The sequence below is a fragment of the Zosterops lateralis genome, assembly GCF_965231275.1.
Source record: "Zosterops lateralis genome assembly, chromosome: 6".
Lineage (NCBI taxonomy): Eukaryota > Metazoa > Chordata > Aves > Passeriformes > Zosteropidae > Zosterops > Zosterops lateralis.
The window spans coordinates 17,791,959-17,864,047 of NC_139761.1; the positions used below are offsets into that span (position 1 = coordinate 17,791,959).

The window sequence follows — 72,089 nt, forward strand, 5'->3', positions numbered from 1 at the left end:
ACGTCCTATGGAAAGCACGGAGCATGGTGGCAGATGGGAAGAGATGGATCCGAGCAGATGGATCTGGGTGTGGTTCATGTCTCACGCACTGGTTTACACTGGGACAGAGTGCTGGGGCTAATTTCTTGCCAGCAGGAGCAGCCTGCAATGTGCACGTGTAATGATCACCAGCAGATCCCAAAATAATTCCGCTGAGGAGGCAGGCGTGCTCACAGTGCTGCTTATCCCAGCACCAGCACTGGCACAGCAGCTGCACAGGAATAGCCAAGGGCAATATTTTGCTTTCAGAATAGAATTCCAGAGTGAGAAAACCACAGAACGTGTCCAGGTATGACTGCTGATAATGTCTGAGTGTATTCAGGACTGACTGACAGGGCTTCCCAGATGCCCACAGTTACCAGTCAGTGACAGTGAGGTGACAAGCACATTGACAGCAGAATGTACTGTACCATATCATCTCCTGATATGGTGATAAGTACGGGAATGCCAGAATGTGATTGAAGAAGGCAGTTCTTGGTAATGTTAGAGATCAAAGTTTCATTTGCAATATAGTGTTTCCAAACAATTTATTAATACTTGTGATGCTCCATAAAAGCAGCCTAACCAAATGAAATGTTTTGCAATGACACTGTTATGGAAAAACAAATCATACTGATTAAATACTCCTTTCTGTTTAAAATTTGAACTTGCCATTACTAATATCACATGTGCTACCCATTTGGTGAAATAGAGTGTAACTCAGTGCTCACCAAACTCCCCAGGAATCTTTCCTCACAATCTGACAGGAGCTAGCTTATGCCTTTTGTACACCCATATTGATTTTGGAAAGATAGTTGCTGCATGAAAAAAACATTAACAAGGTGAGACAAGATGATGAGAAAGAGAAATAAGTAATATACCTTGCCACAGGTGCTTCTCTTCACTGTTGCTATACCCAAGGGAAACTGTTTTATTTTTACACTTAGCTGAATTAATTTATTGATTTGCTGCATGCTATAGTAAAAAGTCAGCATGTACATTTAATTTCTAATAGCTGCATATTTTATATATATTCTCAAGTAGCATAGATAGAAAAATGAGAGCCACATTGGGGACAAGGGGGGCGGTTCTTCCATTCTGGGAAGAGATGATGACTTCTTTAATATCCTCTTTATAGGAATCTTTGTGGTTTAGCACCTCATATGAAATTTAATACTTTTCCACAAATAGCTGACAGCAAGGAAGAAATACAATTATCTCAGGAGAAAGAAGTTATTTTTAGAGCTCTGTATTGTCTGCTTGGCATCAGTTTTTTATAACACTTGATATGTGCATGACATATGTAACACATATATAATTGGACTACTCACTGCACTTGTATTCAGACTCTGAGCTGCACAATATTCAGACTGATCTTATTTATATCTTTGCTGTGGGAGATTTATATCCAGGTGTGGTGACTGACCAGCTCAGTCATAGCCTTTTTTTCACTGTCTGGCACAGTCACTGCTAAGGCAAATGTTACTGGTAGTAGCAAGTTTGCTAGTAGTTAATATAGAAAAAAAGTATATTTGGAAAATAACAGCCATTAAATCTCTGCTTTTAAATTCATTAAAAAATAGGGACTGTGCTGGCAATGTAGGTTTAAGATGACATACTACTGGTTAGGTAGGAGTGGCCATGCAATACAGGATCATGGCTTCCCATAATTCAGGGAAGGGTATTTCCTTGGCTACAGTGATTCTCTGCAAAGACATTTTCCAGTAGTCTTAGATGTCTGTGTGTGCATGTGTGTACCTGCAGCCATGCTGCTCCCCTGCTGACTGCATGCACTGTGCCCTCAAGGAGAAGTGATGCCCAACACAAGAAAAGAGCAAAACAACATCCCAGAATGGCAGCATGGCAGGAGAGGGGAGAACATGGGCATAGTGACTCTAGCCCAGCAGACACACTCAGCACACTTCCCTCTGCTCCTTTAGTATCTGTTTCATGTGATCATTTCCCACAGAACCAAATGTTTCAGATGCCTTCCTTACTGATAAAGCTTTTGGGCACATATTTTCTTGTTCTGTCTTGGATGGCATAGAGTGAAAATTATTGGGATGTGTTTTTCTTTTGTTAAATTACACAACCATTTATTCTTGAAAAAAGATTCTGTAAGTGGGAAATAATAATAATAATAATAATAGTAATAGTAATAATAATCCTTACTATTATTATTAACAATAATAGTAGTAATAGTAGTAGTAGTAATAGTAATAATGTTGGTGGGAGCTACTGAGAACATTACTAAAATATATTCTGAAATTAGAAACTAGACACTTAAAAAACACTTAAAAAATTATTGAAGTTACAGAGCCTGAAGCTGAAATTGTGTTTTCTTGACAAGGATTTATATTCCCAGCATCTGAACATACCACTAGTCCTCCTGACACATTATTGATTAGTTCTACTTTTGTTGTTGATAAGCATTGTTGGCACTGTTGGCAAATACAGAGCACAACACAGTCAATGCTGATTGAGATGAGAACAGGAATCCTCCCAGCATTCAGCTCTGCACATCATAACTATTCCAAGGTTGCAAAAGGGAAGAATTGAAAGGCTTTTTGTGTGTCTTGTATGAAGCACCATGGTCAATTGCTAGGAGACCATTTAAATGGGTATAGCCCATATAGTTATTTGAGCACCTCATTGAAATGCTTATATATCTACAAAATATTTCAAAGCAAATAAAGACATTTAATACTTTTCTCATTGCTAGTTATATCTGATAATATGGAGAAAATTTCTTTTTTCCCTGCTTTTCATTGTAAGAGGGAAAATCATCTTGTTTAAAAAAGTAGTTGTTATTCCTGTGCAATATAGCACTCCACAGTTATTCCGTGTTCATTAACATATAATTATTAATATGATGTAAGAGCTTAGCAAGATTTTTCTTCTTCTTTTCTGATCAAGCTTATTTATCTGTCTGTAGTAATTTCTTAAAATTCAGTACGAATTTGTATTGTGCTCATAGTATTTTAAGGTAAGGTAAAGACATAATGCTTATTCTAGTAAACAACTTTTAATTTTAAAACTGCACTTTCAGTTGCATATTAGAGAGCTCTCTGGAGAAGTAACTGAGGGACAAAAATAGCCCAAATAAAAGGAAAAAAAAAAAAAAAGGGAGAGGAAAGCACAGAAGATTGCAGTAACAAGGAACCTGGGTTGCATGACATCCGTTTTTTTTGCCTTCACATAGATATGAAACTTCATGGTGGTTGCCTCTGGAGTTCATTCAAGCTCTGAGAAAATTCTCCAGAATCCTGCTTGTGGCTGCCATTATGGCATTGTGGTAAATATGTCCTTTCTGACCTAGCCAAAATACTGATACTTAGTGAGCGTTTTTTCCCTTCCCCAAAGACATGACAGCTCCATGTACTGTGCCATGGCTCAGGGTTGCTTATGTTAGTAATAAAGATGTGAGGAGTTGAGCAGAGATTTTGTTATAAATATTCTTTAGGACATATAATGGACCAGGGTGGAGCAATAAAAAGGAATGAACTCTGGAGAAAGAAAAAAGAAACAAATGAACATAAGGACTAGTGAAATGGGGGCAGAAGAAAAACGAAGAAGAGAAACCTAAGGCTTCATATCGGATGAACCTTCACAGCATAACATTGACATTTTTCTTTGTTAAATATGTTTAGCTACACATGACTGAACCAGAAAAATGAGAGCTGATGGTGTACTACTGTAGACGGCTCTCAAGGCTCACTGTTGAGCCTTTTGTTTTTTGCTCCTGGGTCTGATGATTGACAGCCTGACAGCTTGCTGGAGCTCCAGGCAGAGGCTGAAAGGACCACGGTGGCTCACCGCAGCCTCAGGAACTCGGGGTGCAGTGCCCAGCTCCATTCCCAAGCTTTCTTTTTTTGTTTAAGAAGCACAGCTTTAAACTAGGGACCTTTCAATGCTTTTCCATAAAGCCTGCCTAAACAGACCAAAATCGCCACCTAGTGAGGATAGTCTCTCAGCTCACTCATTTCACACAAGGCTTTTGTAAATACAACTGAGATAATTGTAATATTCCACTGCATTTAAGTTTGAGTGATAATGATAAACAACATTTTTCAAGAAACAAACCTCAAAAATTTAAGGAAAAATGTATTTGTTGAAGTGACAGGAACATAGGCATTTTCCAAAAAATAATATGTATCCAAGCCCAGGTGTTCCTGCCACCTTTACTGAAATCATTAAGTTGCTCACTTTATTGTCTTCAGAATGTATTTACAGGAACCTTGAGTGAAGAGGCAGATTTAATGTCTGCATTGGGTGTCTTATGCCTCCTGCACAGGTAGTGCTTCAAAAGGTCTCTGAGTTCTTGATCTTGGTTTCTCTGAATCAATATCTAAAAATAAGCAAATTGCATAATTGCCTAAAACCAAAAGAAGTATCCAGAAGTGGTTTTACTTTCAGTATGTGTGTAATGAATTGAACTGAATGTGCAACAAAGGAGAGATAAACCAGTATCAACCAACTTAGCCAATTTTTGAAAGGCTTCCAGCTAAACCCATTTTGTAGGGTCTTTTTGCTTGATCTGAGTGATGAAGACATTTTCTATTATTTTCACCATGACACGCCATATGTAAGTTGTTTCCTGTTACAATGAGGAAATAAACTGACAATTAAGTTTTAAAAAAATGCATAGCAAATCACTCTTAAGATTTTATTTGAAAATCAATTGCAGTTAAAAATACTATATTTTAGATTCTTTTTTCCTGTCCTATATTTAATCTTTTAAAATTAACATTTTAAAGACTGTACAGTTATGAACATAAAACACGAGAAAAAGAGAAAATACATATGAACTCTAAATACAAGAGCTGTGACCTTCAGATAGCCACATGAAAGTATTCTGAAGAAATCATGAGTATAAACAACAGTGAGACAAGAAGAATCAGTGTTTTTTTCCTTCAGATGAAGTTATTTTCCTTGATTTGGCTTGGTAGAGATATAGTTATGGTGCTTACTGCTGATGGATATTTCTAGATTTTTTTGAAAGAGCATATGTCAGGCTTATATAAAATCAAAATTGGAATCTACTAGCAGTGTACTAGGGATCAAAAAACACTTCAGGATTTATTTTTTCCTCTCCAAACAGGTCTAATTTTAAACTGCTAAATGCTACTGCCTAAATGTATTTCCTGATTTCCACAGAAGTAAACCATCCTCTAAATTTGAACACTAGACTTCATGATGAAATGGTTTTCTCAAACAGAGCATGGGGAATTTTCACAGCTGCAAATTTCAGTGCAAAATTTCATGTGGAGTCACAGGCAATACACAGTACACTTCACAATACACTGTAGTATCTTACTCTTTCTGTTATGAGGTCTGAGTTATACATGTACAGGCTTGAGACCCTGCATTGTGAGCCAACAGCCATCAGATGGGGAAAGAAGACTGGCACTGATCACATCAGAACAGGTGTCCAAGAAATTATATCCTGTATTTCACACATTTCTGGCACAAACTCTGTAACAAATGTAACTTCACCACTGTTTTCCTATATAACGTCTCAGGATGAAGCTTTTTCCTAGGTTGGTTGTGCTGCACAGAACCCATATTAGGTTCACACACACTGAGCTGCCAGTCAGTGATGTGTGCTTGTTCTCTGCATGTCAGGAAGGAGAGCTCACATCTTTGCATGGGGTTACCATGAATACAGCAGTCCTCAATAGTTTGACCTTTTCTGGTGGTTTTTTTTTTTTTTTTTTTTTTTCTTTTTTTTTTTTTTTTTTTTTTTTTCTTTTTTTCTTCCACAATAGATTCTGAGAAGGAGCAGGAGCTTTGGTTTAATGTGGATTATTTATTGGGTTGCACTGCTTGAGGGTAAGCAAAGACAGTGAAGCCATGTGTTTATGCTCTCATTCTGACAGTACAATGAATTTCGGGAATTGCTTGGTAGGTATTTGGCAGACTTGAGTTCCTTTTGCCCACTAAGAACTTCCCTTTTGTTTAAGAGTCTTTGGGTCTCCTGTGGCGAAATGATAACTAAGAAGAAGAATTGCCACAAGCCAGACCACCTTTTCAGACATAGGACACCTGGTACCTCAAATTAGGATACTCACCTCAGTCTCACCAGTTCATATCATTTAAGGATGTGAGCCTAAGGATATGAATCTAAGGAATGCCTGATTTACAGGATCAACAGCATTTTTCTCACAGTGTTTCCTCACACATATAATTATGTATGTGAAAAAGAACACAGTGTATGGATCCCTCCTTCAGACTGCAGCTTTTTGGATTTAGTATTTGTTGGGACATCTGGTAAGGTACTGTCAGATGCTATCAGATGAAGGAAACTGGGGAGGAAATTTCTCCAATCATTCAATATATGCCTGAGATATGACTAGGATTGAGATACAAATACCTCCGTGCTAAAATGCTAGAAATTTGAAATAAGATTGTTCCTGGGTATAGTTCTTCATGTGGGGTCAGAAAAACAGCCATTGCTTTGTTCCTCTGTTATTAAAAAGAAGGAATATTTTTTAAACAGGGAGAAATGGCAGGTAAGGCCAAGATTCTACAAGAAATCAAAATAAAGCTGCAGCTGGTAGAAAATATAGCACAAATTTAGGGATATTAGGACCATCTCTCACAAAAGGCTTGTGCAAGTCATTGTTTATTTTAAGTGAACTTCAGTAAATCATTTGAAAGGCAACATACCATATCTAAATGATCAGAAGAATTAATATAGAATCACAGAATGGCTTGGGCTGGAAGGAACCTCAAAGATTACCTGGTTCCAAACCCCCTGCCATGGGCAGGGAAAGTTTCCACCAGACCAGGTTGCTCCAAGCCCCATCCAACCTGGCCTTCAATGCCTCCAGGGATGGGGCATTCACTATTTCTTTGGGCAACCTGTTCCAGTGCTTCACCACCATCACAAAAAAGAGTTTCTTCTCAGTATCTTATCTAAACCTACTTTGTCTCTGTTTGAAGCCTTTCCACCTTGTCCCATCTCTACATGCCTTTGCAGAAAGTCCCTCCCCATCTTTCTCATAGCCCCCCTTCAGGTACTGGAAGGCCACAATTAGGTTGTCCTGAAGCCTTCTCTTTGTCTGGTTGAACAAATCCAAGTCTCTCAGCCTTTCTCCATAGGAGAGTTCTTCCTTCTTCTCATCTTGAAGACCCTCCTCTGGACTCACTCCAACAGGTCCACGTCCTTCCTGTGCTGAGAACTCCAGAGATGGATGTAACACTGCAGGTGGGGTCTCACCAGAGCAGAGTGGAGGGGCAGAATCCCCTCCCCCGCCCTGCTGCCCACACTGTTTTGGATCCAGCCCAGGACATAACTGGCTTTCTGGGCTGAGTGCACATTGCAGGATCATGTCCATCCACCAGCACCCCTCAAAGGTTACATGTGATTGGGCACTAGTACAGTGCTTTTACCCAATCTGTCATTAACTCTGTTTTTCACCCAGAAACAGATCTTGACTTTACCAGAAAAATTAAACAAAAGAAAATAAAAGAATCTTTTATTGCTGTATTGAACTTTTAGCAGTTGCTATAGTAGTAATTCTCAAAATGCTAAATTCAAAGTAACAGCCACCTTTGCTCTTGAGACATCATCTTTTATTTTTTCAATTTCTCTCACACTATTTAAAGAAGCTGTGAGTCTGTGCTCCCATCACCAAAACATTCAATTAATTTTGAAAAAAAAAGTAAAAAAGGGGTTGACCTATTTTCCCACTTTTTTTTTTTTTGCACCTCCCACTTCCATACCACATTAGTGATAGGATGTGTGTGCTCTGATACTCAGTGAGAGATTCTATAGGACACACACTGTGCTGTACAGCAGCTGGATACAGGCTGTAAGTGATACACTGCCAACAATACCTCTAAGTTGGCAGAGATGAGAATCGGACTCTCTTGTGCAGTATCTTTGTAATTCACCTGGATCAGGCTTTTTACATATCATCTGATGCAATCCTCTTAATGTTTTCTGTTTGGTTTTTGGTGATGGTATTTTTTTTCTTTTCTTTTCTTTGATTGTTTTGGTTTGTGTTTCTCTTTTCTGAAGTTCCAGTCCAGTTTATGTCTTTCTAGGGTAATAAAGGATTTAGGTGAAACAGCTTGGTTACTTCTAACTCATAGCTGAACAGTCAAAACTTCCCTGTGTCAGCTTAGGCTAGCAATTTGTTAGTAACACAGCCATTGCGGTGCAGTAATAAAAGAAAAAAAACTTTTATGAAAAACATATGCACAGTATGTTTTGCTCTTTCCCCTTTTCAGTCCTAGAACATCACTTATCAGATGCTGCCTTGGATCACTCCCACTGGGGATCCTGGAGGTGCAGAGAGTTGGTGGCCTTGGGCAGGGGCAAGCTGCCACCTGGCAGGGCTTGGGGACCACCAGGAGCTGCTGTCTGAGGCAGAAGGAGAGCCCTGGGAACAGGCAGCAGTGGCCTGTGGGTTCAGCAGCTGCCCCTGGCTCCTGCTGAGCTCAGTGCCGTGCTTCACTTTCCTTCCCTGCAGCCTTGTCCTGGGCAAGCTGATTTTCTGCCACTGTGGTCTTGCTGGAACCAAGCACTCTCATACTCCCACCCATGTTCTCTTTCTCTGCTGTATGGAGGTGGGACCAAATGAATAGTTTGGTTCCTTACCACCTTAGAAAACAGAGAACTAGACTCAGTGATGACACTAATGAAACTGGTAGTTAATTTGGAAATTGGTACAAGACTAAGCTATGGCCCACTGCTCCCTTCTCCACTGGCATTTAATCAAGAGCGACATTGCTGAAGACTTGTCACTGGACTTATCAGAAAGATTTCACTAGCGTCATTCTCTTTGAACAGAAACAGGAAGTGGAATATATTATCTTCATAACTCAAGTTCATACTTCATCTTTTTCAGTAATTCTGCAGTTAGATGTGTTAGACACTCAAAAGGAAAAAAAAAAAAAAAAAACAAAACCACAGGCTAGGCATAAATAAAGTGAAGTTTATGTGCAGCTACATTAAAACAGAGCTATGATCTGCAGGGATGAAGGTTGTGGCTGATAGCTTGACTAGATGATCTTTTCCAAACTTAATGATTCTAAGATTCTAAAAAAACCCCAATTACATGATGTCTGGAATTCTACCAGCTAAGTCACCACAATTCACTGAAAATCCCCCAACTTATCAAGCTGAGCTACATATTTGCTGCACATTTGGCAGACAGATTATGTTTTAAGAGAATTATTGATAGACAAATTCACCCCTCCTGCTGTTAAGCTGACAGTAATATTCATTGTCACGGACATTCATACCCTGTGGATATTAATTAAATTACCATCACAGCCCTTTTAATTGTCCACATTCTTATTATATTGATTTGAAGTGAGATAGGAACTATGGTGACTCACTGAGACCATACACTATTGTTTGTAGGGATTCTCTGTAAGGAAAATGGAATTTGAATGCACGCCTTTCTTCTTGCTATTAAATAGATGTGAATTTCATAAACTCATTTGTTCAAGGAATGTAATTTCTTTGGGAGGTGTTCCTGTGGATTAGTATTTGTTTTTGCCTGCAGAGCCATCAGGAACTCTAAGTAGAATATTCAATAACAATAATACATACCATGCATTGGAACTTGGATGATATTTTCCATATTCTATGCCTTTGTGCCTAGTGAAAAGTAGCTCTCCCGTAACACTGCAATTTTAAAAAGAACATAGATGTCTACTTTCATACAGTAGATTTGGTTCAGCTGGGACAAAGTAATTTGGAGAGAGAATGAAAAGAACTTTAAATTTTTATCTATGTAAGAGTAATGAGGGAAATACCCAAATGATTGAAGTACAGGTCACTGTAGTCTTTCCATCTAGATGTCTCCTCATTTCTCCAGAGGGTCGTGATTTGAACATAGAAAGTATTTTTGAGCAATCTAAGGAATTAGGTACCTACATTTTATTATCATAAAGGGATAGGACTCTGGACTTACATGAGCTTTTTCATGAAGCTCAGCCTGTAGGCGAGCAACTGTCATGGTTTTCCTTTATCCATGAATGAATCTTCAGCAATGCAGGCAGGTGCCATAGGAAATGATGCTATGAAAAACATCCACAGATACCCATACCCAAGCTGGTCCATGCTATGGCTTTCATGAGCATTGGTGAAATATTAAAGAATATAAAATCTCTGTGAAATTTTGTAGAAATGAAGCTTTTTGCAGAGGCTCAGGGTCATTTTACCAACAGAGTCTGTGGTCTCTTCTCCTCCTCCATTAGGAGTCAATTGCTTGTGCACAGGCCAATGATGACATGGTGTTGCCATGTCCAGCCTTGTTCCTTGCTGATCCCAACCTTGCCCTCCTGACTTGGCTTCCCAGCTTGACCTCTGACCCACCTTGTCACCAGAGATTTGTCTGGTCATCAGAGAACAGTTGGCCAGACCTGCTCTTCTGCCTCGCTGGGGTACCATGGGACTGTGGCTTGTCACTGATGATGCTGTCCAGTCTGCCTGGCTGTCACCCTCAGCTCCTGGCTCACTGTCCCTTGAGGAGCTGCCAGCCCTCACTACTCCCTGACACAGAGGTTAAATTTGACCCAGGTTTGTTGCTTAGCTTCAGTTTCCATTATTCTTTAAATTAATTCTTAAATTCTTTAAATTATAAGTCCAAATAGAATTAACTTTCTGACCTTTATGGCATGTGAAAGATTTAAAAATGAACCACTGAGTTCTTTTTTCCATGAAGTTACAGTGAAGTTTGGTTCTGCTTTTATTTCAACATTACTATGAAAGTTCACACTCTGTTGCAAAAGGCATATGTCAGCAGTGGAAAAAATTAATGATGAAGTAACTTGCACTACTGCTTGCATAATTCTTCCTTCATAATATATAAGAAGGAACTACAGAAAAAAAAAACCCAAATCAGAAACACAAACCCACATCAAAACAAAATCCAGTAAATGGAAATAAAAAAGAGAAGGGAATGTAATTTTCTAGAGAGGAAGTCAACAGCCAGAAGAGTAAAAAGGTTGTGAGAGGAGGAAAAAAAAAAGTAATGTTTTAACTCTTTTCAGAGGGTCAGGTGTCTGGATGGGACAGGGAACCAGGGAGCCAAGCAGCTGCTTCTGGGGCCTGCACATGAACAGGTTCTGAAATAACAGCTGCATTTCTGATGTGTGCTTTTGTGCTAACATCAACTCTTTCAAAATGTGGGTTCTTTTGTTTCCATTCTTACTGTTGGTACATCATTCATGTTCATTGCTGGTTTGCCAGTATTGCTGGCTGGCTTGTTTAATTTCTTTGAAACTGGGAGACTGAGAGCCCTGGAACCTCTAGCTGAGGCCTCCATGTGCAGTAAAGTAAATGGATGCAAACTTTACTCTATTGAATCTGAAAATGGAACTACACTCCAGATTTCAGTCATAATAAGCAACTCTGAAGGCTTGCCCTTTACACTGCTGAGATGTGAAACCACACCTTTCTAGCCTTCTCTTCTTCCCCTGCACGTATCAGGGAAAGTTTCCTCCAAGTTAAAACACTGGTGGCTAGAATTTGCTTCTTTATAGGCACTTGAATTAATGAATGTTCAACTATCTGAAACCCAACACTGGTATTATAATGAAACAGCATGACAAACAGTTATACATTAGAACATATATTTTTCAAGAAAAATAAAAGCTTAAGGGCAGGTAAGTGCTTGTACACAGGAGGTAATCAATTTTAAGAAGTGTCTAATCCCAGGAGTATGCTTAAGTAGAATTTGAGTCTTTAATGAAACACAAGAACCATCATAGCAGCATAAATAACACCATGAAATTACAGAGAAATTTACCACACTCCCCCTTGTCTGCTCCTTTCACAACAAAGAGGACTTCAGCCTTCCTCCAGCTTAGTACATTACAGCAGGCTGGCTAGCAAGCTGCAACAGGAGAAAGATCTGTGGGGAATCCTCAGTAATTCTGTCAGCATGTCACAGCCATCCTTCTTGACAATGCATTTGTTTGTTGTCATTGATTTATAACCATACATGATTGAAAGATACGTGTTGATATTCCATTGATTTCATTGACCCTGTAGTAAGTTCTTACTGGCTCCAGCTACTGGTTTTGCTTAGACTGGTATCTTTGACTTTTGGAACATTTCCCAGGTACACACTGGAGAAGAATTTTTCTTTCTTTTCCTTTTAGGTTATCCAGTTTTCCTTTGCATGTGCTCTTTCAGGAATTTTTGAGAGCCTGTGTTGTTTCACAGGAAGTTCTGTAGGTGATCAGTCCAGTGTTCTTTGTAGCAGAACTGCACAGAGCATGTTCTGTCACCTGGTCTTCCCCATGCCTTCGTAGGCACAAGCAACACCTGAGCAAATTCACTATGTCTGTCCGTGCAGTTTCACTCACAAAGCAGTACAGAATGGGATCCGCAATGCAATTCAAACTTGTTAAGGCCTGTGTGACTCTGTAAACCTTATACATCAACAACAAAAGATGCGGGTCAGAGGTGGAAGGTTCTTTGATGCTGCGGATAAGCAATACAACATGATAAGGAGTGAAGCAAACAATGAAACTAATTGTGATGTTCAGAATAAGCTTCCTCACTTTTTTCTTCTCTTCATCTAGTGTGGCTTGGTTATGCCTCACTACTTGGTAGATTTTTTGGTAACAAAACATAATGATTATCAAAGGGACCAAGTACCCTGAGCATATCCGGAATAAATTTATGTTCGCCTGCCACCTTTCCAGGGGGTAGTTATCATAGCATAATGTGTGATTAGTGAAATTGCAAGGATCATTGAATACTTCTTTGTACACCAATATGACTGAATTAAAGATGCTTTCCAGAAGCCAAACAGTTATGGCGACAATCAATGAAAATCTTCTTGTGCGCAAGTACTGGAGCTTCAAGGGGTGAACTAATGCCAGGTACCTGTCAAGAGAGATGCAAGCAAGGAACGCAGTGCTGGTGTAGAAATTCATATACATTAGGAAGGCAGAAATCTGACAAAGCAAGGCAGAGAGCCTCCAGTCATCTCCATGCCAAGCATAATCAATCCACAGAGGCAGAATCAAAGAGTACAAAAGGTCAGCCAAGGACAGGCTAAAGATGTAGACTGATAACTCATTCTTCTTCCTCACCTGAATGCAAGATGCATAGAGGGATATGCAGTTGATGGGTATACTGATCATCATCACAATGCTGTACACAAATGGAAACAAATACTTATCCAGGGTGTGATCATCATGGCACTCAGTGTTGTTGCTCATTGTCCACCCCAATAGTATCCCTGAGATAATTCCAGCCTGGGTGCAATAAAACCCCCTGTTGTAGTCTGATGGGTTGTCATCTGTTAGTTCTTCAGGACCTGATTGACGAGATTCCAGCCTTCTGTTACCAAAAAGGAAAAATGTCAGCTATAACATTTCTGCTGTTTTTACTAGATTCTTTTTTTTTTTTTTTTTTTTTTTTTTTTTTTTTTTTTTTTTTTGAAAGAAACTGTGTTTGTAGGAGATTGGAGGATGTTAATGCTCCTGGAGTTAGGAATAGGAAGAGGAACCCAAAATCTAAAGTTGTCAAGGTCAGTTAGATGGAAGCTTCTACAGCAGAAGAAGACACTTCTTCTAGGAGTGAGGTGGTGTCCTGCAATCCTGGGTCTCTCTTCTGGGAGAGTTAAAGGAGATCAGAAAGTGGACCACAAATAAAATAATAGATGTGCACTTTCTATTATTCTGGTAAGCACTGTTTTGGGAATATAAATGTGTCAGATTTCTTATCCCAAATAACCTTCTCCTAGGAAGGCAATGGAGAGACAAGGATAGGAATACAGGATGTTGGAATGTGCTCAGAAGAGGAAAAAGTGTGTCTGGTACATTTCCTTACTGCAAATCACTCTTGTCTTGTTTGCATCCTCGAACATCCCTGCTTCCTCTCTTCTCCTTTGTATGTGACCCCAAATGAGCTTGCCATCAATTGTGCTCTTCCTGCAAGACTTACTGCATGTACCAGAAACCTTCCTGTGAAACCTGCCAGGCTATTGGGTTCCTGCATGCACATGACAATCTGCTGGGTGTCCCCTTGAACATGGGAGGTGGAGACTGAGTACCGTGTTTCATTTACACTTCTTACCTCTGAAAATTGCAGCTGTGATGCATGAGCTTATAAAGCCATTAGCAATTAAACTTAGTCACTTCCAGTTCTGTGGTTATCAACACCTTCAACAGGAAAATATCAGTAAAATCCCCTGACTAAAGCAGTGGGACAGGAGGAGTTGCATGTGTGAGCCTTAGAAACATGCAGAAGAGCTGACCTTTCAGTAAGAAAGGGTGTACAACTGTAGCTGTGACACAGCTGGTACTCACTGATTGTATCACAGCTCTGACACTCAGCAGTTCCCTTCTCTAGAGAACTAATTGTTATGTTCAGGAGATACAAGAATGGAAACTATTGGTTGCAGTTCAGTTATACTGCCAAATATACCACACTGCTTGGGAGACTGCTGCGATAGCTCATATGTGCTTTGAGCCTGGACTGCAGCAGAGGAGGTGAAGAGGCTGAAGAATGAGTAGGTTGCAAGACAGCACATCGACAACTGTTCCCACATGGGAAAGAACTCAATGAAATACATCTTGTGTGCAGCAATTTTCTCATGCAGTAAGAAAAGTTCATGCTTATAGGTTTGATGTGTTTGTGGATTTATGAGAAAAAACCAAACAGGTTTATTGCCTGTGCTGAGACGTTATTATATGGATCTTTTGTCCACAAAAAGGACCCTTTCACAATTATTCATAAAAAAAGGAGCAATGGTAAAACTATCCAGAAAGCACATATTCAATTTTACCTGCTACTGTCTTATTTGATCAAATTGCCTAACTTATCAGCTAGAGCTAAACTCATTCACAAGCTTGAAGGCCAAGGAAAATTCTTGAGAAGGACTCACCAATTTGGTGCATTGAGGAACTTTATCAACATGATGACTAATTAAAAAAAATGCAGTGTCTATATTTAAGACAAACGTAAGATGTCTGCATTTCAGCTTGGTTTCATAAAACCACACAGTAAATAGGGCATTATAAGCTTATCGGTATAGGTAAGTATCACAAAATCTAGCCCTAGAAATTGCTTTTGTGACCCACTTCTTACCAAAAAGAAATCAAATGTACGCAACAGACCAGATGAATCAAAGATAAAATACCTACCTCTTCTCCTAATCACACTTTAGCATCTCTTTTCCTATGACAGGTCTCTTCATGCCTAAGAGGGAAATGTGCCCTTTCAGAAGCATGTGTATAATGCAGCAAGTGTATGAGACAGTGCTTTCTAGTCTTGTGACTGAGAAATTTGAATTCCTTCTCCCTCCCCCATAAACTCTTTCTCTTTTGTTAGTTAACTTGTTGTATTACAGACTCACCATCCTTCGAAGCTCCCAACCTCTCTTATTACTCACAACAGTTTCTTTTGTATCTGCTGTTGGACCAACATGCCAATTTCCTCATACCACCTGGTTTTTTTTTCAGCTTTTTCTTTTTAGCTCATTGTTTCTAAGAATTTTGCTCTGTTGATCTTACTGATCATATGGTAAAATGTGTCCTTATATTGCTCTTATCTGAATGAACCACATGTTCTTTGAGGCAAGACATTGCTTTGCTCTTCTGCCATCTGCCTTAAGGAACTAATATCTGAAGGTTTAATTGACTAATGGCAGTCTGGGACACTAGAAATGAAATTCAAAAAGTGAGTTGGGACCACATGAAAATTGTCACCTCGGAATGTTTTTTCTGTCCTTCATATTCACAAGTCATGGTGTCCTATTGCTTTCTTTTCTTCTTAACCAGTATGTTTATTAGTTCCTATGAACACAGCCCTGGAGGCTGTGGAGCATTCCCCAGGTAATCCATGTCCAAACGATGACCAAGTGATGATGCATTGATGGTAGTTACATGAGGACATGCTTTCAATGATGAGAATAATGAGAAGTGTGTCATTCTGGCATGTACCAATGACCTATACTTAAATGTGTCAAAGAACCAGCAAATGAAGCTTACCAAAATGCTTGCTGCAGTTTCTTGCACAGAAAGCACTACTTTGCCCTGATTACAACACATTTCACTCAAATTGCTTGGGGCCTTATTTCAAAGGAAGTAGTCCATATCACACTTTCTTGCAGAGTTGTTTTTCTGATAATTAGGACTTTGTAATGTGAGATGATTTTTCTTACCTGAATGCATAATCTGAAGCATTCCCAGGTTTTTTTTCTGCTACTGAGCACACCTGCTGGTTTTGCCTAGGAGGATGGTATTGGCTTACAGCTGTCCTAAAAAACAACATTTGATAATTTTCCCCAATGATATATTTCTTTTAACCATCAAGGTATTTTGGTTTAATGATATGGTCTAATGGTTTGATATGGTCCAAACTTACTGTGACTAATTCGATATACTTGTGACTTATTGACTTGTTTTTGTATCAGATGTTTCAAATAAAAAAAAAAAAATCTTATGAGTAATTTTTTTCTTTTAGACACATTATTAATTTATTATCATAGTTCCTACCTCTATCATTTTGCTACAGAAAAACCACTGTACAAGAATTCTGAAGAGTCAGCAAGACATAAAATTTAGAGAAATGCACTAGAAAACATTACGCTTCAAGTACTGTATGCAAACAAGCCTGTAAAAGAACCTTGTGAGATTTTCTAGAGAAAAGTGGTCATTATATACTGTATTTGTATCAATATATTTCTACAACATCTTCTTCAGGTTCACAGAGAGCTTTATGTGGTCCCTCCATTTATGGCATTTTGAAAGTCGCAAAGTCCAAAGTTAAACCTTTATAAGCATAAATACAAAAGGATATTCCATACTCTCATCTGTAAAAACCTTTGTAAGGGAAGAAAGGAACAATGCTGTGTGAGCTAGTGCAGTAGCTGCTGTACTGGTGATACTGTATATCAATCATAAGATGGAAAGACAGATTGTTTTCCTTTTCCTCTTTAAGCAATTTCAACAAAGTAGATTGCTTTGTGTTCTCAAAAGAAGTTCTACTGCCAAGTTGAGTCCTTCAAGTACAGGGGACATGCCATAGCTAATTCTTTTTACTTAACAAGTAAATCTCAAAACTCAATTCTGAAAAACTTCATAGTTTAGGAGAGTTGATTTACACCTTTCAGAAACATGGCCTTTTTTGCTTAAAATTAACAGTGTTTTTCCTCATGCAAGATTAAATTTCACTCACAGGTCTCCACGAGATTCTGTAGAGTCAAACAGCTCTAAAAGAGTTCAGCCTTTTTAACTTTAAGATATACTTTACGGACTGTTTCATTGAGCATAAACATTCACTTAATATGAGCAAATAGGAAAAAAACTCATGTTTTTTAGAATGTAGGCCATGCAGGCAAGTATTATTTTGCTGTATTATTAAGTGCATCATGTTTTCCTCTCTGGAAAAAAACAGAAAGATGTACAATATATTTTCACATACATGATACTTGGCATTCTAGGAAGCTACTTTTACCAGAACTTATTTTTCTGCTAAGTTTGAAGCATTCTGCATATTCATGTAAATAGCACTGCATATTCACATAAATATCTTCACAGCGTCTGAAAATACTGAAGAACACTAATAGAAGAGTTACTGGAACCCTCTGTGAGGCCTGAGGTACTTTTTGCAGTGACGGGACAGCTCAGAATGTTGAAAATTCAGCCCCAAATACAGTTCTTCTCCATTCTTCCCCCCTTTTATAACAAACAGTATCTTGATCATGGCAATGCCATTACAACAAACAATGAATCAAGGTTTCTTTCCCAATCCTAGGCACGTATTTCCTAATTCAATCTTTTGACATCTTTTGCCTTAGTCTCATGTTTTGGTTGTGCTGGGATTGACATAATCCTTCCCCCAAAGCAATCTTTTCCAGCCCCTTTCGTGTCCCTTCTTTCAGATGTATGATGACAGCATCCCATTAGGGAGAGCTGGGTTGAAACCTGTCCCAGAATGGAGCCGTGTCCCTGGAATCCTGAGCACTTACCTTGGCAGCCACGTGTGCCCGTGCAGGGTTCCCGTTATGCCACTGGCAGTGTAACCAGTATCTGCTTCTAAGAAAAGTGTCTGCTTCTGCTTGATCAGATAGAGACAGGAAGCTGCTCTTAAACAGGCAGCAGTTCACACATCTCTTGGTTTTGCTTCCTTTTTCTTTTTTCTGTCCCCAATTCTTGTTCATCTAAGCTTATCCATGAGAAAAAAGATGATGAACGAGGATGGAAGCAATCTCGGTAGATACAGGAATACTTTTTGAGATGCTATAAAATTTTAATTTAAAATATTGCCTGATTATATGAGCACAGTATATTATACACCCCTTATGCAGGAGACATTACATTCTCCATTGCAGACAAACCAACCCACAGAAATAAAATGCTGTGTTTTATTTGTGTTTTCTTATATAAGTTCAAAATGTGTATATTTAATGTTGACTGAAGGACCTCACCTGCTTTTCCCTACAAATTGATCACAGAATCAAATAGAAATTTACCTGAGAGGAGCTCCAAAACGTTTTACAATGACTTTAGGAGTTTGTGGAAAAAAATTATGTATTTTCAGAATTTATGAGAAGTTCGCGAATAGTTCTAGTTAACAAAAGAGCATTTTATGCCCTGTGACAGGATGCAGGCATATTTATGTATTTTTACATAAACTGAATCTGAGGTTGGATGCAGTTTTCAGTGGAGTGATTCTTTTAACAGATAATTCTATTCAATTAGACTGGCAGAAAGTTGTTACATAAGCATAGTTCGCTTCCCCCTCTGTGATCAGAGTAATTTATTTTGTGTTTTTTTTTTAAATTCTTATCATGGCTTGTGAGCTGCTTTAGCAGCTAGCTAGCTCTCTGACCGCCATATGATGAAGATTAGGTAGGTGTGAACATCAGACAGAAACGTGGTTATGGCACGTTAGAAGGAAGACTCACACGTGGGTAGCAGATAAGTTTATCCAACCCCAAAGCTCACGTGAAGAGTGAGCTCAGGTTGCCCAATAAATACCGGGGGGAGGCGGGGGTGACTCCAGGGCAAGGCGACACCCAGAACCAATCCCAGGGATGGCGGGAGTGACCAAGAACAGGGGCATTGGCAGGGCCATCTATGGACAGAAAGGGGAGTGGGGAACTTGATGCCTGCCTGAGTCACCCCAAAGCTCCACCAGAACTCTCAGGCTTTAGGGCATGGTGGCAGTCTCTATTATCAGGGAAAGGCTAGAGGGAATTAGGAATGGGGGATGTAGAGATAAACCATTATAAAACTAATAACAAAACATGCAGAACTTTAGAAAACCCCAAAATGCACACTGCAACAAATTCTGTTTGTAACAATACAATTCTGCTTTAAGAAAGTTGGTAGAGTTTCATTTGAAAAGTCCATCTGTTTGGTAACATCAAAACAGTTGATGATTCAGATGCTAAGGAGAAATGAAAGAGAACAAATTGAAAAGTTCTCAGATAGGGGCATACTGACTTCCTTGAGAAAACCAGGCAGCTCTACAATATTTAAACATTGTATACAGAGATTTGGTTCCTTTTTTTTCAGCCAGTGACCTTTTCATCCACATTTTTATACTGATCTGACTGTTATATGAAGCCTAAACTATCAAATACTTGTGGCCATTCTCAAACTTATAATAGCCCCTTCCTGTTTTGTGAATGGAAGACCACTCACTTCGATAAACTTCTAAAATAAATTTCAGAAACACCTTCATTTTCACTGAGAGAAAAGTCATTAGATGAAGACTTGTTTCATCACTTTCCATGTGCCTTTTCCTAACATGGTACCTACTAAGTGTCCAGTATGCTGGTTCTGGTATTTTGCTGAGCATTCCTATACTTTGCTGAAGAAAAAACAATTATTATCATTAGAAATAGAGAAACATAGTTGAAACATTTCTACAGTTCTTTGCTGTGATGACAGCAGAACTGAAAGATCAAAGAAAGCAAGAGACAAGATGATGCCTTTTATGCACTCTGTATGTTAAAATAAATTCTTAATTGTGTCCATATGCAAAAAATTATTTTCTGATGTAAGCAGCACAATTTTCCAGGGTTTTTGTGAGATCTGGACATACACAATATCTCAGATCAGTCATCCATGAACACCAGGTGTCATTAATGTTTGCTGAGAAAAAACCTCCCAACCCTGAAACAGAAAAGCATTAACAGTGGAAAACTATCTTATCTAGAAAAGAAGCAATGAGTAAGTCCTCAATAAGTTTATTGGTTAAATTTGGGTTTACAAAGGATGCACGAACAAAGGTGTTTTCAGGAAAATTAATCCACAAACACCAGAGGTTTATGTCCAAAAAGGAGACAGAGGAGTTGTGTGACTTTATTTGAATGAAGGGAGAAGTCATGGGGCATTCCCCACGGGGTTTCTCAAAATTTTAGGGGACATAGCCTCCTTTTTATCCTAATTTCCTGCCTGCATTTCCCTATCTCTTTCCCCATGGGCTGAGGTACTTGAGAGGTACAAACTTCCCAAAAGGCCTAACTCTCCCTTCTAATGTACAACCCCCCTGCTTTTCTTTTTCCTTGTTTTTCTGTTTTTGTTTTTTTTTTTTTTTTCTCTAAATCCAGACACGTAGCACAGTCTTGAGTGAGTGACAGTCTGTGTCAATCAGTGGAATTCCTATGGAATTTATGGTTCCTTCCACTGCTTATTTCACCTCTCCATATCTGGCTTTATCTACCGTCAGGGTCACACTTCGTTTCTAAAGACACCTTGTTCTCATTCCTGTCAGTGTAAAGAAAAAAACCCGGTTCAATAAAAGGTCAAGATGCAGAATGAAAGTTGACAGAATCACACCCAAATATCCTTTTCCTCCCACCAAAGCAGATTCTGAGAATGTTTTTCTGCACAAACTGAAAAGGGCAGGCACTCAGCACATCACAGGATTGCAGAGATAAATTTTGAAAACTGACAATTTTAGGATCTTATGAGTGAATAAGAGACTGAATATCACAGCTGAAGCCTTTTACGTGAAATAAATTGATGCATCAATCAAAGAAACTATCCAAATGAATCAATTAATAATTCATAATGGTTTTGCAAACCTTCCAGGTGTACAAAGCTGTACAGTCTGCTGGAATGAATGTGAAATAGGACCAGCAGCATAATGTTACCTCTGGCACTGACTCACAGTAGCCCTGAGGAAGTCACTCTGACCATCTCCACATAATAATGGTATCATATAGCTCATTTGGGTGTGAGCAGGTTCATTAGTTAATACTTGATATTGCTGTAAAGTGCAAAATGTTTTGTGAGTGCTTGGTATTGTTATTTAAAAAGAAATAAACAGGAAACGTCAGTGAGGTCATGTCATCACTGAGACATTAGATCCCTCAATAACAGTGGCAGAGACACTATGACAAGGAGAGTGACCGAGGCCCGAATAACAGCATTCTTTATGGTTAGAAACGTGCAAAACCACAGCTTTTTCACAGCTCTTACACAACTCAGGACTTTACCCACTGCATCTCCTCATGCCTCATTCCTCCTTTAGGCACACGAAGAATCTCTATGAAATACTGAGGTCAACAGACGAGACAGTTCCCCATTACAAACTTTTATAGGATAATCAGGCTGATGGCCTATCTCCGGGTTACTTTTTCTCCGAACCAAAGGCTTGTATGAGCTGTAGTCTGAGGGAACAGCCCGGCAATCCCCACGGGAATTGTTGTCGCGCGGCTCAGCAGCACCTCGGCGCTGCTCTCGTTCTGAGGCGGCTGCTCCACAGCGCACCCCCGAAGGCGTAAACAGGCTGGTTCAAGCCCATCAGAATTTAACCCCCACGTTCAGCATCCCTCTCTCGGGCCCTGCTGAGGCAGCTGCGGGTCTAACTGGGGCCTACAGGGGTTCCCCGGGCAGGGGGGGCTGCCGGCAGGGCAGGGCCCTGGCGGGCCTGGCGCCGCTCCCGCTGTGTCCCCGGAGCGAGCAAAGATCCTTCAGGGCGCGCTGGAATGCGCTCCTTCAACGCGCCGCTTCCTGCCCACTCCGCAGGGGAGCGGCGCAAAACCAGGAAACCAGCTGCGAGGTGCTGGGAAAGAAAATGAAAGACTCACTAGGAAACACCGTTTCAGCAGGTATCGTGCCTTGCCAGAGGCCCCGAGAAGCAGAGTCAGAGGCCCCGAAAAAGACAGTGAGATGGACGCGGCCCCTACGCGCGGCTGCTCTCGCTGCACTGAACGCCCTGCCCGCCGCGCCCCCGCACACACCCCGCCTGCCCCACAGCCCTGCGGCCTCCCCGCACTCGGGATGGCCCCGCAGTATCCTCACTCGCGGCTCAGTGCCCAACTCCGGCATGGCGCCGCACGCCTCACCAGCCTGCCGTGCCCTCTCTCAGCATGGCAGCTGTGCCGTCAGCCGGGCGGGGCGGCCCGCACAGGCGGCGAGCCTTTCCCTGCAGCGGGATGGCGGCGCCGGGCGCTGCGCCCCGCCCCGGGGCTGGCGGGGGGCGGGTCACGTCGGCGTTGCCGGGCGCTGCGGAGGCGCTGCGGGGACGGGGCGGCCGCGGGACGGGGAGCTGGACAGGGACCGGGATGGGGAGCGCGGCTCTGCTCTGGGGCACCGTCCTGCTGGCCTGCAGCTGCGGCCCGGGGCCGCCCAGGGCCGGTGCCGCTCCGCTCCTGGCGGCCACCTACGTGCTGGACGATGCCAACGGGCTGGGCAGGGAGTTCGACGGGATCGGGGCTGTCAGCGGCGGCGGGGTGAGCGGCTCCGCCGGGGCTGCGGTGCCGGTGCCTCCTCGGCGCGGGGAGCGGCGCCTGGGCCGGGCATCCCGTCGGTGGGAGCGGGCGGTGGTTCGGCGGGGCCTGGGCCGGGGGTGTCCTGAGGGGAGCCCTGAGCACTGGCGGGCTGTGCGGACACTCGGGACGTGAGCCGGCTCGGGGGGCAGCCCTGGAGGCGCTGAGGGGAGCGGGGCGGGCCGTGGTCCGGCTGTGGGGGTCGTGGAGCCGGGCTCCGCTCTGCGCCAGCCCTCCGGCCACTGCCCTGGCTGCTCGGGCTGCCCGGGGCTGGCCTGTCCTGGGCGGGGGTGGGGGAGAGCTGAGCCCGGGTGGGTTTTTATGCAGAGGGTCTGCGATTTAGAATGCTGGACGAGACACAGCCGCTCGTCGTCTTTCGTATGGTCCAGGCAGCAGAGCCGTGAGATTCTCCTTTTCGAGCTGCTGAGATGCTCGCTGTGCTCCTGCCCGAGTGCCCTGTGAGCTCCCTTTGCTTTGGCATGTGCTGGGACAAAGCAGGGAGGGTTCAATAGAGCAGAAGTGGTGCTAGGCGGGAGCCGGCTATTGCTTGTCATAAACCCGTGTGATCTCTTTGTTTCTCTGTTCTCTGGACTCTGCAGTAAATTCCAGGTGACTGGAGTACAGGGCAGTTGCAACCTGTGAAACGAGAAATGCACAGCTGAAGTTATAGAAATAAGTTATGTAGGGGTTTGGCTTATGAGTTCCCCGTGCTATAATTATTTCTGTAGGTTTATTAGCTCTATGAAAAGCACAGACTGAAAAGCTGAGTTGTAGTTAACGTTTGAAAGTTGTGTTTTCACGTTTTCTTTCCACTTTAGGCCACATCTAGACTCCTAGTGAATTACCAAGAACCTTATCGTTCCCAGATTTTAGATTACCTGTTCAAGGTAAAGTTGGTTTCACTGCTACAATAACGTTTAATTTCACGCAGAATTTCTTACTGTGTAATATTGGAACTCTTATAGTATATTCAATGCTGCTTAAAATTAAACAAAATCCCATCTTGCAAAGCGTCTGTGTTAGTATTGATTTTTATCAGAACCTTAAATTTTAGGTGTTGTTTTTGTTCAGGATTTTGATCAGGATACTGTTTCTTCATATTGTGAAAATTACTTCTGTGTTTTCACAGTGTGTTTTGAAAATATATTTTCAAAAATGTGTTTAACAATATATTTGATCATCCATGTGGGCTAAATCATGAGTCATTTCTGTGGCTAAAATGGGGGGTTTAGCTGTTCATAGTGATTGAAGCAAGGGGGTCTTAGAGATGGTTTGGTTTTTTTTGGAGTACAGATAGATTAACAGTATAAACATGACTGTGCAGACTGCAGGTTTGTAACAGCATATCTATTCCAAACTATTCTCAAGTATAACTGCAGTGACTCTAGAAGGTGTAGGAAGTTCATTGCTTTGTAAGCTGTATGAGTTAGCAAGTGTAACCCGTGGAGTTACCCAACTTAATATATGGTAAGATTATAGCACTGGACATTAATGACTTGTTTTGCTTTTGGCACTGTAAATTACTCTGTGGAAGAGGATGTCATGTCACTTTCAAGCAATGCAATCCAGATGGCTGGAGGGGAGTAATTTACCATGCAGTTTAAAGAATTAATTTTCAAGGGTAGAGTAAGTTGTAATATGTGCCTGGGGAATCAAAGCTGATTTTTTTTTTGAGACTTAAGCTGTGTGTTACTAATATGAATGTTCTGATTAGGCAGGCGGTAAAAGAAAATCTCAAGAGCTCATGATTTTCAAAGAATTTCTGAAATGCCCTTTTACCATAACCTTAAACTGTCATGTCTGGGAGGAGTGTACCTTGCCTTATTCTCCTTGTCTTTTAGTATGAGTCAACTTTCATGTTGGAATGGGATAACAAATGTGTCAGAAGTTTAAAACAGAAAATGTCAAAAAGAGAAATGGTAAATTGGAAATACTTACTTTGCTGTTAAAAGCAAACAAAAATCCCAGACTTGTAAGCCAAAAGACATGTAATCCATTCTGCATTTTTTTAAAAAAATCAAATTGCATTTGTATGTGTTAAAACATTTTTAGATACCAAAATTATAGTTGGGTCATCCCAGGTTATTAGTGGTTATTAAAATAATGATTAATTGTAACTTCTGACTTGAGCAACTTTTCAGCCACTAATGGCTGGAAGAAGATATTAGTAATAGAATCACCTGTATGAGCTTGAATTTTATATTTGGCTCCACCAGTCATACACAAGGGGAAGGGGATACTGGACTAGCCAATTGTTTTCCAGTGTGATGAGTTTTTTCCTCTCTTGCCTATCTGTCTGTAGTTTCCAGATTATTCCTGACCTGTATGTATGCTCTTTCACATAAACACTTTACAAAAAAGAATAAGAAATACTGACTTCAGAATGAAACAAGTTTAACTTCTAATAACATTAAAATACTGCTGCATTCCTCATATATTCTGTTTTCTGCTTTAATAGTGCTTTAGTATATTCTCGAGCACAACCTGTTTAAAATCTGCATGGTTCTGGAGAAGTGTTGTTAATGTTGCTTAAAGATCAGTGTAGTATTTATCCTGGTGAATTTTCTTTTGAAAAGCAGAAATTTATGTAGTCTGTCATTACATTTATAATGGATGTTTAATAAAGTTAAAAAAATTGCATTTTCAGCATGCTCAAAATTGTATACTTATTCTTCTTGTTAACAGTAGGATTCTGTCTGTTTTTCCGTGTCTCTTTTCCACAGCCAAATTTTGGTGCTTCTTTACATATTCTCAAGGTAGAGATTGGAGGTGATGCACAGTCAACAGGTATGGATTTTGCATGAACAGCATTTAACTTCTTGCTTCAGTGATGCTAAAGGTAACATGTGCTGCACATGGAGCTGAGGCATGGAGGCAGCTGAACTGAGTTGCAATAAACCAGAATGGCTTATACCAGAGAGATTTACACCAACATTCTGGAAGCAGTTCTCACTATCATATGGTTAATAGGTTGCATTCCAGAGCAAATGAGTTCGTTTTATCCCTCCCATGGTAGGTTTCTGAGTTGCAGAGCATTTCTCACATATGAGTTTTGCAATAGAAGCTAGTTTATGTTTTAAAAGCATGAAATGCAAAGGCATCTGATCAGAAGCAGTTACATTTCTTTGGTTTAATTAGCTGTAATGTTTCACTGGAGTAGCATTGGCTGGCAGTAGGCAGTATTTTTTGTCTTCCTGAGAAGAGTTGTACATGAAAATGTCTTGATATAATTTGCCTACTCTACCTACTACATTTACATACATGCAAAACTATTTAGTAACTGGTTGTGACCAAAAGCTGAGAAGCAGAGACTGCAGCTTCTTTTCCAAATTTTTTTTTTTAATTTATTTTACTCAAAGTAAATCTGGCCACATCAGGAATAGACATAAAACCGGACACAGTTAATAAATAGACAGCATAGAATCTGTTTTTGTGGTGTTATATATGTATATATGTTTGTATATATATATTTGTATATATATTTGCATATGTACAGATTTTTTCTGTAATGCCTTGTATTTTGTATAATTAGACACTATTTTTCATTCTTGAATTTACCTCACAAAAATTAACATGCTGAAAAGTACTATACTGGATTTAAGAGCTTTATGAATTGCTGGTTGGGGGGGAAATGGAATTGTCTTCAGGCATGCACAGACCTTCTCTTCAAACACTCTTACTGCTGGCTAAGGAGAATGTCACATACTTGTGTGATGGTTTCCAGTTTTGAAAAGGAAAACAATAAGATGCATATATCTCAATGCACTAGACTGCAGCTCTTCTTCTGGCCTCAGAGACGTGATCAGGAGTTCATTTGGAAGTTGATATGATGCCTGAATTTGGAATCTAATTGTTCTATGTCTCTGACAAACTTACACATAGCCAAGTGTTGGTAAGGTAAAAAAATCAATCCTATTTTCTGTGATGAAATGTGCTGTTTCAGCAGGCTTCATTTAAAACAAAGTCTCATTAGGAGTGGTCTCTGCATACAATTTAACATCAGTTGCATAATCGTTGCAGCCATGTACACAAGTTATTACTTGACTTTTGTGTGTAATGACTTCCCATGCAACATTGATTCTTTTGCAGCTTTCTAGTTTGTTTACTTTTGGCTGAGGAAATCCAGCACATAGCATTCAATTCCAAAAACTTTTCCTGCAGTCACAGAACACCATGAAAGTTACAAACTAGATATTTTATTGTAAAAAAACCCAAACCCATAGCCTCTTTCCTGTAATTGAAAAAATCATAGTAGTTCTTTTCTTTTCTGTCCCTGAACTTGCCTTGTGCAGAAGAAACAAACCGAAACCTTCTTTTGTTTGTTTTTTGGTTTAGAGATAACTTGCTTGTATAATGATTTTTTTTCCTCTTAATCTTAATGCTGTAACATTCCTAGTGGTTGTTAATATCAAGATATGACACAACAGCCAATATAGATTTAGTGTTATCACAGCTAGGGATAGAAAATGCCTAATAGCTAACCACATCTGATGTTAAAAGCAGACCAAAGCCCTTCAAAATAAAAATATTAAAATTATGCTAAATTAATACGCTAAGAACAAAGGGTAGCAAATCTTGCATTTACCTCCCACTATTCCTTTGAAATACATACCAAGGAACTTGTGAGCCATGTTGGAGATATGTGCTTGCATACTATGTTAATGAGCAATGCAGCAAACTTTATGATGTGTAACAGCTTATGACACAGAAGATAATTGAGAGCTACCTGTCTCTTTCCTTCCTAGATGGTACCGAACCCTCCCATATGCACTATGAAAATGATGAGAACTACTTCCGGGGCTATGAATGGTGGCTGATGAAAGAAGCTAAAAAGAGGAACCCTAACATTAAACTGATTGGTAAATTGCTTTGAGCTTTTAGATTTAAATGCCTTTTTATTTCCCTGACTAAATTGCCTATTGGACCCTTAATTAACATTTTAGTGGGGAGATGTTTTGATGTTGCAGTAGACAGAGTAGAATCTCTAATAATTGTTATGCTTGTCTTGATGCTTATAGTGTTTTACCTTGTTACAGTAGCAGAACATCCTGACAAGAAGCAGAATATAACAAATCTCCAATGATTTGCTTGTATTAAGTAATTAATACTTTTAGTTTATTGTAGCAATGAACATGATTGTTTTATCATGAAAGATGAATTTCTGAATAATTGAGTAAAAAAAATCAGGAGGGATAAAATAAAGTTACTGCAAGTATAAATATATAAATCTTACACACACTGCATTTGGTTGAATGTTCTTATTACAAACCAATCACACATCCCTTCTCCACTGTAGTGATTCTGGGCTTGATTTGTCCTATGTGTGTAGCTGAGTTGTAAGAGGAGTTATCTTTCTTCCTGTTTTGATTGTGTATGTGCTGTGACAATACAAACATGGAAACCTAGGTTGTATTTTTGTATTTGAGAAATACAAAATGTATTTCACACAAAACAAGGGAAGAAATCTGTTGCTTAAAAGATGTCTAATTCCCTCACCTTCCAGGGGGCTTTACCATTCCCATGAAGCAAGGCTTGGTGCAGGATTTGCCAGTCAGGTTCTGTTATGCCTACTATTTATGACTAATTGTAATTATTAATAATAGCCCTCTTCCCTCACATCAAGGTCTCAACAAAGGAAGGTGGGTTTACTTTTAAATTAGCCTATGGCATCTTATACAAGTTGGCTGGGCACTTAGCAGCATCTGGTTAGATTAATTTGTTTTTCTTATTTACTACAAGATCCAGTGAAGAGCTGAGACTTGGAAATGCTTTTTCATGATCCTAATCTTCTTTCCTCTGTTTTGATCAGACCATCATGTCTCCTGAAATTCATGTTCAAGAGACAAACAATTTTTCATGTTCTGTATTGATCTTTTGTCTTTAGCTTTTTAAATTTTTTATCCTAAAATATGTGAATTTTTAAACCTGTCAGAGCTAGTACCATAGAATTAACAGATTATATGTAATCAGTTGTTCTCCAGTAACAACTTCTTCCTAGCTCATAAATTGCTATTAATTGCTTGATCATAATTTGTATTAGACCATACTCTGCAGTTAGATAAGTTACATTTCATTGCCTTCACTGGAACCAAGCAAGTTTCAAGTGCATATCTATTTCTTCATTTTTGGTAGAGCAAATTATAGCTTGCTCTTGAAGCTTATTGAGTAATGTAGACCAACTACTTACCTTATTCATTTGTTTTTCTTCTGTCTTTCCAGGATTACCTTGGGCATTTCCAGGATGGATAGGGAAGGGTGAAAATTGGCCCTATGACTATCCAGATATCACTGCTTATTATATTGTTTCTTGGATATTAGGAGCAAAACAGTATCATGATTTGGACATTGATTATGTTGGGGTCAGTAAAGCAAAATCTCCTGTATATTTTATGTATATTTTATCTATCTTCACTCCTAAAATCTTAGTCTTGCCTCTCTTTGGCTCTCCTGACTGGAGGAGGAGGGTGGCAAGAGAATTTTTTTTTTCTGTAATTGCAGTTTTGGCTTGTACTGTTGCCAGGGGAGAGGCAGCAGTTGTGCTAGTTTAAAGTCTTCCTGAAATTATGACTGTTAAAGTAGAACATGTGTCAAATGGTTCCTACCTTCCCAGTTCTAAGACAAAATTACCAAAGAATTTGAGAGGTTTTTTTTTGTTTTCTATCTCGTTTGTTCTGCTTGTGTTTCAGCAGTTACCAGATAATAAAAAGCATCAGTTAACACAGTTTGAAAGTCAGCTAACATGACTTAGCATAAAATATGGTTGTTATTTTGCAGAGGAGAAATCCTTTACAACTTTTTCCATTTTTATCTGTGTTATATATAGTGGATAAAAGTGCATGTTTTACAGTACAACTACTGTGTTGTCCTACAGTGCAATATATGGAAGTAGTGAATAAATGTCTGAAAAAAAAGTCAAAAATTGGAGACGAGAGAGAGAAGCAAACAATCTGAAAAAACTCTTCAAGTTCACTATTTGAGCAAAAAAGTGTTTAGGATGCCTCTAAAACCAATCCTATACTTACTGAACACATATTTTAGACTCTTAAATGTTTGATATGAGAAGTTTAAAGAAAAGCTGTAAATCACTTCAGCAGTCCAGAACAAATCTTCTGAAACTGGTTGCCATCCCTCAGAAGTGTGACCTTTCCGCTGCAATGTGGGAAGGTGGATCTCGTGCATATTTGCTTGGGAACACATCCCCCTTAATGTTGCTGGCTTATCTCAGTTGGGTCAATCTTGCACTATGGGTAACATAGTGATACTTCAGCAATTCACTTGAGGGGACAGAGAGAACCATTCCTGTTACATTTTTCTCTGCTTACTTTCTAGGAGTAGAAAGTAAGTTCTGCACTTCATGTATTTGAGTAATGTTGACTTTGGTGGTTTTACTTCACATTCTTATAAATTCTCTCTCCTTCTATGAAAAGGGAATTTCTGCTTATCCAGGTAATGTGGTGATATTGCATATAGTCTCACTTCTTTATGGGTATAATCTGAAATACAGGGAATCAGTGAGAGGTCTGTGAAAGCTCGGAAACTGTCAAAACAATTTCAATGCTCTTATGGTTGTACAAGGTTAGCCTTTACCACTCTTTTTGCTGTAAGTACATGTTCTGTATCTTTATTTGCTTTATGCTGAGATGAGCCTTTCAGTAAGTAATGGCTTTGATTGGCTCATTTCTGAAGTTTTATATTAGCATTTATAGAAAGATAAAATAAATTTTTATGTAGAAACATAAAAATAAGTTTTACTTACCCTATCTGCAGGAAAGTGCTTGTACATTGCTGGGTAATCTGAACCTTTACTGGTGAATGTAAGTCGCAATGTTCGTGTTGTAGTTAGAAAAGAAAGAAACAAGGTTTCTGCCTATGTGTTTTATAGGCCTGGGGGTTTGGTAGAAAGGAAGACCAGTGTTCCTGCTTTTGAATTTTGAGCCATGTTTAGCTTAAACTCTTTTTCCATAAAAGAGGGAAAATTCGGAGATCAGTTCATTTTCTGTCTGTTTACCTAAAATATGCTGGGTCTGTTTTGGGTTCAAGCTTGGGTGTAGTCCTGTGTAAATCAGAAAGAACAGTAAACTTCATCGATTTGTTCAATATGTGAGTTATTCTCACTCTCCTTTGTCCATGTATTGCGACAGGTGTTCATTAGGCCACACCTTGAAGCCACAAGGTGTTTCTCAATGATGTCTAACAAACTGTAGAGCCATTGGTAATGTAACACTGCTGCCATTGTAGAGCTCAAGCAGCTCTAGCATTCTTCTCAGTGAGAAGGCAATCAGGGGACCTTAGAGAAAGATAAACAAATGGCTACTATGAACTTTCATACAGAATTTTCCTCAGAAAAGCTGATAACAAAACCAACCAGCACTTCCCTCTAGCACACGGAAGCCATGGACATGATTAATGGATCCTATAATCTTACATATATAAATAAAATCTTTAATTCTCCATTGACATATCCTGATTTTTCTCCATTGACATATCCTGATTTTTCTAAATGGATTTTACTTTCTCTTTATAGATATGGAATGAAAGGGCATTTAGTAGCAAATACATTAAGGTATGTATTCTTTTCTTATTTCTGTGAAGTGCTTGTCATACTGACACACAGTTACAATTAGCTTTTCTGAATTTGCATAGGAAAAGGACCTTAATTCTTAATTTCACTTACTGAACTCTGTTTCTTGTTGTTGTGTGTGTGGAAAGATAACATGTTCCGATATCTAGATTATTTATTTCGTGTGTCTGAATCTGTTATTTTGAACTGTGGACATGTCAGTGTATGCTAAATGTTAGCATTCTAAATGTTAATGGAAGCTTCAGTTGATGAAGCTATCATACAAATTTAAATCATCTTTATACCAGCTTAGATATAGCTAGGAGTCCAAGACCTAGAATTGCTAGAAATTCTGTAGCTAAATTCTGTGATTACAGTACCCTTAAATATTGCTATTAAAACCACAGTAAAGGCTCTGCATTTTTAACTTTGCAAAATTCAGTACCTTTTGTTCTAAAAAGCTGGAGGAACACAACTTTGAGAGAGCTCTAATATTTCTCACTACTCAATGCTCCTGCAGCCCCCCCTTCCCTGCTTTGAAAACTCTCTTCTGTTTGTTACATTGTCTTGCAGTGAAATCTTAAGCACAAGCTCCTGCTTTGTTCCTTTCCTTGTTGCTGTTTTAAGGCTAAGACACAATGGCATTACCTCTTCTAAAAAGCAAACAAGACTCAGAAAATCATAGAATGGCTTGAGTTGGAAGGGACTTTAAAATCATCCAGTTCCTCCTGCCGTGGTCAGACACACCTTTGACTAGGTCACGTTGCTCAGGATCTCATCCAGCCTGGCTGTGAACACTTCCAGGGATGGGCCATTTCCATCCATTCCCCCTGTCCTATCACTGCATGCTTTGTAAAAAGACCCTTTCCATCTTTTCGTGTAGACTCCCTTCAGGTACTGCAAGGCAGCAATTAGGTCACCTCAAACCCTTCTCTTCTTCAGGCTGAACAATCCCAAATCTGCGTCATGTCACCTTGAGGCTTTCTCATCTGCTTGTCTTGGCTTCCTCATGCGGGGAGAAAGAATGTGGAAAACAAACCATTGAGTCTAGGGACAACATTCTGCTTTATAGCTTTTTGAATACCGTTTAATTGGGACTGAGCATTTGGCTTCTAGAGCTGAATATTTAGCTCAAAATTTGACTATAGAATCATCCAAATGTTTACTGAAAAGTTTTGTCCTTCCTTCTACTGTATGTTAACTGATAGAAGGTTTTTTATTAAACACCTATTTTACCATTCATTCTCTTACACTTGGCACTGCTTCTCTCATCAGCATAATATTTGCAGTCTTCCATTTCACAAGAGGTCAAGATACTGAAATGTACTGCTGCACACCAAACATTTTCTGTAATTCCTGTTAAATACATCACAGATAAGCTCTTGGTTATCTGGCTGAATTTTTACTTGTAAGATATTATTCTAGATACTTCGTCCACTTAGGCACTGGTTATGTTTCTTAATAAGTAGGAAAAAAAGAAAGAAATGGAGATTCTAATGCTTCAAATTCTTGTTCAAGAATACCCTGTTCTTTCAGTTGTATGAATACTGGGTGTGAGGGAGCTGTTCTGCAGATGTTATTGTGGAGTACATTTTGAGTGCATGCAGTTCTGTGCCTTCGGGTACTTCAGCATGGAAATTGTGCAACTGTTCATTTTGTTCCTCTGAGCTGTCTCTGTGGTTAGGCAATTTTTTTGATTATCTAGGTAGCCAGAATGCTTTAAATTTCAAAAGACCTTCTAGTATTATGAATTTTTCTTTTGGTAGACTTTGTGTTTCAAAGGTTTCAAACAGCTGAATAGAAATTCATTGCTACTTTTCTTCTTAGTAAGTTTTATGTCTTAACTAGTTTTAGATCTAAGCTTTCATTGTCATCAACACTTAAGACTTTGATTTCTGTCCTTATTTGACTACATGAAAAATAGAAATGCTCCTTATTCTTCTTCACATTGCCAGAGGGCTATTACAAGAAATTATTTAAGGGTTCATGCCTAATGATCTTTGAATCAAGTTGCAAAATCTTTTTTATGCATGCATGCATGCACACAGTACATCATTCTTTTATATGTAAAATTGAAAAAAAACATTTTAGACTGTGGATTGGGTCTTTTCAGATGCAGCTGTATATGCATGCTACTGAAAATATGTTTTTTAATTTTTTTCTTTTTTTAATTTCTGGTTTGAGTTTTCAGATAGTAGCAGCCCTCTATAAATACGGTTCATTCTTAACTATTAAGGCTGAGTACGTTTTGTGTGGATATATTTTACCTAAGAGGTTCCACACACAAATATGAGCTGTTTATCATCTTTAACAGTGAAATAGTAAAGAGAAGCTGGAAAGACAGAATAGAACTTCTTTTCTGTTGGCATGCTTGAATTCGAAGTTGGTTGCCCTCAGTTTTGTTGTGAATATGGAATTCTAGGTTTATTCATTGCTTTCCCTGAAAGTTAGTGAAACATCAGAATCAAGTAGCAGGTAAACTTAAATATTAAACACTTAAAACATCAAGGGTTGTTTTTTTTTTTTTTTTTTTGTTTGTTTGTTTGTTTGTTTTTGTTCAGTGAAATGGGCAATGAAAAAATGTTTAGGTGCTCTTCTCTTGAACAGGGCAGGTGTTTGGCAGAGATTTCTGTTCTTGTAGAGAGCTGCATGGATAAGTCTTTTTTATTTTAAAACTTCAATCCCTGTTTTTTCAATACGCATTTTGGGGATCAAGTTAACTTTTGCTTCTGATCACTTGGGGAGGTATATCCACTTCCACATTTCAGTCAGCTGTCATTTTTGGATTAGCTTAACAAGAGTGACTTTATGATAAATCCATTACTTTTGTGTAATGAATTGCATACGTGCCAGGGAGTCAGTACATTGAGAGTGTTCCAAGTGGAGTATATGTGTGCACATGTGATGTCAAAAGTTATCCAAGTGATGAGAAGCCCATTTTTACGTAATGACTATCTCAATGACAATGATAACCCTTCAGTTTTAAAAATACTTACCATTAACTTTGTCTTAGTTGCCACCATAGCTCTTCTTTGTGAAATGAGAACTTTTCTTATCCATCCTGGTCTGTAAATAGGGGCTTCCATTGACTCCTTCAAAGTTCTTGTTTTCAGTCTTAAATTTTGTGTTGCCTCATTGATGAAGGCTGTACTTTAAGTGGTGTTATCTGTTACTAAGGTGCTTCGACATTATTTGGACAGACTGGGTCTGTGGAACGTTGGTATCATCGCTGCGGATGGAGATTGGAACGTCTCCAATGAGATGATAGTTGATCCCTATCTTAATGATGCTATTGAGGTAGTCGGGTAAGTGTGGGAGAAGGGAGACATTTTAAACATTGCTATTGGTTCCTATCTGCAAGTCTTCATCTCCTTTTTCCAGAGTCATAAATTCTTATTTCATACTTCCTAGCTGTTTCCATTTTTTTCCATCATTGTGTACAATGGTGATGGATTATTTTTTCTTGTCTTTCTTCTTTCAGTTTAGTACATATGTAAGCTGACCTTATCATTCTTCCATGATTTCTTTCAAGTGTCCATTTAGGATCTGTGTTTTAGGCTTCTTAGCACTATTAAGTGACAGGAAATGTCTAACTAATCTGCATGTGCATGTTCCAAGTCAAAAAAAAACTTAGGATTGAATTTTTGGTCTGCAACTGGTTTTCGTTTTGGGTGAGCTGAACTTTCAGAGTGAAACTTAGTACCCTGGGACTTTCTGTGGCTGCAGCTGAGATTTTTCTGGTCATATCCTAGAGCTAGAAGTTTCTGTTTCTTGCTTATTTCTGCTAACGGATAATATTAGAGATGCACACACTGACAGTAACATAGAAGTAAAAACAAGCACCCAAAGTTTGTAAACTAATACAGCCTATCTCAGTTTTGACACCTTCTGTTGGTGTTTCAGCAAATGTCAACTTAATTGTTTGCCTTCACTCCTGTTCCATTTCCTTCCTTGCTTCTGGCAACTTATTTTGCTGCTCTTGCTCTCTTTGTAATCTCTGGTTTCTCAAAATTATACATAGTTTTTAGAAAATAACATGTTCCTCGTGGAAATTACTTATACAGATACAAATTTCTCATTTGTGTTACCTTTGTTAACTTGTTTATCTCTGTTGTTAACCTTACTGTGATAAGAACACTCTTGTGGTCACTTATGTACCGTTTATCCTCTGTATGTAAGGAAGTATGATATTCTCATCATAGTTCAAATGAATGCATGGTTCAAGGGTTACAGCAGGTCAGCTAAGCAGGGATTTTATAAAGAAACTGCTTTCGTATGTGTTGAATTTGTAAACACCAATCACCTGAAAGTGGCTGCCTGAGAAATACCAATTAATAGTGTGAGTATTGAGTAACTCATATGGTTTAAAATCAACTTAAAAAAAAAACTTTCTTAGGTTAGGCAAAACTTGCAGCTCAGCAGGTGCACTAGGAAATGTTTTTCTAATGATTTCCGTGACAATACGGAACCTTGAGGAATGAATGCACTGACTGTGTACAGCTCTTTGTTTCTTTAAAAGCTTTGCAGAATCAAGGATAGGAGTACTTGGTTTTGTTTGTGCCTTTAGGACCACAGACGTGTTTTAGTTGTTTGAAATGCAAATGCTTTTTGTCAGAGGTTTCTCTTGAGTGTAATACAAATTTTTCCCCAACTCCCCCACCACTACTGATCACAAAAAATGAAGAGTTAGGTTTTCCTGTGCAGTGGTTTTGTTATCTGTCAAGAAATTAAGGTAAGTACAAAATGAGAGCACCATGTTTCTCAACCAGTGCTGACTTTAAGATACTAAGTTCTGTAGACAGCTCTTGCTGACCTAGTGAAAGATAATATTTAGAAAGATACTATTTAGGTGTCTGTCCTTCAAATGCTCAGTTGCAGAAAGTTCATACACATCTTGTAGTTTACCCATCAGCACTGTAACATCTAAGTGGCTGATCTGCAAATAGTGTGTCTTGCATGAAATGTGATATGGTTTGTCTTTATCTGTACTTTTATGTTCTGTAAGAAGAACAAAACATTTTTAATTTTACCTTTTATCATGTATTTTGGAATTCGGTATGGTAGAAGAGGAAGGTGTCCTTTGAAGTCACTTTGTGCTTGACAACCTTGTACATTTTGTTTGGTGTAACAGTTGTCCAAGTTGCAAAAACATGAACTGAAGCGTTGTAGTTTTTTCAGCTAGTGCTGAAGAAGATGCTGCCTTTCCCAATATAAAGTTCTGACAATTTGAAAACCAATTTTTTTATTTTCCCCTTCTCTCTGTTCTTTGCTTTCCTTCTTTTTTCCAAGCTGTTGAGGTACACATTGGATAAGAATGGTCTGGAGCAGGTGAGGATCATAGCCAGCGATAGACTGTGGGAGCCCATTTCCTTTGTCATGATGATTGACTCTGAGCTCCACGGAGTGGTCGATGTGATTGGGTAGGGGGTTCTCTCTGTTCTTCTTTCTTGGTGGTTTGTTTATAGTTTGTCTTCATCTTATTTATAACTAACACAGACAAAGCTTTACCTCTCTGTACTCCTACCTGCAAGAAAAGGATTGATACTATAAAACTTTCTTACTAACCCACATCAAATCACACAGCTCTTGTCCCAGTAAGAGCCTCAACCTTTGATTGAATCAGGAGTCTTCAATCATGTTGAAGATTCCTGTTGGGCATGGTTGCACTTTTGGTAGATTGGAGATTTTTTTGACAAACCTGTTTATCCTGAGGGTTTTGGTTACTCTTAACTGGTATGCAAAAAGTACATTTAGCTTTACAACTTAGTGCACAGCCTTGTAATTTCCACTGGTTTGTTACTGAAATGTTTGTGATCCAGAAATTAATTCGGGCTGTGATTCTTCTTTGAGTCACAATGGCTTGATTCTTAGTTCCTATTTTGTTTTGATGACAAATTTGTATTTGGAAAACATGCAACCAGATGACTTGTTTTACTGATTCTGGGTTTTGTCATAATAATATTTTACTAATAGACTAAATTTGAGATTGATTACTGACTTGATGTCTGAATGAAAATGTGTGTACGAAAAGTTCATTAACTTTTCTTTTTACAGTAGCTCTAAACTTTTAATTCCTGGGTGCCATAAACTTGCCTGACCCAATCACATGCTTCAAATGTGTCAGTTCCTTGCTTCAGTTTGAGTCTTTTCCATTCATCTTTATATATCTGAACCATAGGAGGTGTAGAAATGAAGGCTTTTTCTGCCAATACAGATAGGCAGTCAGTGTCACCAGCCCTCGCCATCAGTCCCTCTCCCCATTCTAAACATGAACAGTGTCCTGGCAGTTTTTCATAGGTGGAGTCTTGGATCATGTCTGAAAGAAGCTCAACTGTTTTTACACTGTCTAAGTAAGCTGTATTTACTTAACTCTTTATAAATGTAAGTTTTACATCCCTACTCTGGTTCAGTCTTATCAGGGAAATTAAATACTCTATTGTGTATTTCAGTTTTTATTGGGCAGGGATATTGACACTTAAGAAACACCTTTTCAGGAGTGTAGAAAGACAAATTATTCTTTCTCGGCTTTGTTTTTGCAAGCTATGCACTTTATGCCATTACAAAAACCTTTTGCTTGGTACTAAGGCAATACTTAGGTTTCCAAGCCAAAGGAGAAATACACAGTAGCGTGTTCAGCAGAGCAGAATGTAGCTAAAATCCCTACTATCTGTTGCATTACCATTAGTGAAGCTGCATATGAAGGACTACAACACTGGGAAATGTCTCATTGTCCACTAGAAGGAAAATAATGAAAGAAACCCCAACAGTCAGCCTAGAAAAACTGGTGTTTCTTGTATTCCTGCCACAAATGTATAAATTTGTCAAGTTGCAGGCTAATAGTAAAGGAAATAGTTTCAATTTAGTGTATCTATTCTGTTCAACGAATGTGCTAATTGAGGAAAATCACAACCCTGTTTTCTGCAAGTGGTTTAAAGGGTTTTATTTCAGTTAGCAAACCTTGCATGATGGGTCAGTGTTGTGATTGAGTATAATCAAAGTCTCCATTGGGAGAAAAGATCTCTTCTCATACTAAGGAAGATCTTGAAAAGAAAATTAGCTATCATTATATGTTTCAACTATTATCAGTTTATACCTCTGTAACTTCTCTAGTCCAACTAGCATGTTTTTTTGAAACCTGAGTTTATTAAAAAAGATGTACAAAATCAATCAAGTTCATGTTTAATTCTAAGACATTCATGCAGCTAAATTCTTTGCATAATGCCCAGTGTTGTATTTTACTGTTGGTTTTACATTATTTATGGTTTTGTTTAAGATAGTATGAGTTAGCATGTATTTTCTCTATTCATTACATTATGGTAATGACCATCTTCAAGCTCAGTTTTCAGGACAGAGATTTGCTTTAGCAAGCTGGGAAAATTGCATGGTATCTGTAAATCTAAGTTTATCTATTTGCTATTATGTAGCAGAAGAAATAACCTACTGATGTAAATACAAAAAGCTCTGGAATGTTACAGCTCCCCCTTGTTCAATTTTCTTGTATTCCACTTGTGGTATTCCAAAACAATTTCATTTTTCATTCTCAGCTTGAAGGAAGTGAATCATTGCTGCTATGTGTACTTCCAAGCATTGATTTTCCCTTTGTACTAAGAGCTCTTTCTTTTCAAAATACTGTGTAGGGCTCACTATCCTGGGACAAAAACAGTGCCAAATGCTTTGTTGACTGGGAAGAAGCTGTGGTCCTCAGAAGATTACAGTACTTTCAATGATGACGTTGGTGCAGGCTGCTGGGCTCGGATCCTGAACCAAAACTACGTGAACGGAAACATGACCTCGTAAGTGCTGGGCACTGCTGCTTGCTGTCGCAACTTGGGGTGTAAGAATTATTTAAGGTGCTGTATCACACATCCATCTGCTCTGGAGACAGAACAGGGAAGCTGAAAAGCACCCCAGTGTGGTCTGAATTCAGATATAGTAAGATAGGAAGTCTGCTGTTTTGACCTCTTTCTGGGGTAGAAGTCCTACAAGTTTCAATGTAGTCTTGTTCCCCAGCACTCAGTGCTTTATGCAGTTAATTTCAGATGCCTTTGAGATGATGGTAATTATTGAGATGATAATTTGAGATGATAATTATTAAAAAGAGAATGTTCTTTAGAAGAGCTAACAGTCAAAAACATTGGAGAAAAATAAAAATAAAACTAATTTATCATATTTTTCTTGAAAGATCTTTATCAGATTGTTTGTCTTCAGTTAAACAGATAAATTACAGATGTAATTATCTAGTTTTTCCATACAATTTCTTCCTCGGAATCCATTCTTAAACATTTTGTAGTCTTTTGATAAATTTACTGTTTCCTGCACATTTTTTTTTCCAAACTGAAAACTGTAAAAAACCCCTTCTCTTTATTGGGAAATTATGTTACTCAGTCTTAGAAAAGAATAGAAAATTATACTTTGGTGTTTCTGGTGCAAAAACTGGTAATTTGAAAGAAAAAGTTTGAATAAAGAAAATATAGGCATCATGATGTAAGCAAAATTGTTCAAAGCTTTTAGACTCTTTCTAACTTCATTTTGGAAAAATTAATCTTCTCGTCTGTTGCTTCAAGTGGAGTGCAGCAATCACTGATACTTGTAAAGTGAAATTTCTTTAGTCACCTGGTTTCTACAAATATTTTGTCTTCTCTTCAAGCTGAAATTTTCAAACAGATGAATATTTCTTACATGAATTCCTGATCATTCCGCTTACTTCTTATACCTCGTAAATTTAATATCTTAATTTGGGTCTTTCTTTTCCCATTGTTTTTTTATTTTTTCAAGCCCTTTCAAATTCTATATGCTCCATTTCTTTCACAGCCTAACAGCCAGGTGTATGTGTTGTATTTATAAATTATTGTTGAATAGTTTCAAGTCCAGATGTCCAACAGTGAAGTTATCTTGGCTTCTATACTGAAAACAAAATCTTTCTGACAAAAGGCATCTTATCTTCCTGCTAAGTTTGTTTCCTTTGAAGTTGAGTTTCCTACTTTTCTTTCTAAGTTTGAAATCAACAGAACAAGTTTGATGTGAGCACGTTGAGTTTACAATTCAAGAGTTGTTTATTTTATAGTCACGTTTTTGTAGAATTCCAGGATCTCTTCTGTATGTATGTATAGTGTGATAAGTCTGTGGCAGTGACTTTAGAATGAGGCCTTTGTACTCACCTGTATGCAATAGCAAAACAGATTGTCAGCTTTTGCCTTCTGTTTAACTGCTCTGTTAAGCTGTATTTCTATACGTAAGGCCCAGAGGTCTCAAGTATAAAGTCCTTGCAAAACATCTTCAGTGAAGGCCAAATCAAAGTTTGTGAAGTGGTCATCCTTGTCAGGATAGAGCAACAGTTCCTCGAGGATGTCTGGTTAAAGTTGTTTTCTGTTTGTTACTTATATGGATAAAGGTATTTTGTTTTGGTGATACTTAACTGCTTCACTAAAAAAACTCCACCCAAAACAACTACCACCATGCACAGAAATAACCAAACAACCACAAAAACCTCAACCAAACAACACCTAGCAAAAAGCTGTAGACTTAGATAATAATTCCTTCAGAACAGGAAAAAACCCCAAACAAATGGAGTCTTTACCCTCAATATGTGTTCCGTTTAATGTACAACTTTTTGTGATGCTATAGCTAGAGAATTTATTACCAGTTTTGGATGAAGTTCTCAACACTGGAAGCTGACTTGCTTAATTTTCCTCTCGGGTGGGTTTTCTTTTTCCTTTTAACTAGAAAAATATTCCCTCCACCCCCTAAACTGTTTTCATTCTAAGCTGGAGAAAAAGGAGAAATGGATTCTTGTACTAAGTTAATCAAATACTATCCATATGACTGGAGAAAACACCTGTTTTTCTTCCAGAACAATTGCATGGAACCTGGTGGCTAGTTATTATGAGGAGCTGCCTTTCGGTCGATGTGGGCTAATGACAGCACAGCAGCCATGGAGTGGCCACTATAAAGTCGAATCTCCTATCTGGATTACAGGTGAAAATTTTGCAGTTATAACTTGGTGATCTCACACCAAACATCACTTTATTTTCCGAGGCCTTTACTTATTTAGTGGTTTTATGTGTATTATTTTTTTGTAGCAAATTGGGGTAGATTTGTGGAACGTTTTGTGAATACATTAAGAAAGAAAAAAATAATCTCATTTCAATAGAAAGCAGAAAGATATAATAGTAAGGCAAATATTTATACTTGCCCTTTAGCTGTATCAGAAATGAATAAACAACTACCTTTATAACTGTTACTATTAAAATATTTTGATTTGAAGTGCCCATAAAGGTTCATGTGTTTTCCTGTTTCCCTTTTTTATGTTTAATCTTTGAGTATCAATCAATTCCATTTGGTACTTCTCAATTTGCGAAAATGGAACAAAGAACCTCTGTATTCTTTTCCTGCTTGACGTTCTTGGCTTGTGTAAATCGGCATTTCCTGGAGCTTGGGGAAGGGGAAGCATGTTCATGTAGTGTCCATGGACACGTGAATTCACCGGCTGCTCTGTAGTCCTGTAATAATTTACTCTTTGCTGCAGTTCTGTAGAGCAACTATGGAGTGCCATGAAAGAGGAACAAGACAAATGCTTTTTGTTCTTCTTCTAGTTACCTATATATGTAGAAGCATTAAAGGAAAAATGGACAGTTTCCCATGAACAGAACAGCTGAGCCATTGTTCCTGTGTCCATGTTGCTCAGGATTTTAAGGATCTGAGACATAGTTTTCTTTGATAGTTTCACTTACTTTATGAAAACCCTACTTATTTAGTTATTCCTCATGGAGTTGCCCATCTGTGCTTTCTCTGCCTCAAATGTTTACTTTATTTAAAGAAAAAAAAAAGATTTGGGAAAATCTAAACTGTGATGAATATTCAAATTGAATGGACATGATCACCTTATATATTTTGTATTTAATGTCTAAATAATTGCTATAATTTTAACTATTTTGTTAGCCATAGTGTTGATATTTTTAATTTTGCCATAGTGTAATTCTTTAATCTTTCCTCTTATATAGGTAAATTTTGTTTTGGAAGTTTTATTACTTTTTTCCTCAAATCAGGTTTCAGTTTTGTCAGCATGTATGAGAGAGAAATTTAATTAAGCTGGCAAATTGTACCATCTTTATTAAGTCTTAATTGTTGTATCCTGATTTTTGTCTCAGCACACACCACACAATTTACTCAGCCAGGCTGGTCGTACTTGCAAGTGGATGGACACTTAGAAGGAGGTGGCAGTTTTGTAGCTCTGACAGATGGCCTAGGGAACCTTACAATCATCATTGAAACCATGGTATGTGCATCAGCAGTTCCAGTGGACTAGAAAAGTTACAGGGAGTGTTTTGTTATGAAGATTTATTATTGTTATCAAGACCTGTCTTGATTTACGTATCTGTGGATGTTCTGTGATACTTGTAGTTTATTAGTGAGTTCACTAGAGGTCGTTTTTTCTATCTGAACTTTAAATACCTAGTTGAGACTTCCTGGAGGCCTAGGTATATGCCATCTTTATCTTTTTATTACGCATTAGCTTTGATTGGATGACACACTGGGAGGAAGTTATATCATGCGCTTTCTTAAAATCTGTGTTCAAAATAAAATTATTAAACTACTGTAATTGCAGCAATTAAGATAACAGTGAAATAAATTATTGCTCTTTTAATTTCAATTCTATGCTGCAGGTTTTTCATGAATGTGCCATTCCAGTAATATATGTTTTCTGTTACATTTATTTCTTTCCTTCAGAGTCATAATCACTCTAAATGTATCAGGCCTCCATTGCCAAATTTCAGTGTCGTACCTCAGAGAGCAACTTTCTACCTCAGAGGGTCATTTGTAAGTAGATCTTCAAGACATTTGGTAATCCTTGTAAAATGAATTGCCATTCATAATCAAATACGTGCAAGTCAGTATCACAGGTTAGCAAGAAATTAACAGTCTCCAGTATTGGAGGCTGTTTCACACCTGGCAAAATTTTAAGCATTCTGGTTCTGTTTTACCGTGAGATGCAGTGTCATAACTGAAACTATAGAATTGCTGCCTCCCAGTCTAATTGTATATGGAAGAAGAAATTTCACAGGACAGAAATGCAACTAAATTTTTCTTTAGAATTTAATCCAAGGCTGGGTTCTCTAACATGCTGACATAGTTTGTCAGGCCAGCACAGCCGTGGCGTTTCTAGTTATCGGTTCATTTTCATGGGAATAGCCGTAGTTGATTTTATACTGTAGGTTTTGTTGTTGGATCAAAAAGATGTGAAGAGATATTCTGAGAATCTCCCAGTTGTTGTTTATTTTCTTTTTTAATCTCACTAAAGTAAATTTCCCTCTGAAATGTGAACAATACTTTCACAGTGTTAACTGGAGGGAGTCATTGTTAGTTATTTGGATGATTCTTTCTCAGAGGTTGACAGTTACTTATTTGGAATTTGATTTTGATTTTTTGGCAGCAATAATTTCCTTTAGGAAGAGGTGATTTGGATGATACTTTTGGCAATAAAATGGTTCACTTAGGAAAAGTAGTTGAGTGTCAATTTGGATACACAGCTCTCTTATGGGGAAGTATCAGATGGCTTATCCAAAACAAACTATTGGTCACTTGCTTTGTTGTTGATGTTGGTAACTGAAAAGAAATTATGGGGCTTAGGTGTGATAAAAATCTGATAACTAATAATAGTTGATATGCTGGAATATTGCAGAAGGCTGGAGACATGTATGTAAAGTATTTTGCTCAAAAATTAAAATCAAATTACTAGCAATTAGACTGAAGGCGTCATCAAAGTGAAACTATCAGGATATTATTTCAGCCTAGTTACTTCTCAGAAGAGAGCTTGTATCCAGGTGTATTGTTGGTGATACGGAACTAAAGACTGTGTCTGTGTTTGCAGTGCTTTCTGTCTTTATTAGCAACATTAGGGCATGTTAGGACAATGCCTTCTTAATGAATAATCTGTAAAAATGTAAGGCATATGTAACGATTAGCTGAATAGAGTGATCAACAGTTTTAAAATAACAAAAATTAGACACCCATAGAGGACTCGTATTTCTCAAGTTGAATATTCAGGGTTGTTTATTTTGCTGTTGTTGTGTTTTAAATTGTATGATGTGTTCCATTGTAGTGTATGGTGGAAACCCTTCAAGTGTGGCATTCTAGACTTGATTTTGAATCTGGAAACTCTAGTCTTTTCCAGCAACTCCATCCTATAAATGTAAGTTTATCAGTTTGAATTACAGTCACTCTGCAGTGTCAGGTGTGTCTTCCCTCTTTGGTGAAACTCCTCAACATTCATGCTTAAGCTGCATATTTAGGGTATGTTTTAAGGCTGTTTGACTGCAGTTTTACTGGCTATATACAAGCTTACCTGGAGGTAATAAAGAGTTTGGGGAAAAGGACTTTTAAAAGTTCTTGAGAGATATTTAAATGAATGCTGAGACAGTAATATGAGATTTTTGCCTTAAATCAGGATTTTAGAGGATCTTCTTTACTTCTGGAACTTGGGTATTTTGTCATTAAGTTGTTAATTTTTGCAGCTTGAGCTCTCTTCAATTGCAGGTATGGAAGGGAAGATTCTCCTTAGATCTAAATGTGGATGAAGTCTACACTTTAACCACACTCAAGACAGGACGGAAATGTGCTTGCCCAGAGCCGCCCCCTCCTCAGCCCTTCCCTTCAAATTACAAAGATGATTTCAATATAGGTAAACCAGAATTCTCTTATCCAAAAATTAACTCACACACAGATATAATTGTAAAGTAGGAAGGCAGTAAGTTATGTAAATCCTCTACATGAGGTAGCCTGAAGATCTATTTTGGTTTTGTTTATTTATACCTGTTTTTCCAGCAGCTTATACTTGTATGAGTGTACACCTTACACTTGCAATGAGGTGTATTTAATTTAATGTCTTACATAGTGTTCTTGTGTTTTCAAAACTGATGTCTGCTTAAAAACTTCCATTTTGGGGACTGCTTTGAGATAGCAAGTCAAAAATCTTCAGAAAATTTTCAGGGAAAATTTCTGAAAACAAGTACACTGCAGAAAAAGAATGTTTTAGAGTTGATGTGTATTTTATTTTCTGAACAGGTAATCCACCTTTCAGTGAAGCTCCAAATTTTGCAGATCAGACAGGTGTATTTGAATACTTTATAAATGCTTCTGACCCAGGAGATCATGTGTTCACACTCCGCCAGGTGGTGGTTCAGCGGCCCATCACTTGGGTGTCTGATGCAGACCAGACCATCAGTGTCATAGGAAATTTTAAGTGGTATGTAAATACTATTTTGTAGTGGCATTTGGGGAAATGTCCTCCTCACCAGTGTGAGTAATGATCAGTTAATCTGTCTCAAGCTTCATTTCTTTTGGACAGAGGGCTTTTGCTTTTGCCTTCAGATTCTCTGTAGACATGTAGTAGTGATGATTCAGATACTCTTAAAAGTCATTTGAGTCCTGCTCAGGGCCAAAGGTGAACTGTGTCTGTCTAAATGACTCTTAAAAGATGGGGAATCCACCTCATTTCTTGGTTATTTAGCCTAATGCTGCTTTGTCTTAGAATTTTTTTTTTTTTTTTTTGCTTATGTCCTGCTGGGCATATTTGTTCAAGCTAATTTTTTATGCTAATGGATCTGAGTTGACATACTAGAAACACCAATGTGTGCCCTGAGTTTCTTATTTCTTAAATTGGACCAAGAAAAAGATTAATTTTGTATTACATAATTTTGAGTTGTTTTTTTAGCAGTTTGATCAGTCTCATAACTCTCAGACTATTTAATTGATAATTCAATTGTATTTGTTGCAGACTGCCATCTTCTGAGCAGTTCCTAGAATTGTGTGGGTTTGATGCCAATGCTGCTTCAACCGCTTTTATTTCTGGGTGAAAAATAACTGAGCTTTACTGCTTTGATAAAATTATGGTTACAATTGCAATTCTTTCTAGGGGCTAAAAAATTGCTAGAAGCTGGTATGGTAATGAATTACCAATGATGGTAATTCAGAATCAAGCAGGATATTTTAGAATAATGTTTATTTAAAATTAATAAGCATTTGGGAAAGAGCCTGTCAACTAATTTTGCTTTTAATATAATAATAAACTTCATACTTAAAAGTTTATCTTCTGCTTAGAAGCCTAGCCTAAATTTTTTTGATATATTCTTTAAAATAGCCATTCTGTCAGTGTTTTTCACTTTAATTAGATCATTGATCTGGCATTTTCAGAACATGCTTCACACTTCTAATTTCAGGCCTGGAGATTGAATCACTTTGATCTAAAGCCTGGAAGAATACCACCCTCTTGTACTTGGAAGTTGTTCTTCAGTTATCTGATGTTTTATTTTGCAGCCCTCTGTAAAGAAAAATCTCATATTTCCCCTATAATCAACTTTCCGTCACTGAGTTAATTGTACTCAGTGATTCCTATGACAGCTACATAGGACATATTCTTAAATTACTGTACTGAGCTTCCTAAAAACTTCCTATTATTTTGGTTTTATTTCTTTCTGAGTCTTCATCTTGCTTTCAAAACCAAGCTTGCTTTTTGAATACTCAGTTTATTATTCAAGTTTTACTGGTCTGTAACTTTTCATAATGCTAGTCCTCAATTTCAGGCTCTCAAGTTTGTTTGATTCATCCTCAGTTTAAGACTCAACTTGTCCCTGGCAGATATTTTCAACAATGAGCACCTGCTATTGGAATTCTGAGCCAATCCTGCATTAAATTTCTCAGTTGTGTGATACTTCAGCTGTCAATGGCATTTTATCATGATTCAATTTCAGGATTGTTTAGTTGGTTTTAGTTTGGATTTTAAACTTGTGTATGTGAAAGCTCTTTGCTCTCTTATCCTGAATTTGTTAGTGCTTTTTCTCTGATGGTTTTATTGAATCTAGGTATATTCTGAAAGTATTACTATGTAATTATTTCTGTATTGCTTTGGGTCTCTTTATAATGGCTTAAGGAAAGTGTGGGGGGTCTCTTTTTTGTTAAATGGGGAGGCAAGAAAGTAATCTTTTTTGTGTAAAACTATATATTCAAGACTCTGGAGCATTACATTAGCATGAAAACTCAGGTTGTTCTTACTACTGTGTTAGAATAGAAGTGAGGAGAAAAGTTGCTACAATAGATATTCTCTGATTCAGTTATCAGCTGAGCTGCTGTCACAGAGAGTCTTTTCACATTCTGTAAATAATTATGGATAGTTATTACTTCTTAAGTAAGTGACCTTGTGGGTGTATCTGTATTACAGGTGCTTTCAGACATGGGATGTAGATCCATTAATGAAGGGAAAGAAGTTTTATGGTTAAGAGCCATGTAGTGCAGCTCTGGGGAGGAGGAAGTTGTGTAAATTTTCTGGGTGCTGTTTGATGGTTCTGGTAGTATTTTGCTTTATTCTTTGCAGCTCTCATTGCATGCATAACACAGTGCTTTACTGTTGAGCTGGAGTTTAATCTCAGGAAATCAAATAATTTCTACATGCTGCCTACTCAAAAAAATGTATTCCTTCCTTGTTAAAGTGCTAAACTTCTCTTTCAGGGTAAACATGACAGTCACTTGTGACATCTACATAGAAAAACCTCGTGATGGAGGCGTGTTTATTGCAGGGAGAGTTGACAATGGTGGGATATATGTGCGAAATACCAAAGGAGTTTTCTTCTGGGTTTTTGCAGATGGCACCTACAGAGTCACTGGTGACCTAGGTAAGCAGCTCTTTGCAAGAGTGGCTGCTGCCATATGGACATGTCATTTTAATAACTTTGATAAAAATGAGTAGCACTCAAATTTTATAGCTCATTTGTTATTACTATTAATTTAACCTATTGTGTTCTAATGATGGCCACTTTTCATGTGTGGAGAAAACATCTGAAGGCTACTGGCTGACTCATTTCTCAGGCTCAGCTTTCTGGAGTTGTAGTTTTTCTGCTGACAAAGTCTGTTTTACAATAGGAAATACGAACTATTTTGCTTTTCATAAATACTCTGATACAATATTAATTACAGAAAGATTTGCTCTGTATTCTTACACTACACATAAAAAAAAATCGTCATTGAGATGAAATGACTCTTCTTAGGGAGCAGTTCAAGTCACTTATATCTGGCTTAAGTGATGCTCATAAGTGGCCTCCGGTTTCCTCAAATTACGCATCCTCCTGTTAGTGTAACTCAGTGGAGTGAGCACATATTTTACTTGTAATGCTAACATACATGTGTGTTCATCTATAGAGCACTTGACAGGCACGTGGAAGAGTGTATGTTAATACTTCATCAACAGCTGAAAGTTCTTTTCATTTTGCTTTGGCACTGTAGCATATTTAGTTGTTTAAATGCATTTCCTATGACTTCATGAGTATAAATTAAAACTTCCAATAGAAGCTTTTAGATCTATAGTATATCTGATAAGATATATTTTTTGTGTGTGTGTCTGTGTTCCTTTCCACTTTTACCATGGACAGGTAGCATAAAGAATGTTTTACATAGCTCCTCTTAACATACCAGTGTTCCCTAGGGAAACTCTGCAATGTGTAATTCCATAAAAACTTAAGTTTCAGCTGTATGGAAATACATACTTGTCTTTAGGATCAACTCAATTTTTATTTGTAATAAGACCTGTATTGCCTGATTAGTATCTCAGGCTGTCAGAAATAATTTTTCCTAGATGAAATGAGTGGATTTTGATCAACCACCCCACTATTTAAGGCTGAGACTCTTGTTACACAATATGATAATTTTTTCTGTACAGCTATTTTCAGTCATCTTTATATTTTTCTAGAAGGGAGCCTGAATGTTAAATTATCTTGCAGCAAAAACTGTCTACTGAATAAATGAAGACTTGTAGCACTTAATTTTTTCAGGTCTTCGGCTTCCCTCCAGGTGGTATTCACACCCCATTTTTGCTTAGCTTAAAGTTTGAGTAGAACTAAGCAACATGACAGTGTGGTAGCTCAAACCCTGTGATTTAAAATAGTTACAAACAACACATAAACAAGGAAATCTATAGAATGAGCAGAGCAATAGCTACTGTAGCACTTTGTGAACCAGTACTCTCCATAGAGTGGATTCTTATCTCATGCCAAATTGCCAAGAGCATTGGGGGTTTCAGTGAGAAAACAGTTCTGGCAAAAGAGGAGAATAGACTGATAATGCAGAGTTCAGGTCTGCATATTAAGCCTTCTATGGGGCAACTGAAATTGGTAAAATATCAATCCTGAACACTTCTGAAAAGTAGATATTATTATTCTTTCACGGGCTTGGTATTTATCAGTTTCAGCAAAGGGCTGAACTAAAACTTTGCTAACTTATGCATGTTTTACAGCTGGAAAAAAAATACTAATGAAAGGACTTGCTGGTGTCCGGGATAATGCATGGCACACACTTACTCTCAACATTCAGGTAAGGACACAGGCAAAAAGCAAGAAAACCAGTTATGAAACTTCCAATCCTAAATGGTTTAGATAAAACTGTGCTACACTATTGATGGTGTACTTGCATTAGTTTAGCCTATCAAAAACATAAACAACGGCTGTTATATTAAACCAATATTAAAATACCATTCCAGGTTCAGCTACCTGTATTTAAAAGAGATCTTGAGAATCTATAGAAAGTACAGAAAATAACAGGAAAGCTGAATTGAAAGCTTTCAAGGCAGAGGTAGAAGGGTCAGAGAGACAAGTCTCTTATTTAATCTGAAAGATTAAATAAGATGATGGCCTGGCTTTCTCATCAGTGAAATGCTAAGGTAGCCTATATTACAAATATGTCTCCCACCAGTTCCCTTTGCAGGTTAAGGCTTTGTGTGTGGAGCTAGTAAAGGGCTGGGAAGCTCAAATAAGCTGAGTTCCTTCTCAACTGTGGTGGAAGAGCACAGGCATTGTGTTACTCTATAAAAGGCTGCAGTTAATGAGAAGCCTGTCTTCATTTTTCCCTGTGCACTTTGATGGGTGTGACATGGGTGCAAGTACCTAAAAGGCTTTAAGTTCCTTCTCTGAGTGCCTAATCCCTTTGCTTAATGTAACTTTCGTAACTGCAACTGGCTTGAAATGTGGGAAGGCTTGAATCCTAGCTGGGGAGATTTACTAATGAAGGTAACTTAAAATTATACACTGAGTCCCTCATGATAAAATACTATTGAGTATTAGAAGCTGTTTTTTGTCTCTGGTACTGTCACATTTGGAGACAAAGGAACACTTGCACCTAGGGCATTCACTGAAATGGATGTAGTTTAGTTTTGGCTTTGGTACACCTACATTTATGACAGTGCTTGCCACCTGTAAAATGGGCCAAGACTGAAAATGAATATTAATAATTTAAAACTCAAAGCAGTGTTGGTGATTTTAAAATTACAATGCTTCAAACTTCCATCTGTGTTGTTAAAGTATTTTGTACCTAGTGTGCCTTTGATATAAGGATGGAAGTACATAGCCATCTTTAAATAATTCTTACACTGACTCCTTGAAAGACATACTTTGCTTTAACAGTGTCTATAATTGTCTTTCAGATGAAGAAATACAAGTAAACTGAAGCACTTCTTTCTAAATACTGTTTAGTGGAACACACAAAAGATAATTTGTAATTTTCCTGAAACTGCTTTTAATTTCAATGTCTTGAAGTGGCTTGAGTGATACTTGAAAGTTCTGCTGTCTCCTCTTTATTTCAGCTTAATGACTACATTACATCTTTCTTTACTTCTGATTTCTGACTAATTCTGCAGAATCAGTGCCAAGTGTATGGTATCACCTTAAGAAAGTTGGGCTATTTTAAAAGAGTCTGATACAAGGAAGAGAAAAACCAGTTTATTCTTCAGGTTCTACAATGATTTAGCAAAGCTGTGAGTAGGAGAAGAGGAGCCTTTAATGTATTCACTGTAAAGGCATTAGATCTGTCTCACAGAGCTGGTAGACACCAGAGGATTCTATGCAGTATTTAGATGCATATCTGCATGAAAAATGTGTGAAATAGAGTTGAAAGTTGATTTGACATTCTTCTGCTTTGTTTTGTCTCCCATGTGAGCAGGCTCAGTGTCTTACAGGCCCTGGATTTTCCAAAGCTAACATTTTCCTTTTTTTGACAGGGCAACTCTGCCTCAGGACTGTTAAATGGTTACCCGCTCTGGGAGAACGTCACCGTTTCTAGCCCGGGGAACGGCTGGGCTGCTCTCGGGACTCGCTCCTTCGAGTTTGCACAGTTTGACAACTTTCATGTTGAAGCTTGCTGAGGTGGCTTTGGCATTTGGAGGACCTGGTTCTCATGTTGCTTTGAATAAGAGCCAAGTCAAACTTGGAAGAGGGCTGAGTGCTAAACTGTGATTGATCTCTTGGCAAAGAGTCTGGATTCGGTCCGTGTTATTAGTTAAAGGTTTACTTGAGTAGATATCAACATGATTGTAGCTTTATCCCCTATTGCTGTGGGATTTTTGCCCTTCAGTTTTTGGGGGTAAATTTTAGTTCAGGGTAATGATGAAAACAAATTCTTGGATTTAAATATCTTTTAATAACAACAACTTACCGGCTCACTTCTAAGATAACTTTAGAAGTTAACAGAAGACAGATGCATCTTAAGCTGCATTTTTTAACACTACCACTATTATGTCCATTACTTTCACTGTGAAAGAAAGAATTAGATGCCAGTAAGCCTTATGAGCCAGTAGGCCCCATACGTTTGTAGGTCTATCATTCTCAAATTTCATTTGGATAAAGAACCTAGATTTCCTATAGCAAAAAAAAAGATATTTTGTCTGTTTTTTTGCTACAGTCTGTGACTAGACATTACAGTACTCCAAGTGCATTTGATTACTTCTTTCAACTTTCATTGCCAGCCCTAAAATATATCCTATTTTCAGTGGAATGGAAATGTGCCTTATGTGATCAGGGAGTGCAGGATGTGACTTATTTCTAATCTACCTCCTCTTTCCACTGAAAGGGTTGAAATGGATGAAAAGATACCATAACTTACAGTTTGTTGATTATAATATTGTGAGGTTTTTTGAATAGTGCAAAGAGTAAAACATTGCATCATGGATATTTTCATGTCTGGTCACATGTGGAAATTGGCCTTTTGTTCCTGGAAACTTAGGCAAACATCTTTCTCTTTTGATCGATTTAAAGTTTTGAATAGAAAATGGTTAAAGCTTATCAGTGATACTTAGTTTATTATTTTACTGTGGCACAGAGGAGATATGTATACCATGACTTCCTGGTATAAAAGAAATTTTAAAAAAAATCATTCTTTGCCTTTAAGAGTTTGCAGTCCGATCATAAGGTAAGTGACAGTAGGTGAACACAGAGGGAATTGTTTAGTGTGCCAAGCAGTGGTAATGAGACAAGAGTGTCTGTTTTTAGACTTTGCCTAGCTATCATGGAATGAAGTTCAGAGGGTAATTCAGATCCTTGGGAACAGAGGGATTCTGTTTAACTGTTGCTTCATTTTATTTTTTTTCCCAAGTTACTGTTATAAAAAAGGCAATTAATTGAGAGTATGAGGTATTGAATAGGTTTTTCCTCACACACTTTTGCAGTTCAACTGGCTCAAGAATTTTTCTTGTTTGTTGTTGGCCAGTTTGAATGAAGATGATGTTTATTCCCACATTGAAACCTGCCTCCTTGTGTCCATCTGCTTTTCACATTCACATCCTGTTTAATTGACAAGCAACTCTTTCCACGTACTTGATAAGGCTCTAGTAGCTGTATGAGGCTCTTTGTAGCAGGCAACATCTGGAGAAAAAGATTTGTGGTGTACTTTGATTTATAGAGATTATTCTTCTGATCCCCTTTATTTTGAAGGCTGATTCCAGTAATTGTTAACTTCAGTCTTTGAAGTTGTCATCTAATATAAAGTTAATGTTATACACATCATTCCTGGAAAATTTTTATCAAGTTGATCTTCCATTTTAATTTTTGGAGAAGCGTTTTTAAAATTCTGTCTCTAGTAAGTAAAAATGTTGTGTCTTTTAGCTGTTATATTGATACTGCTTATTCATACTTGGGAATTTCATACATGCCAGTAACCTTGAAGAATGCTTTAAACCACTAAACTTTACAACACTAGTAGAAGACTTCCAAATGTTAAGTAACTGTTTACTTAAGTGGGTGAAAAATGAAAGGCACTTTTCATGTCATTTTCAAGTATGGATGCTGATCTGTTCGTTACTTGCTTGGTTTCCTAAGGAATGTCACTGGTCACTCCACATGCGAAGGAAATCTAGTTTTAGGTCCTTGTATTCAAGTAATAATAATCTCAGAATAAATTTATTTTAGCTGTGATGGATTTTTGTAGTTGGATGCTTCTTGGAGACTTCCTAGTAGTTTCTGTGGCTACAAGCAGAGAGAGAGCAGCAATGATGCAGTTATTCCAAAGGAGCTATCCATTTTTTTAACCGTCTAATGCACTAGTCTAATAAGCTGTACTGTTATATTGTGTACTAAACACAGTGTATTTTATCACTGGAAATGTTGATTGTTTTTTCCTAATCCTAATTTACAATGTTTGAGGATTAAAGTGTTATGAACGGAGTAAGTGATTTAATGGTGACATAATGTTATTCATCCTTATTTGTCTGTAATTCTTCACCCTTCAGTAGACTGTAATATGTTTGGCAATAACAAGCTGTCAGGTTTTTTACTGAGGGGTGGATTTATGTTGTTGATTATAAATGCTGATCATTCCAAATGGACAAATAAAACACTTAAAACCGCTTTATTTGTGTGGAATGCTTCTGTAAAGTGGGTCTTGGTTTTCTCCAGCAAGAAAGCTGACAATTTTTCTATTGTGATTTCTGATAAATATGCTTGGCATTAACTTAATTGGATTAGAAAAGTATAGCCAACCAGTCCTTATTAAAAATATCTCAAAATCCATATGCATTAGGAGTTGTGCTATTGATTAAATGATTTTCTTACAGCACTCAATACACATTTTGCTTCTTTCTGTTTTTTTTATTTGGATTTTTTTTTCATTTAGTGCAGGGAATTAAATTGTATTTGAGGACCAGTGATGCAGAACTGCTGAGTACTAAGGTCTTGTGAGATTTAGCTCTAAGTTGGTTTCTAGGTTTGGAAACAGGCAGTGTTGTAAGGATGTACTTCTATGGTTTAAAGACATCTTTATTTTGAATATCCTTCTGAATCTATCTTCAAACACACTATTTTTATTTTTTTAAGCTAAACTTTAGGGTTTGATTTTACAAGGGAGGGAGAAATTCCATAGAATTAGTTATGTTTCCCAGTCCATCATGTCAGTAGATGTGACTTACCCTGGAATTACTGCTTTCCAGTAACCAAGTATGTACTACCACCTACACAAACACTGCATCAAAGTCAATTCTATCCCTTCTCTGCCACCCCACCTTTGAGGTTAGACATGAGCAGTTCTTGGGATTTTCAAACTCCTGCAAAACACCAGGACTCCTTTGCTTTAAAATTACGGGAGACTATTACTTTAGGCTCCTTTTGCAGCTGCCTGCTCGTATCTCTGTATCAAAAATAAATTTCTACTTCCAGATTTGATTTGGAGTGGTAGTGGTTTGCTTTTACCTTGTAGAATCAGTTTTACTGCACTGTAGCAGCAGGTTGTTTGTTTTCACTTAGTAAATTTTCATTAGTTTACCTGAAGTTTCTATCCAGAGTCCATTTTCTGGAGAGGAGGCTGTCTTTGATGATTTCAACAGTTTGGACAAAGAGGGACAGTGCTTGGAGATTTTATTGTCCTCTCTTCGATATTTTGGTCCTTTTTTTTTTATTGTTTTGTTTGTGTGTGTGTGGTTTGTTTTTTGTTTTGGTTTTGTTTGTTTGTTTTTGTTAGTTTTTAAACCTTTTGTAAGTACTACATTCATACAAGCCTAGCACATGCTGGGAGTGGCAGACAGGTTGTAAAACCCTCTAGTTTTGAAGACTTCCTAGGCTGGTAGTGGAATCATCAGGTAGCTTTTTTAGAATTCTGAGAGTAGTGTGCATTGAAGAGTCAGCATGAGCAAATTCCTCTTGCTGTGCTCCTTCCATTTATGCCCAAGTGTTGCTGAACCAATAAGGGTGTGTTTCTAGAACTTGTGTTCTAAAAAAAGCCCAAAACGCCTACTAGTAATTGAGCAGAGGAAAATGTGTGTTGCAGCCGGGTTGCCAAGCTTGTGCTGTGTGCCAAGATACTTCTCTGTGGTTTTCATAGTGGCTAAGACAAACAACTGTGAAACTGTGTTTTTCCCCTCAAGGAATTATGTTTGGATAAGGTTAGAAACAGACACACAACCCAACACCAGTTTTGTCAGGGGCTCCTGGTAACTGCAATGAGTGCATTAAATCTGACTCTTTTGTGTACCCCAGGCTAAACCTAGACATGTCTCTGGAAAGCAGAGATGAAAGTATCCTAAAAGTATTGGGAGTGTTGACTTTTTATTTTTTTAAAATGCCTTTTCTGTTGGCATCAAGTGTACCTGACTGAGTTTGACTTCACTTAGTGCAGGAAGACAGTAATTTTTGGTTTTACTGTGCTCACAGATGCATTGCAAAGACAGTAGGGTAGTAGGGGGTAGCTCAATACAATATTAACTTGAGGGTATGTTAGAGGAAACTGAACCTAGTGTGTAATATTATTCTAATGTTATGCAGCCATAGTCTGGGAATCTTGGTCTAAAACAGAGGAGGTAACACCAAAATGACTATTAAAAAAACCAAAACAGCATCACCAACAAAAAAAACCTCCAAACTGCACACATGTTCCCAAATAGTACAAGGAAAAGCAAAGAACAATCTGGATTTAACTTGGCTTCCTTTGTTCAGCTTCTGCTGGAAAATATGGCCATCTTCCTTACTGTTTTCCATGGACAATGATTCAGTTAAAATGCCTATAGAGAATACAAGACTTCATTGTATGAATATTCAAAGCAAATGTTTAGCTAATTATAGGCATTTTTCCCAAAATTTTTCTGATTTTACTGTTTCCCAAAAACAGTAAAATCAGAAAAAGTTAGAAAACATGAGACTAGGTTATGCAGCTGAAAGGCACGTCTGTGATGTGTGAATCAGTCCCATTCCTGGTTGCAGAAGATTCCTTCCCTGTGAGCACAGCAGCAGAGCTTTATGGAAAGGGAAAATGTTTCTGTTACTGCCACCCCCCTTCCAAGTTTTTGGGAAGTTTTGTGTACATTGGCCAATCCGATATCACACAGGAGTGACTCTGTAGCTAGTGTTAACAGAGTCATTTGAAAGAGCAGCTGGCAATGACTAGCAGCAAATCCTGCTAACGATGTCCATATTCCCTTTTGATGTGACTGCTCTTGTAGTGGGAGCAATGAATGGTAGTGTTCACTGGCTCTTAAGAGATTGTGCTGAACAGGTTTTGTGCTGAACGGAGGTGCACACAAGTGGCTTGGTGCAGAGATCTATAAGGCTTCACTGGGATGCACAACATCTCTGGCATAAGCTCAGATTATGTTCAGTCTAAGATTGCTGTTTAATGGTTCAGCTTAATTTTTTTTCTTGCAGCTCAGCTGATCCTTTGTCCTAAATGAATTTTTTTGCCAGCATTACACAAAACATGCTCAGTGCAGCAGGGCAAGCCTGTACCAGAAGGAGGAGGCTGAGAATACCCTGTTGATCATTCAGCCCATCTCCTTGCTAGATAGACTGTACATTTTTAGGGCCTGTCTTAGTAGAGTGCTGAGACAAAAGGGTGAGAGAGCTTCTTCTTCTCTTTTGTAGGTGGCTATTTCTATGGATTTTGAAACAAACAGCATCATTGCTGTTGTTTATGATCTGTGTAAGGAATACAGGGAGATCATTCAACTTTTCTTTCCAATTCATGTAAAAGCAAGGTTGATACTGCAGAATGTGTCTTGTATGTATTGAGCTCTAGTATTTATTTGTGGGATGGATCGAGTCCTTTAGGAAACACCTGTGATTCTACCTTGAGAGACAGAATACTTTGGTTAGATGAATGCTTTAATACAAATGAATGCTTTCAACTATGAACACCCACTGCCCAAGCCAATGGGAGTTTCTCTTATGGTGTAACTTCATATGGGAGACTCATTTCAAATACCGTAGTATGACATAAATATTTATTTTCTAAATATTAGTTCTTGCAGATCTCCACAACAAAAATTCCAGCATCCCCATATGTAAATACATTCAGTACATACCTTGGTTTCATTCTCCTTTTATGTTTGCACTTTCAAAATGGGGAATACTTAGAGATACCTGTCACCCTTCTCAAACAAATACTTAGGCACATGAAAATGCAACAATCTTCATCATTTGCACAATTGAATCTTTTAATCTCTGTATTGCAGCTAATTATATTTTTCTTGTGCTGAATCTGAGTATTTTCACTTCACTTGATTTTTATAACAAATAAAATTCATCCATACCAGGCTCTGCAAGGAGGCATCAGAAGGATCATGTAGGCATCTAAAATTTCTTGTGCTGTTTTAGCCCCGAAGGCACAAGTCACCTTACCTGTATTTTTTCTTTCTCCCACCATGTGCTCCAGTGCCATGTAGGGTGGCTACCTGGATAACATCCTCAGTGGCTGAAGGTGGGTGTTTTTCTTGTGTGTGACATTGGTGACTTGGGAGTGATTGATGCCAATCTTCTGTACCTTCTCTGGGGAACTCAACCTTCTGAAAGTCAGGCAGTTTTGATCACTTTTATTGTACAATCAGTCACTGGAATATAATAGTCGAGTTTCTTTTTCTTTTCCATTGAACCATTTTTTTGTTGTTGTTGTTTTCTGTTTGTTTGTTTTCTATTTTTTTATTTTGTCTTCAAGATGCCTGATCCAGAAAGGGTGCTTGGTTGCTTTTATTATATCAAAACCCAATTACAGTAATTCTATGTTCAACAACCTCCCTGATGAGCATATACTGCATCCTCAGATGCCTTTGAAGACTTCTGCTGGGGTTAGTTATCTGTACTAAGTAATTTCAGAAGGCAGTTTCTCTGAAAAAGTAGCTAGTTTCCTCTACAGTAATATACTGATTCTAAGTGTGGTGGTGTTTTCTCCCCTTTGATTTTTAGCCTTGCATTTTGTAACTGAAATGTCTTTTTCTCCCCATTTCTGCCACTTCAAAAGATGGTGGGCCACAGCTTGCTTTAATCTGCAAGGACCTCAGCACCATGCAAATATAACCAGTGTCCTCTACTGCATATGAGAGAAATGTGTGCTACATGCTGCATTTTTCTGATGCTCTAGAAACTCTCTGTTTAGGTTTCTCTCTGTTGGAACAGTGCTCTGAAATCAGAATATAATGAATTTGCATATGAACCTGTACTGAGCTTTCAAAATGTGCTCTTCTGGTTTTAAGTGATTATGGAGCACTGTGTGTAGTCCTGGATTTTTAAATAACTTTAAAATTCACAACAGTTACCAGAGCTTTAAATGAGTGGTGGATGGAGGTCTGGAGTACCTGTCTCCATTTCCTCATGCCTTCACATGCCTCCATTTCCTTCACATGCCTCCATTTCCTCATGAGGAAACACGCAGGGATACCATGGCACTGAGCACCCTTGCTTAGCAGACCTGAAACAGAGCTGCTGCTTTAACTTTCTGCCTACAAAGACTTAATGCATCAGTGGGGACAACATTCGTTAAAAGCTCAGCGTCACCTCCTGTTGAAACTGTGAGGAAATGACTGCCCTGAGAACAAGCCACTGTGGGTGTGCCTCAGTTCTGTGTTAGAGGTGGTCGGGGACTGGAAGGGATTATTTTATTTTCATTTGATTCTGCCTCTGAACATGCTGCCTTTTTATTCTTCATGACTGCATAGAACAGGGATAATGCCCTTCCTCTAGTGATAATCACACTGTGAGTGGGGATTTCTTCACAAAGTTTTGGAAAGAACTCCATTGATTCAGTGTACATTGGAATACTGTGGGTTCATGGTCTGACTGTCTCACAGTAGAGAAAAAACAGGCAGAAGTGGTGGAGTCAGTGAACTGAAACATAACATCACTAAGAGTGGCCCACTACCTGCAAGGAGATCTGGAAGAGGAAGGGAACATGCTGTGCTTCACGGAGTTGCCTTTCTAGTGGAGCCAGTAGAATGGAGATGAGCAGGATAGGTTGGAAATTGCTTTGTTTGATATAGAAAAACATAGTGGAATGATCTAAAGCTTTCATAGTGTCTTCTCAGAGTTGGATCAATCCCTGTGTACTTAACATGACTTAAAAAGGTAGGAGGAATGTTATTCCATCTGTAAAAACCTGAGTCCATAATATGCTCTCATGTCCAGTCTCTCTCATTTTTTTTCCTGAAAAAAATTACGTAAGTTGTATCCAGCAAAAGAGCAGAACACAATGAGAAAAAGATAAGGCCAAGTCCAGTTCTCTGTCTGCAGTCACCTTTCCTCAGTGCTGTTTTCCTGAAGCTAATGAGCACTGCTCATATTATTGTGTGATTATAGCTACTTCTCCTCTGGAGACCCAAGTCGCTGTGAAAAGTCTCTCAGTCCTAACCAAAACCAGATAAACAGCAATGCTATTCCAGTTCACTGAGTGTGACTGACACGGTATTTGAAATCCCCACTCAGCCCAGACAGTCAGGAGGGGTAGCTCATACTTCAGGCTGCACAAAACCCCCACCTCATTACAGCAAGTCTGATCTGTTCTCACAAAAATGAAAAGATCTATAGTGGTATCACAAAGATTGGTTTTTGAGGTTTGACGTGAACCTTAGGACTTTTTATCTTTTGTGACAAGTTCGTAAAGCAAAAGAGGCTCTTGCAGTCTGTGCTGGAGGCACTAGATGGCAGTGGAAGCATGGCTTAGAAAATAGCTGTCTTCTGGCTGTGGGGCCAGCTTCTCTAAACCATGAAAAGCAAGGAATGAAGGCAGCTTTACTTGAGGAGAAAGATAAGGCTGAGACTACAGGCGGCCCTCTGTGCACAAAACTCAAGACCTCCCTTACTAATTCCTCCTTTAATAATTTTGCATCTTCTTAAAGCAGATTAACGTCTAAACCCCCAAATGCTTTGTAAAGCATCTATTACCTACAGTGGTTTGTCTGGATCAAAACAAATTTCTTCATCACCAAATGAAGAAAAAGCCGATTTCCAATTGCTGCCAGTGGCACAGCTTTTGTGTGAGTCTTGGTAATTTTTAACTCATGTTCAAGCTAAGAAAGGATCTGCAGTGATTATTTCTAGAGTACAATGAGTGTGCTCTTCACTGCTACATCCTGTATCCTAAAAGCTTCCGACATGCCACAGCCCCACTATCAGAAGGTGTCCCTGTGAGCAGTGTGCAGCTGTGTGTGCTCTGAGACTGTCTGGGAGAGCTGTGCTCGTGCACAGGTGGGATCACAGAGTGAAACCCCAGACTTGGGCAAAGAAGAATGCTGTGCAGGAGCTTTTTACAGTGTACAGCTGCAAGAGGGTTATTTCCCAGCAGTTTGAGGTTTTTCTGAGGTGTGGGGCTCATGTTTTATGCTGAAGTTTTAAAATATGAAATTGATAGCTTGGGCAGCTGCAAGGGATGGAGACACTGTGAGAAAGAAGCAGCATATTTGTACTGAGAGGAATTTTATCCAGTTTGGATTTGAGCAAGGCAGGTTTTTGCTCAAATGGGTCTGGGAGACAAGGAAAGGCAGTAGCCCTGTAAACATGTGAAGGGGGGGGACACAAAGGTCATATCTGAAATTGGAAAGAAACTTATGAAAAGAAAGAGGTCAACAGTGTGAAAGCAAGGGAGGATGGGTTTCTCTATTATCAAGTGTCTCAGAACATCATAATCTGAAATATGGGAGAGGTAAATGAGCAGTGATTACCGGGAAAGCAATTCACTCCCTCATGCCAGGTTTTCAAAAGCTTTATGTGCTGTAGGTTAATAGCCAGCTATTTGCTTTCACTCTGGATTAAGCCCCAGGCTTCCTGAGGTGACGTCCTTCCCTGTCCCTCACAGACCCCCACGGTCAGGCAGCTCAACTCTGCATATCAGTATGGGCTATCTCAGCTCAGCCTCTCCAGCAACACCTTACTCAAGGAAATCCTTAGTTATGGATTCCCTCTTTTTCTTTCGTACCTTTTGCATTATCCTAGAAAGAGCTTACCTGGATGTATGCAGGGACTAGAAAGCAGAAGAATCTTTGTGTAAATTAAAACCAGGATACAACATCTTGACATGAAAAAGTATTGCTATGCCTTGTCTTTTGGAAAACAAAGTGAGAAATGTTTCTGATTTTGACAGGGATTGTTGCAATACCTAGAGGATGTGTGAAACTGAACATAACTTGTTTTATGTAAGGCATCTATGAGATTTGTTTCTTTGAAGGATGGATATGTCATTTGTGGGGTGGGGAGAATGCACAAGGCAAGGAACTTGGTGCTTATTGGTCTAAGATTTGTCTTATGTGGCTCTTAAGGCCAGTATTTCATGTGAGTTTCTGTGGGAGAAGAAGATAATTTTCTGTGGGAGTGTCATGCTCCTCTGTTTAATGAGTGGTAATGTCTTTTTTGAAAAACTACAGAAATATTGATTATTGGTTTATAATTTAATATTGTCTGTATTTTTTGTCTGTTTTCTTTATGAAATTCTTCTTAGTGCTGGTTATTTTTAGAGGCCTTTAAGGCCTTTAAACTCTGTGCTTCTGGGTCATGGCTCTTTTCCTTGTTTGCTCTGACAGAAAGTGATCTTCAGGAACATCTCAGGTTTTCATTTTGCTTTTCCTTGTTATAACTGTAGTCTCTTGTGCAAAAGTGAGAAAGAAATGTGTTTGCTAAACTTTGACAGATTCTCCCTTTCAGCCACAGTGCTTTGAAGGCAAATTGCTTACCAAAAACGTGCTTGGATAAGTGAAGGATATACAAGAAACTGAAAGTGAGATCCCAAGATATCATGTGGCCTGTTAAGGACCGTGGTTATTTGCAAGTATCTTTGGAGCAGGTGAGTAATAGGGCCCTGTGTCAGTCAGCAGGATAACACCAGGATGACTGTGCTTTGTATAACCAGTGCAGGCATGCAGCTTGGCAGCCTGTTAGCAATATTTTGAGTAATTTTGAAAAGCTCCTTCTGCATTATTTAGTGAGTGATTTTTTTTTTTTTTAAGACAGAGCCTGTAGCTCCTGAGAGAGAAGGAAGAGTCTGGGCGAGATGCTGCTGTAAATCAGTTCTTGCCAGTTGCTGGTGAGAGCTCCTGTTGCTGAGTTCCCCATCAGTAATGAAAATCCAGCTGTCTGGGCATAGTGCTGCAGTGCTGGTGGGCACTTGGGCTGCCTTGTGCTGTAATGCAGAGCACAGAACAGTGAGACTGAGGAGCAGGAGTTCTGGTGAGACAACAGATGCCAATGCCTCAGCAGGCTGTATGCAATGAGGGCTGTAATATGAAAAACACTACACCAAGAGCAGGGCTTGTGTCAGCCCCTGAGCCAAGGGAGTGTGGTGGGGTTCCTGGGAGCAGCTGGCTGAGGAGCAACCCTCTGCTAGCTGTAGGATGTTTTAAGTGAGGCAATGGAGCTAACTCCCAGGGGGAGCAAAGACAGGGGTGAACTTCAGCAGAAGCTGAGCATGATGAGCCTTCTGCAGATCAGTTCCGTGATTTCTGGTTAGGCTTCATTTGTGCCATCTGTCTCTACAACTCGCTTGGTGAAGAATTCAGACTGGGAGGCCACATCAGTTCACAAAAAAGTGTGCAAAAGTGAAATAAAACGTCTAATAATTTTCCCAGATTTTTTTATGCTTGAGGAGCATAAGAACTTAAAAAGAGGAACCTTTTTCAGTATGATTCTTTGTTGAATCCACTGGGTGCATCTGGCACATTTCCCTGTCTTAGGTTTAACCATAAGCACCAAAACAAGTGACTTCAGGCGTGACTTCCTATGAATATTTTATGGTAGACATGGGCAGCCCTTTATAATGCTGATTTTAAGTGTACATGTTACCATTCCAGAGCAGAGCAAGATTTTTCGGCTAGAGGAAAGAAAAACTCACACCAGAGCAACACACAGCCTGGCTGTTGAGTCTGTGGGTCTGGATCTGGACCCCTGTCCTCTGTGCTTTACTCCTGGAAATTAAACAGACAGTCTGTTTTTCCATAATGTTGAGGCTGATTGCTGTTTTTGGGGGGATACATGAGGCTTGACTTAGGACTCAGCCTCATCTTATGCTAGTTTACAACTGTTGTCAGATGAGTTATGATATTTGAGATGAGCTGTTGTAAAAACATATGTATGTTCTTAGCTGGCAACAAATTTTAGTATTTTAATGATGCTTAAGACAGCTCCAGCATAGAGAAGACACCCTATTAAAGACAGTAAATCAAGCTCTGCAAGCATGATAGCTGAATTAGAGTTTGAGCTATTCCAATGTCTTTGCATTCTGCTTTGTTGCTGATGTGTACATACACAGACATATAAACTATTTGCAGTTATAGTTTTGCAATTCGGTGTGTTGCTTACAGCAACAATACATTTTAAGCAAACAGCACAATATTGGATCAGCAATCACCAATAAAGCTAGTTTTGCTTCATAAAATCCTCCTCAGTGCATTCGTTCTTTTCAAAACTGAGTACCTTATAAGCCACAATTGGAAGAAGCATCTTGTAGAAAAACTAAATACCTGAATAAAGGCAAAATATGTTTCCCATTTACTGCTGTCTGATATGGATGAGGGGTTGGAGAGAGAGGTCAAGTAGTAGGGGGTAAAAACACTTTCCTGGTTCTTGACTGAATGATTGTGGCCATATCCATGTCTTAATAGTCTGGACAAAGGAGAAATCTCAGGTACTCTGACATGAGAAGGTATCTTGAACTGTGCTCAACCTTAAATTCTTATTTTATGGAATATTAATGTTAAACATCAACCCTAGCTTAGTCTGACAGATGAGGTTAATTTATGAGCTCTCTACTCTGTGTCAGAGATCTAAACCCATGTTATCTCTGGCTTCAGAACAAGCTCAGTGGCTACTTCTCGACCACTTTCAGCTTCTCATATTCTCTTTCCATCTCAGACTATAGGTAAACAAAGTCCTTCCATCTTTTGCCTTTCAACTACACGAGGCAACACTGCTTAAAATTCTGATCTTTCATATTCTGTGAGCCCCTGGGAAGTCAATAAATGTCAAAGAAATGTTGGATTATTTATGTATTTATTAGGTCTATGCTACATTCCTGAGAAGGCCTTGTGGCATTTGGTCATCACACTCTTAGAAGATGTATCACAGGATAACAGCACTGTACATATATCAAAAAAATTCAGATGTTTCCCAGACTACAAGGAATCTGTATTGTTCTTCAGACATTACAGTTGAAAAGGCACTTGCTTCTTTGTATCTGTTGCCAAATGACTTGATCAGTTCTCCTTTATTTTTTTAGGTGCTTTTTTAAAAGATTCATAAGCAAATTTTAGTTCCAGAAAGAACCAGGATGGTCTTAGAATTTGTACATTTCACACAATAATTTTTCTCTGAACCAGTTTCAAGTCATGAGTGCTCTCTCATTACAAAAGCAAAAAGGAAGAATCTCATCAGGATGATGCTTAAACCTTTTGGTAGGATTCAGGTAAAGATTTATGGCTCTAGCATTGGTGATAGCATCTTCTTGGCTGCACAATTGGTACCCTGTGATGGATTGCAGTCCTCACTTACACAGTTTGACCAGGCATACTCTGGCACTCAGCTTTGGCTAGTTGCAGATAGGGTCAGCACTGCCTGAATCACTGAGTTTGAATCAAATGGTGCAGAGAGCAGCTTTCTCTTAAATCTGAATGTCCCACCCATGGATGTGATAATCACTCTGTTGTCATACCCTTCTCTAGTATCTCTGAAAATCAAACAGCATCAACAGCCTTTGAAATAGAAGTAATTTGAAGAGACTAGAGACTCCAACCTTAGTGGCAGAGGGTGCTAGGTACTCTCCTCTCCCCCTCTCACTGCACCCCAAAATTTCTGTGTCCCTTGTTTTGACTGTGGGATGTATTTTAGAATTCAGCTGAATTTGTGTTATGACTCATCTTTTGATTTGAATGGCAACAGCAAACTAACTCTGTCTCCATTAGTGATGTTACTAATGGGGAGTCAGAACCTGTAGCTTCTGTGGTCTGCACTAAGCTTTCAGAGCAGTGTTACAAGGCAAGGGACTACACAGAAATGGAAATATGTGGTTTGTGTAAAATAAAAAGCCACTCTCCAAAGCTTTGCAATGAGCAGAAAGGTGTGTCCCACACAGCATGGACTTGGGAAGATTGTGATGGACTTGGGAAGATTCGCCATGGACACTGCTAACTAATTCTTTTCCTTTAATGAAAAGCTAATATGTGATTGTTGTTATCCCAGCAGTAGAGACTGCTTTCTAAGTCTTATCTACATTCAGTAAACACCCAATATGTGGCTTATCATCCATAAACGGACAAAATGTTATGCCTTATGCCTGGATTCAAACCAGTAGTTTGTGGGCATTTGAATACTTCAAATACATTGTGTTCAGACTACTGAGCCATGCCTTGTGAAATCCATCATCTGCTGTGGTGTGATAGTTAAACGGGTAAACTGGTAATGCTTATTTAATGAATTCTAATAACTTGTTTTTATGAGTAATCTGTCAGGAGGCCCCATTCTCTTTATGCATTTGTCCATCGATCTGTTTACGTGAACAGCTTTCGCTCTGTTATTTACAAATTACTCTCAGATTGTGTTGTTCTCCATTTAGAAAGTGCTGACAGTTGAGTGGACAAGATGATGTTTTTGATCAGATAATCAATGTCCAGATCATTTATGTCTAACAGGGAGTAAATCAGAGCCCTTTCAAAATGGTTTCATGGATATTATTACTGGCCATTGACAGTGCTGTGACATGTTTTTTTCTTCCAAATCACTCATGTACACAAATATATAATTTATGTCTATGTTAAAAATAATAGGAAAATTTGACACCATGCTAAAAGTAGATCTAAGGTTTATTGTTGTTTGGTATTGTTTTTAAACCTTCTGGATGTGTGTTAGTTACTTTGTAGGCCAGGCAGGGACACAAGAACAGACTGCCCAGGTGATTCTGCAATAAGACATAGTGTAAGTTACATCTGAGGCAGCAAGGAGGAGAAATGTAAAAGTGAATAAAGGTTACCTCCAAGATATTAAATACAGGCAGATCCACATCTTGATGGCATACCCACTTAGATGGAAACATGTTCACCTAAGTGTGCATAAAATATTATTACTTTTTTAATGGGTCAATTTAGCAATAAGCCCAAGAATTCCAAGGTCAATTATTTGTATTTTTCATTACTGTAGATAATAAATAATATGGCTGCCAATGTCATTGGGGTACCATTTTACTGAGTATGAAGGTGGAGTGCTATAGGACCTGCAAGGAGGTGATAATTTCTGGCAACACAAGACTGCAGTCAACTGGGAAAGGAGTTTATTACTGACAGAATTTTTACTATGCTGGCTGAAAGTTTATTAAGCAGTATACTGCATAATTTCTGTCAGCATATTGTGTCATTTTCTGAGCTATATAATAATATTACTTTGAACTTCTAAGTGCCTTCCATTTCTGTAGCTTCCTAAAAAGTTATACCCATCTTAATTGCCATGGCACCTCAGAGAGGCAAAGAAATATTTTCTTCCTCCTGGGAGATCAATACTACTTTTATCAGTGAAAGTGAAGTGAAATGAAAGGCTCAAAATCAAGCCAAAGGTTTTTCAGGACAGGGCTTGCAAAGGAAGCAGCATCTTGTGTCTTAGCTGTTGGATTGACAGGTCTCAAAGCAGCTGGTCTTGGCCACAGATTTTCTGAACATCACTTAGGGAAATTCCTTTTGCTTCACTTCTGCAGATGTGACTGTATTTCCTGCCCCTAGTCTTGGTTTTTGAAGGAATGGGTTCTTTGGGGCAGTATGCTTTCTGGGGTATGCTTTGCTCAGTGAAATGGCTGGATTCTTTGATCAAAACACCTCTCCCCAGAATAACAATGTATATTTAAGGGATGCCATTTTTCCTTAGACAGTGATAGAATGGCTTTCCTTGAACAGTGCAGCACAACCAGAGTTTCTCCTGTGACAGCTGCTGGAGTCATCTGATGGAGAAAGCAGGTACCTTTGGCTATCTCAGAACATGCCTAGAGCACCATCACTTGGGCACCTTCAGGTCATCAGTGTTCATAGGCTGGCCAGAACTTGGACAGGAAGCCTCTGAGGGAAACCCAGGATGCTGTAGGCCACTGAGTGGGAAATTTCTCTCACTGACCTATGTACCAGCCAAAGGTACACTGAGATGATAGGAAGCAAGGTAGCTCCTCAATACATGTCTGTCATATTTTGTGTTAGATAAGTCCTCATGATTTGTAGGACTTGATTAGTCAGTGTTAGGCTTTGCAACACTCAGGCTCAGAGCCCCATAACCCGTAATAATGTTCACTGTGCTCTGTTTACCTGCTCTGATTCTTGATCATGAGTACATGATCTTCTTCTTCATCATCCTTATCTCTGTGGTGTGGCTGTGTTCCAACAGTGGGTGTGGTAAGCAGGGCCTCTTTCATCTGGAGTACTGGGATCACAAGTTTGATATGCACTAAATTCTTTGTGAAGCTTCATTCCAAACTACTGAAACAACCCACCCACTTTAGAGTGAAACAGTCTCACTTTCTCTCCATTACAGAGCAGGTGACTCAGAAGAGGGAGAAAAATAATGTCCACCTTCTCTATCCTTCTTACCCTTTTGTTATAGAACTTTTAAGTCTATTATTTAGTCAGGACTGTAGGGATAACCTGCAGAATCAGGTTTCTCCTCTTTTTCATATCTTTATCTGAAGGCAGAAATGAAAGGTTTTTATCAAGAAAAAAAAAATAGCATTTTCTCTGATTTTTTTTTTCCATCCCTGTCAGTGCTGGGAATGTTAAGATTAGGTTTTCTGGTTTGGCTGGAGATTTCCTTCAAGAAAAGGGCTAAGGAAGGGATAGGCCAGGCTCTAGTCGTTCTAGAACAGCCATAACTGAAGACATAAGATCTGGTTTTCCAATAAAGTTTTCTTTATTTTCAGAATTTCCTCATCAAGGGACTTTTTCTTAAGAGTGTTTTTGGCCTCCCTTTTAAAGGAACTGAGCAGCGGTTGCTGTTCTGCTCTGTAATATCAGAATGATAGGGAAATCTTGAGATAGGTAAATCTTGAAAAAACTTGGTCAAATTTGATTCAGAAGATATTTGTAGTATTAATTAAATGTATAGATTGAGCATCCACAACTTGTGGATTTGAGGAAGAGATTTGGAATGAAAAGAACCTCAGCCCTTGTCAAGCTGTAGCAACTATATTTCATCAGACTAATGCCTTGCACTTTTGTCTCCTTTACCTTGTCTATTTTGCCTATTTGTCTGTTTTTATTCTAGATAGGACTATTGCAAAACCTGTAGGAAAATATTATTATTTCTTTTTTAATTTTGATAGGTCTTGTAAAATCAGTACACGTGTTCTATATTGACACAGAAGAGAGGAGAAGAAGTCAATGGGACTTGGTGTTACCTGTCAAAACAAGAACCAGAAGTAAATCTCAGAGAGTTATTCCATTTAATACTCCTGATTTTTACAGAAGACAGAATTCACCAGCCTTGCATACTCTTGACTGATCACAAGTGGAAAAGGGAGGGAAGGAGATTAAACTTGAGGATAAAACACCTACATTGATGAGAAGAAATAGGCTAAGTAATGCTCTTTTCAATTATGTTAGAGCAGTAACTACTGAAGCCTGCTCATTAGCTGAGGCTATAAAATGCCAATTTATTGTGTCATTTTTCTTTCAAATATATATCCTATGGGCCTGTGAAACATTTAGCTCTCACTGTCTGAAATTCCCACTGATTGTCCCAAAGAAAGCTTCTCTTCCCAGCTTTCTACTCAGAAATGTCAAATCCACACCTGCTAGCTCTCCCTCTATTAAAACAGTGCTCAATACTAACCTTTTTCACATACTCCTTGTGAAGAGAAACATCACGTCCTACTCACCCGCCTGTTGACCATCAAATCTGAGCTTATTCTGTGGGTTCATTGACAGCCCTCTGGGTCAGTCTGTCCTTGTGTCACTCCTCACTGAGCTCTCCAGCCCCCTGAGCTATTATTGACTCAGTTTTTCTCAACAAAAGGAGCATGTGACAGCCTGGTTTTATTTCAGGGTCTGAGTTATTGCTTTATTAATCAAACAGTAACTGTGTGCCTTATATATAGTACTTGTCTAAGTCAATCACCATCAGCCTTCCATCACCCTTCTTACTCCAAAGTATCCTCAAAGTGTCACATTTTGCTTTGCTAGCCACAAAGTATCAGAACTTCATGTTCTGATACTTGGGGGCCTCAAACAGAAGTAAATCTCCTTACTGATCTCTCCCCCTTTTACAGGTGTGCATCCTTTCTTTGATGTTAAAAGTCTGCCTTGGGGGATTCATACTTAATTCAGCTATTGACATGTAAGGATTTAACTGTTGTTGCTTTTTGCAAGCAATCCCTTGCACTTTCTGAGACTTTCCATGCAAATGACAATGTGTTTCCACAACAATCTGCATGACATACTAACTGCTATACAGGATATATGTTCTGTGTCTTCAATATATTCCTAGCTCTATTAAGAACTGGTAATCAGTTTCACAGTAAAGATGCATGTTTTTTCTGCTGATATTTTGACTTGCTGTGGGCTATAGACTGGCAGAATATTATCATTTAGCCTGTAACTGGTGACTTCTGTTTGTGGAATAATAACTGTTGGAATTCAGACAACACAATGAAGTAAAAAGCAAAGAGCTGTGAGCCTTTGTGTGTTACTTGATGGGTTTCCTGGTCTGATAATTATCTAATGTAGTAATAGAGAAAAGGTCAGAGTTATTGTGAGGCTGCTTCTGAACGTAATTTTTCAGCTCATTTTTGGCATGTCATGTATATAATCTCCCAGTGATGAACATTTGCATTTCATTGCCATGATTTAGGAGGGTTTTTTTTGCCTGTGCTTCAAATTACTTCCAGCGCTCTCTGCAAAATGTGCTTTGCAGCAATGCAATGTATTTTCTGAGTTAATTTTAGAAATTTGATTGTGTTCTTCCCCTTTACTTCTGGTGTCAGTCTGGTGTAGGGGCAGTGTGAAGGAGGTTGGAGAGTTGAAAAGGAGTATGTAGAAGATTTTTCACTTAATAAGAATACAGAATGTAGTTCAGCTTATAATATCATCCAAAAAATTTACTTCTCTGCAGAGATTAATGTTCTGAGTTTTTTTTAACCTGTGTGCTTATACATGTTCATAGTGAATTACTATTATTATTAAATCTAAAGAGAGGAGGGAAGCACTGGGGGGAAAGCACAGTGTTTCCCTGACTTCTCCAGATCTGTGCAAATACAAAGACACTTGTAGGACAGCACATGGCATGAGAGGTGCTCAGAGGTGTTTGTTTTGAGAGTGCTTGCAGTGTTTATGTCTCAGAAGCAGTTTTAGTATGCAGGGCAAACCATACATCTGGTTTCACTCATCTTGCCTGAGAGCCAGTTCAATGCCTTGTGGGGAAAGGTTTAGAATAGTGGATGTGGTAACAGCTTTCATAAGTTAAAGACAGGGTTTAAATTTATCTTCAGGGACATCTGTGTGCCACGCATGTGCCACTTTGGATTCAGGCAATGGACCCATTTCCAGGTTGGTGAGCACACTCATAGGGCTGTGAAGACAGGAAGTGCTTTAGGGGGTTGCATCTTCTTGCAGACAGATCTTATATCATCTGTCTGAAGTGTGGGCACTATTGGTCCCACAATTTAGTATTTTGGAGCCTTAAGCCTGACAGTATTTTAGCTGTGTTTGGACAATACCCTTAATAATTAAACTTTTTATCAGCATTGAATTGGTTAGACAGTTGGACTAGATGATTATTGTAGGTAGCTTCCAAATGAAATATTCTGTTATAATCTGAGGCTCCTTCCAACTGAAACTTCTATTCTATTCTATTCTATTCTGTTCTATTCTATTCTACTCTCTCTCTGTGACTCTAAGTGAAATATCTCATTGTCTTTTCTTATTTAGACAGTTTTCGTGTGTCTCTCTCTCTGTCAGATGAATTTTTTAATGTAATAGTTTAAGGAAAGAGTCCAGAGAGGTTTTTTTATATATTGTTATATCCGTTGACAGTAGAAACAGTTCCCACCCTTAAAATCTGTAGTCTAAGTAGTAAATTCAGTTTTTTTAAAGACCTGTACTCTTTCTTCAGTTTGGAGTATTTGGTCATCCTGGTCCTAACTGAAGAGGTAAGAGATCTTCTGCTTATTATTAGTGTAAATTGTGTTTGCAAAGAAATAAGTGAATGTAATTGAAAAGCAATGAGAAAATCAAAAGCCTAAAGAAACATGGGTTGTGAGAAAAAAAATTAATGCGTGACTGTTTGATTTTCTAGTATGTATAAAAGACTGCTGCAAGAGGAAGGCAATAATTCATTTTCCATGCCCAGGGCACAAGTAATTATGGCTTTAAACTGCAATTCTGAATCTCTCTGAGCATTCTCCATCAGCTTGTATTTCTTTCAAGTGACCAATTACTCACCTACTTGGTATTCTCATAAAACATGCCCCAGTCACAGCCATGCAGTATGATTCCACCCAAGAACTCTCTGTGACTCTCAGACAGGCTGCTGTGGGGCAGCTCTCTGATCTAAGTGCAGGTGGGGCAAAAGTCTGCTGTAGGTTGAGCAGGGAGCCCAACTGCAGTGCAGAGGGAGGACTTTGGATCTGGGACTCTGTCATGAGGCTGATACAGGAGAGGACCAAATGTGAGCCTGCAAATGAAATCACCATTCAGGATTCTCTCACCTCTGAGAGCTTGTCTTTAGCATCTTTCTCTTTCCCTCTTCATGACCTCACTGATAACCATCATATGGCCCAACCCTAATCATGGCACGTTTACCCCT

At 38.6% G+C, this 72,089-nt stretch overlaps 2 protein-coding genes across 5 annotated transcripts; one reads left to right on the forward strand and one right to left on the reverse strand.

Moving 5' to 3' along the window:
- Positions 1-11,647: 11,647 nt before the first annotated feature.
- Positions 11,648-18,066, reverse strand: GPR65 (G protein-coupled receptor 65). 3 transcript variants are annotated; one of them, XM_083864008.1, is made up of 3 exons: positions 17,973-18,066; positions 16,164-16,259; positions 11,648-13,336 (listed from the first exon to the last, which is right to left on the reverse strand). In XM_083864008.1, exon 3 carries the CDS (start codon positions 13,213-13,215, stop codon positions 12,175-12,177), a length of 1,041 nt encoding a protein of 346 aa, XP_083720134.1. In that variant the 5' UTR covers positions 13,216-13,336; positions 16,164-16,259; positions 17,973-18,066; the 3' UTR covers positions 11,648-12,174. The 3 variants fall into 3 exon arrangements, with proteins under 3 accessions (XP_083720134.1, XP_083720135.1, XP_083720136.1); XM_083864009.1 differs by having other exon boundaries at positions 16,164-16,254; positions 17,973-18,061; XM_083864010.1 differs by lacking the exon at positions 16,164-16,259 and having other exon boundaries at positions 17,973-18,025.
- Positions 18,067-22,597: 4,531 nt separating this feature from the next.
- GALC (galactosylceramidase) lies at positions 22,598-54,493 on the forward strand. Of its 2 annotated transcripts, none has more exons than XM_083862851.1 (17): positions 22,598-22,694; positions 23,549-23,617; positions 25,454-25,517; positions 27,476-27,589; positions 28,950-29,089; positions 31,255-31,293; positions 34,468-34,595; positions 38,928-39,083; positions 41,141-41,265; positions 42,438-42,565; positions 43,018-43,107; positions 44,390-44,479; positions 44,824-44,968; positions 45,352-45,532; positions 47,791-47,954; positions 49,568-49,644; positions 51,323-54,493. In XM_083862851.1, exons 4-17 carry the CDS (start codon positions 27,496-27,498, stop codon positions 51,464-51,466), a joined length of 1,701 nt encoding a protein of 566 aa, XP_083718977.1. In that variant the 5' UTR covers positions 22,598-22,694; positions 23,549-23,617; positions 25,454-25,517; positions 27,476-27,495; the 3' UTR covers positions 51,467-54,493. The 2 variants fall into 2 exon arrangements, with proteins under 2 accessions (XP_083718977.1, XP_083718976.1); XM_083862850.1 differs by lacking the exon at positions 34,468-34,595 and adding an exon at positions 36,580-36,710 and having other exon boundaries at positions 22,599-22,694; positions 51,323-54,492.
- Positions 54,494-72,089: the final 17,596 nt, after the last annotated feature.

Excerpts from the sequence above, each read along its gene's own strand:
- GPR65 (XM_083864008.1), bottom strand. The coding sequence starts at position 13,215 with ATGAGCAACAACACTGAGTGCCATGATGATCACACCCTGGATAAGTAT.
- GALC (XM_083862850.1), top strand. The coding sequence starts at position 27,496 with ATGCACTATGAAAATGATGAGAACTACTTCCGGGGCTATGAATGGTGG. Across the intron at positions 44,969-45,351 it reads CAAAGATGATTTCAATATAG|GTAATCCACCTTTCAGTGAA; the intron begins GTAAACCAGAAT and ends TTTTCTGAACAG. Across the intron at positions 47,955-49,567 it reads CAGAGTCACTGGTGACCTAG|CTGGAAAAAAAATACTAATG; the intron begins GTAAGCAGCTCT and ends CATGTTTTACAG.